The following is a 51,362-nucleotide window of genomic DNA, read 5'->3' as shown; positions in this document are numbered from 1 at the left end:
GCACTTTGATTTTTGATTTTTTTTTTTTTTTGGGTTGGAAAATGATGAAAGCAATGCTTTATATTGATTTTATTTATCATGACATAATCCAAGACATTCACAGTGTCCCTATAAGAGCAAGGTGAAGGGTAAAGTGTTTTTTTCAAGACCCACTAGGTGTGTGTGTAACTACCAATCAAATGGAAAAAAAATCCGTAATCCAGGAGCACCGGCACTAATGCTCATTAGACGGAATGAAACACTAAACTTCCACATCTCCCCTTGTTCTCTTGATGCTCTACCCCTTGGGTCAACCTTCTCTTTTATGGAGATTTTCAATTGTTGACCCCTTGTGGGTGATCATAGCTTGTACTCATGATCTCAAGCAGCCATCAATTTTTTTTTGTTGAGGTGCATTGTCATATTTCTTTCCGGCACTTGTTGAATGTGTAATGGTTCACTTGCTTTATATTTTCATTATTGATTTTGATATGGTATAATATGGTTTGATAGTGTGATATACTTTTAAATCCCTTCATGTGCATTGAAGAAGTTGCTGGTTGATATTTGTTTATTTATTTACTTAGTGTGCGTTTGGGATGAGTTGAATTTTTCAGCTTATCTCCACTTTCAACTTATTTTTGCTACTATTCATGGGTTTCACTGCACTTTTTGATACTATTCATGAGTCCTACTATATTATTCAGCTTAATTTTTTTAACCTTTTTTCTACACTTTCAGCAAAAAAATTTTAGTTTCAGCTGAATAAGCTATTCCAAACGGACACTTATTGATATGAATTGTGAAGTTTTGGCCTTTTCTATCTGATTGAATCCATGAGTGAGTTGTATGCAAGTTAATCTTTGGTTATTTACCTCCCATTAGATGTTAGTCCAACCCTGTGTTATGCGTACAACTTCTATCTACCCATTGTACCTTGGAAGCCTCTTAAAATATCTATTTTGTTATTCTCAAATACACTCTTTTTTATTTATTGGAAACTCATATATATTACTTAAACAGGTTAATCAACCATTTTGGGAGTAAGACCCTGTAATTAACTTAAGACAGACTTCTTTTTTTTTTTTGATGACATAGGAGAACTTTACTCAAATTAATTGCACGTTGCAGAGCATACTGTACAACAATTCTCACTATTAATCAAACTCCTACGGGCAACTAACCTAACCCGCCAAAACTAGTTACCAGGGGTAATCTAGGGGCTTTTCACCCCTGACGGGTTAAGTAGTTTATCCTCATGCTCAGGAGGCAACTTAATAGACTTTTATTTAACCAAATTAGTTGTAAGTAGCAGTTTTCAATTAGTTCTCATGAATGAATAAGATTCCTGTAAAAATTAAGTTGTTTTATGGTTTTTAATGGGGATGCTGATGGTTCACTTTTGAAAGGGGAAAAAAAAATTGATTCACTCATGTGGTTTATTTACCTAATGATTCTAGATGGTCCCTTACACACTTAAATAAACAGGTTCATTATTTCAAATCCACTTTCTTTGAAATAAAACAGGTTTGTTGCTTTATAAATGGATTTCATTTTTATTTTGAAAAACTTAAAACTCCTTGGGAAGTTGATTCTGTTTGAAAAACTTAACACCTTAGGTAAGCTTGATTTGGATTGACATATTTGGGTCCTGTAATGTGATTCTTTGTTTTCTGTTGCTCTTTAGTCTTTAGTGTCAAATCATGAAACCTTTTTTTTTTTTGGTTTTTGTTTTTCCTCTGAATGGATGATTGTTGGATAGGTTGTTGAGGCATCATTAGTTTTCATTATCATGTTTTTGCAAATTGCAATATAAGCTGTATTTTGACTGCATTATCAGTTTGGTTGGTTTACATTTTATCCAATAATTTTTCTTGGGGTTGCAAAACTCATGGCTTGAAATAGAATTCTTCACTGGATTAAGTTTCAGTTTTCTACAAGAGTTGGATGAGTGTCCTTTTTTCCCCTTGCCGTAGGATCAGCAGAATTGATTTGAGACTATGAAATTGGTTAAGTTTTTGATAGTTGTGCCTAAATGTTTTTATAGGGTTAGTTCACTAGATTACTGGATCTTTGTTTATTTTTGTCAAACGACCATTGGATCTTTATTTCTTATAAGATGCATGTTTCTCACCTACTTCGCAAATTTCATCTAAAGCTGGACCAAGTATTGGTTTTGAACACATCTTAGAAAACATTGGGCTTGGTCTAGGAGGCTAGTAAACTGTCCTCGGTGTCTTACCTTGAGTGAGTAGCTTGTTTCTTGGTTCTTACACGCACACACGCACATCAGTGCTCTCTCTCTTTCACACACACACACACACTGTAATACTCGGCATATCTTTATGAGGTTATTATATATTTTATATGAGATGGGTTCAAGTTATACCTGGTGTAACTCTAAAGAGTTACAACTTTTTTAAACTATTGAATTTAAGTAGATCTAACGGTCAAAAAACGACCCTCATTAATGCTAATATTCTAATTAATCTCATTTATTATTCCTTATTTAATACATCCTATATTTATTTCTAAACCCAAAAAAATTTATACAGCTGACTCTTTCTCTCCCCACTGCACATTTCTCTCTCTTTCTCTTTGCACGTTTTTCTCTCTATCTCCTCCACAGCTTCTCCACCTCCATGGTCAGATCGCAGGCAGCAAAAAAAAAGAGCCACAGATGGTGTGGATTCAACAGATGGTGCAATACTCGTTAATGGTAGTGAGGCTGAACAAGAGTGGGGTAAGAATAATAAAGGAACCCTGTCTGCCTAAAAGCAATTGGTCATGGATGGAAATAGCGTCAACATCACAAAGGAAGAGTGGATGCAGATTCAACAGAGGGTGCAATACTTGTTAATGTTTTGTCATTGGCATGGTAGCGCATTGAATTTTGTCATTGGGCACAGAGTATAAAATGTTTCTTCGCTTCAATTATTTGCTTTTGTTACTCTCTTTTTTAGCATATTCTGAGGTCTTATCCTCAAAATCTTTTGTGCCATTGAATGTAGAAAGAATTGAAGTAATGATTATTACTGGGATTTTTTTTTTCTTTTCATTGTTCGAATAGAACTTAATAGTAGCTTATAAAAAAATTATGGTCCGTTTGGATACAACTTATTGTTGCTGAAAACTGATTGTTGTTGGAAACACTGTAGTAAAATAATTTTTAAATGTATAAATAGTACTATGAACTTATTTTTAATATTTTTAAATACGTAAACAGTACATGCACAGTGCATAAACAGTAAATAAAGCTGGAAACGCGTGAAAAAAAAAAGAAAAAGTAAAAAAAAAGAAGCAAAACGCAAACACCCGCAATGCACTTCAGTGCTATCCAAACCCCACCATAATCACATCAAAGATATTACAGTCTCCAAATGAAAATTTTGTTACATTTCTCATTTATAAGATTCAGTACAATTGAGATAAAAAATAATACACACCCGTTCATTAAAAAGAAAAAAAAAAATAGCGCACAACCTATTATAATTTTAAAAGTATGGTTAAATTCAATCTCCTTAGAATCAAAGAAAACCAAAGATGGTAATGCTTTCCAACTATAATTATCATCTGCACGTCAAAGGACGAAGTACAGAAATGCAGTGGAGAACAACACGTACGGCACACTGTGGCTTTTTTTTTTTGTGCCATCGGCAACCTCGTCGTGGAGGTGGAAGAGTCATGGAGGAGATAGAGAGAGAGACGTCTCAGTTGTATAAATATTTTTAGGTTTAGAAATAAGTATGGGATGTATTAAGGTGAAAATGCATTTTTGGTCTCTACATTTTGAATCAATTCTTGTTTTAGTTTCTAAATTGATTTTGCTCCTAAGTCAGTCCTTAAAATCAGAAAATCGATTTTATTTTAGTTTCTGCCGTCAAACCAGTAACAAAAAATGCATACGTAGCAAACGGAGTACACTGTTGACATGTTATATGCCGACGTGGATAATAAAATGATAATAAAAAATTATATTTAGCATTTTTAAATCCCACGTCAGCATTTAAATTAATAAAAAAAGGCAGCTCAGAAAATATAAACTAAAAAATAAATTAAATTAAAAAACAAACCTTAAATCTATTTTTTTTTAAAAAAAAATTTATGCGGAAAAAGCAAAAAATTAAATTAAAGTTTTAAAAAAACCTTAAATATTATGCTAATCTGCACAATCCAACAAAGCTCATCACTGATCAGTGACAAAGTCCGTATTACATTGTCTCTTAGGCTTCGTTTGGAAGGAGAGAATGGAATGGAATGGAAAGGAATAAAAAGAATAATTTTGGAATATTCTTCCATTCTCTTGTTTGGGAGTTTTAATAGAGGGAATGGAAAGTCCATTCCCTTGTTTGGGAGTTTAAGTGGGAGGAAATAGAATGGGTAGGAGGGAATACTCATTCCTCTCTATTCTCTTAAAACCTCAAATTTTCATTCCCCCCGAAATTGGGAGGAATGAGAGGGAATGGAATTAGATTTAATGATTTTTTTTATTAAAACTCTCAAAATACCCCTATATATTCAACTTTTTATTTTAAAATAGGGGTCTAATAGTAATATTGTTATAAAATGATTCTATTCCATTCCTTCCATGTTGCTCCCAAACATGATTACTTACATTCTATTCATTTTCATTCCTTTATTTTAAAACATCCAATCAAGGTTACTTAATTCCATTCTATTCCATTCCTTTCTCTTACTTAAATACATTCCATTCCATTCCATTCATTTCCATTCTCTTATGATCATCTCATTCCATTTCATTCCTTTATGAACTCTCAAGCGGAGCCTTAGTCTCAACCACGCTCAAGCTTCTCTCTATCTCCTCCAAATCCATATCCAATTCTCTCAGAAAATCCAGCTCTATATCACCCTATTCATTTACTCACATAGAAACCCATCTCTGTAATCCCACAATCTCCTCCAAACCAATTCAATTCCATAAATCCAGCAAAAACTCCAGATGGATATTCGTTTTCTTACCATTTTGATTGAAATTTCAGTTCTTTCAGCTCCAAGATTGGTTTTTGTAAGGTTTCTTCATCTAGGTATTGGCTAAATTGTGCAAATTTAAGGACTTGTGAAAATAATGGAAGTGGGGTTTTAAGGGGTCAGGGTTTTGTGAGTGGATTGAGGAGTTTCAGTAATGAATCGGACAGGGATCCATGTAGTATGATGTTGTTATTGTTGGGGCAGGACCGACGGGGTTATCAGCGACGATAAGGTTGAAGCAAATGCGCATTGAAAAGGGGGTTGATTTATCAGTGTGTGTTGTTGAGAAAGGTGCTGAAGTGGGTATGTTTCTCATATCATGGTTCCCACATCCAAAGATCCAAACGGTCTGATCGATCTTTGTTTTCTCGAACCAAGATCTCTCTCTTTCAGCTTTTTCTTTGGGATCTGGCTTTGATCAGGATTTAGAGAATGAGATGGTCTGATCGGTGGCAATGGTGGTAATTGGTGGTCTGATCGTTTGCTCTTGTTCTGGGTTTATTTTGTTGGGTTTGACTTGCTCTTAATCGATGGTGGTGGTGGGTTTGATTGTGAGAACGTGAAGTTTGCTTGGTTGCTCTTAATCAACTTGCTCTTATTCTGGGTTCGACCTGCACTGTTGGTTTATTTTATTTATTTCTTTGTTTTTCTGGATTTGATGGAGTTTAGATTTGGTTGCTGGATTTGGATTTGGGGTTTCCCAGAGATTGGTTTGGTTGCTGGTTTATTTCTTAGATTTGGGAAGAACTTGAACAACATGTTCTTGTGGAAATAATAATAATAATAATTAGATTTGAGTTTTTTTTTTTTAAATTTATTTTATTTTTAGTTTAAATTTTCTGAGCTGGCTTTTTTTATTAATTTAAATGCTGATGTGACATTTAAAAATGCTAAATATAATTTATTATTATTTTATTAATCACATCAGCATAGATCATGCCAACAGTGCATTCCGTTTGTCACGTATGTATTTTCTGTTACTGGGCTGACGGCAGGTACCAAAATAAAATTGATTTTTTTTATTTTAAGGACTAATCTAGGAGCAAAATCAATTTAAAAACCAAAACGAGAATTTGCTTAAAATATATATATTAGGATAGCTTTCACGTGCCCATTGTGTGTTAGAGCATTCCCATCAACAATTTTAAAAAATTTAGCATTTATCATCTCAAAACCCAATTTTATAACATATAACACACTATTTTACAATACAACCTATATCAAAACTTCTATTTTTTATTACCATTTCATTTAAATATTGTTTCTTTATTATTTTTCAATAATTTTTTATTTTTCTCTCTCCTCTGTCTCTCTCTCCTCTCTCTCTTTTTCACAGCACTGCCGGCGCCACACTGCCAACAGTCACCACAAAACCTACCACCCAACCACCCACCAAAAACCCACCACCCATACCACAACTACCACTAACAAAAAAAGAAAAAAAAAAATCACAGCACCTCCACATCCACATCCACATCCACATCTACCCACAACCACCACATCCACTCACCACCACCAACCACAACCAAAAAAAAAAAAAAAAAAAAAAACCTTCACCGGTGAGGGCGAATTGGAACCCACAACATGCAAATTGGAACCCAAGGCGTGAGAGAGAGATAATCATAGATCTAAACCGGTGAGGGCGAGTGGGAGGAAGAGTAGAGAGAGATCGGTGATGTTGCAGACGAAGAGTAGAGAGAGATCAAGTGATTAAGAGCAAAGAGATTGGCGACGAGCAGAGATCGGCAATCAGCAAAAATCGGCCACGAGCACGACAGACATGAACCACAGAGAGAGAAGAGAGAAGAGAGAACGAAGATGAAAGAAGTGAGAGAGAGGAAAGAGAATGAGAAATCAGAAAGTGACGCTGGGGAATAAAAAATATTTTTTATTTTACAATACAGCTATAGTGCCGTCTCAAAAATGAGATGGCACTATAGCAAGATTGTAAATTTTAAAACATATACCAGTTTTGATGGAGATGGTTTTTTGGGGTTTAGATGCTAAAAAATAGCATTTATAGCATATGAGAGGCTTGATGAGAATGCTCTTATAGAACAAGAGTCATGTTTTAAATCTTAATCCTTTGGCTCTTACGTTTTCTTTGGGATATATATATATATATATNATATATTAGGTGGCTTTAACGTTTTCTTTGGGGTTATATATATATATATATTAACTTAAATCCTAGGTTTGCCCATAGTGTGTTGTAGGGGGCTCGAGCCCAGGTAGTTAGTACTGGCCCACTTAACTTAGGCCCAAGATTAGCTTGAGTAGTCAAGGCCAACTTAGAAGATGGAAGTGAGCCCAAACCCTGTTGGAATGAGCCAAGCCCAACTATCTGTATGTTAGGGCTTAGAAATTATTGTTCGGGGGAATCCTATAGTATTCGCCCCACTAGCGACTGATGGGACAGTGGGAAATCGACTATGAAATGATTAAATTCAAGTCGGCTCCTGAGTATTGTCAATGCCTTTGGGGAGTTTGCTGCCGAACACCATTTGACGTTTGGAACAAGTTTCAAGAGAATCTTTAGAACTATGAAGCATGGGTGTGTTTCTGGATTCGGGTGCAGGTGCAGGTCTAAGTGCGGGACTCGGAAATTTTTGAAAAAATAGGGTGCGGGTGCGACGATTAAAAAATTATTAAAAATATTTTTATCTATATTTTCTATATATTGCTAAACATACTTTTTCACAGTATATAAAATATATACCAGATTTAAGAACAATAGTAAATAATAACTAAAACATGATGTTTATAAATTAAATACAACCCACAAGTTTGAAACTAAAATATTCCATGATGTTTGGAAATTAGAATACAACCCACAAGTTTGAAACTAAAGCAAAATAAAAGATAATCAACAAGTCGATCAAAAACAACCCTCATCATCATCATCAAGATCAATAGCTTCACTTCGAACTTCACTTTCACTAGTAGTAACACTAGTGCTAGCATTCCCATTCCCAATAACCATAGCCTCCAACTCTGGCTCATCAAGTGTAAGGGTACCATTCTTAAGAATTTCAGCTCCTCAATGTATGTCACTGTCATTCCAAGAGTCTCTTGCAATATCTCACATCTTTGTTGCTGCATTTACATACTCCTTATTGCGCCTTGACAAGAGTCGAAGATTAGAATGCACATATACCAAATCCTTAGCATGTGCAGGAGCGATTTTGTTTCTTTTTAAGGAATGAATGAATTTGTATGTGCTCCAATTCCTCTTAGCACATGAGGATGAACAAGGTTGTCCAAGAAGTTCAAGGGCAAGGGTTTGAAGAGAATGAGGAGCTATGGTATTGCCACCAAACCAAAAGTTGTAAGGCCCACCTATCTGTCAAGGCATCTGGTGAAGGAAACCTCCCTCCTGATAATGCAGCAAACTTAACTTTCACCACCCTTAATTCACTCTCAACCTAATCATGCATTCTCTACATTTCCAATTTATGGCTCGTTGTCACTTTAATGTATGCTCTAATACCTTTATTACTAATTTTTAACAAATGAGCCTTAACCCTAGAATAGGATCCCAAAAAAATTCCACCACAATAGTTGCACTTAAATTGTGTGTTTCCACCTAATTTAGAAGTAGAACCAGGTGGTTTTTCCAATTTAGTCACATACTGCCAAAGAGGAGCTTCAGCATTTGGCACTTCTTCATCTAATGAAGGTGAAGTTTTTGTGCTAGTAACTTCATCCATTGCAAATTCAATAATTTCAATTTAACGTACAAATAATTTGACAAATATATAATAACTAAATAAAAAATCAAACCTAAGTCACAACTCACAACATTACAGGCAGCTTATATAAATTTAAAATTAAAAAAATCAAATCACAATGAGTAATAGAGCATGTGAAAGTATAATGGAAGGTGGTAAATTGAGAATGAAAGCTTTGATACTTGAGTTGATAGTTGGGTCGGTGAGCTTGGGAGTTGAAACCGAGTGATGGTGGAGATTTGAGATCAAGAGATGCAAAGAATAGAGTGATTATGTGTTAGGGAGGGGCTGTGAGACTTTGAGATTGTGTCTTAGGGAGTGAGTTTGAGTCTGTTAGAGAGAGGGGAGATAGAGAGCAGAGAGGGGAGACGAAAAGCAAAGATTGAGAAAAAAAAAAATGAACGAGAGAGTTTAGGGTTTTTTGGTTTAAAGCTTAAGTTCAAACGGTGCATTTTGCACTTTTTTTTAAAAAAAAAAAAAAAAACTTGAATTTCGGCCTGAATTGGCCAGTATCGGCATTGTACCTGAATTAGCTTGTTTCGGTAGTTTCGGCTGATATGACTTGAATTGACGTGAATCGAGCCGATTCGGTGCGAATCGGTCCGAGTCGGCGCGTATCGGTCTAAGTCGGCGCGTATCGGGAAACGAAAAGAAATTGAAGCGGCGCCGACGTATGGTTAGCGGCGTCTCCCGCTGCACCTTGCATCGGGCTATATTGAACATCGGTGTGGCACCCTTGTAGCCGTGTCGGTGCTTTCTAGCTTCAGAAGACATGATTGTTTCTTGGGATTTTGGGTAGAAGTGGGATTGTGTGGAAATTGGTGAAAAAGTAATGATTTGAACCCCACTGTGGAAAGACTATATAAGGAGAGTGAGGGCAAACAATTGGGTTGGTTGGAAAAACTGGGGAGAGAGGGTGAGAAAGAAAAAATAGAGATGGAGAGTGAGAAAGGGGGAAGAACAATAAGAGAGGAAGAGGGTGTTGATTCAAAACTCATAGAAATAACAGAAATTGGACTGTCCAGATTATGTTTGAAGCCATTATTGTAGGATTGTTAGGAAACCCACTAACAAATAAATTGGGAACCCAACTCGCTTGTCCAGGAAAGCCACCCTTGGAGGTTTGGGTACCACGTGTATTTTAGAACAAAGTCATGTTATAGAGCCTAATTCATGTTTAAGGTTTTACTTTTTGTTTAGGACATATATTAAATCCTAAAGGATTGGCTGCTGCCTCTGAGTTTTGATAAATTCAAGGAAACATATTTTTGGGTTGAGATGCTTTGCATTAGTGTTATCATTTAGTTCAGCAAAGTATTTTCCTAGTGAGTCAGTTTGTATAATTCGATAAGCTTTATATTTTGTGGAGGATATTAAGTAATTTCCATGGTTAATTATAGGTCCTATAAGAGTGTTTTAAGACTTTTTAGAGGGTGTTTTGACTGGACTTTGAGAGTGATTTAAGTGCTGTAAGTAATTATGCATAATATGCACAATTTTTTTTATTAGGTTCCTAGAAGTCAAAGGTTTTCAAAAGTTATTTTTTTAAGCATACATTTTCTAAAGTTTATCAAAAGTATTTTTACATCATTGAAAAAGAAACTTCAACTTTTAAATAATGTTTTAAAGAGAAACTTCAAATTGTAAATAATGTTTTGAACGTCCGAATCTCATTTAAAAGATGATTTCTAAACTAAACTATTTTCAGAAAATAATTGAGTTTCAAAGTAAGTTTTCTAAAAAGGTTCTTGATCTTTAAATTTGTTTAAAACCAAATGATTTCAAATTCATACTCCTATTTTTCAAATGGTATTTAAAACACTTCTTTTAGCAAATTGAGTTTTCGAACTTATTCAAGAATTTTAAAATACTTAGATAAACTCCTCAGTTCTTATTTATTCCTTAAGAGTCTCAAGCATCCTTTGATTTATGTTTCAATTCAATATTGTGATATTCGATATGTCTCTTTATTTGGAATAATTGTTCATATTAAGTAAATTATTCTATTTTGTATAAATTTTGCTTTTGTGATATGTGACTCAAAATAAGCATTTTATAATTGGTTAAATATATGTGTAAGCCCGCTCACAGGGTTGTATGTGAGAATAAGTGTTGATTTCTAACCAGTAGGGGTTAGATGTTGGTATCCACCCATAGGATTGTATGTGAGAATATGTGATATATGTATATGTGACACTGTGCTCTGATCAATTAGTTGTATGTGTTTTCAAATGATTTAAGATTTGATTACATATGTATTAAATGACTCATTATATGTTTTGGAAAACTATATTTGATACCATTGAGTGAATTTGTGAAATCAAAATACTCGTGATTTGCTTAACTCTATTCTGTTGTGTATTGTGTATAATTACTTACTAGATGTGTGGCTCACCCTATTAATTACAATTTTCAGATTAAAGTTTAATTGGGAGATAGAAACTTTGGATCTCTTTGTAAGGTGCAAGGTAGAGCGTGAGAGTTTTTTACGCGACGTCAATAATGCTTGAAGCCCTAAAAGATTTTTAGTTATTTTTATTTTATTTAAGATTTTACAGTATTTGGAGAGTAATTCTAAATTGTGGATTTTAGTATTGTAAGAGGTTTATTAAGAGCATTGTTTATTTGGAGTTTATTAAACTTTGGAAATGAATTATGTTTATTGAGTTATGTAAGTTCAGCAAGTTGATCATGCATCTAAATTCATATTTCATGGATTTGGGTCATGACACCCACCACATGTGACATACTTGCAAACTCAAGATCTGAATGCATGCAAAAGTAAACACCATATTGCTCTCACTTCATCTTGGAAATCCACTTTACTTTCCTAAGTGAACTCAATTAAGTCCTTATTTTGAATTTTTTTGGTTGCATACGTAATTCCTTTCCTTCTGTTCAGCTGTCTAATGGATCATATGCTTGAACTTGCGTCTTCCTCGCTATCTTAAAGCATTTTCAACAAGGCTTCCCTCTTGTTTTCATGATGTCTTTAACCCAAACTAAAAAAAAAACTTTTCAATGGTGCATACTTTGATATTTGTTGCTCATGAGCAAACCAGATTAGAAGGCTTCACCTAATCGTGTTAACAGTTGTGGCCATGTTTGTCATCCATGCTTTTGTTTCTTATCCTATCAGCTTGGATCCATCTTGTCTCCTTTTAATCTACTGTCCAGCTAAGAAACAGAAGTGTGTGGACAAGATGTTTAAGATGACCCAGCTAAAGAAGAAAATAGAGAGAAAAATGAAAAACAAGGAAAAACTGACCAAGTTTTCGGCTTATTGATGCATCGTTGTTGATCTTGTAACTCAGGCGAGGAGCTACATGTTAGGGTGGCCCCCCCAAAATTTTTGAATTTTTTTTTACTATGTAGAAATATTTAATATTTTAATAATTAGCCCTCATCCAATAATGTTCTTAAAAAAAAATGGTCTAATTTGTCTAGTAGTTATATAGAACGTATTGTTTCTCAAATTCATTTTTTATGGTAAAATGTGTTCTCATATTTTTTTAAGTTTTGAATCATTTATGTCTATGAACACTTCATTAATTCAATTGAAATTTTTTTACTCATAACGGTAGAAAATTTGGTAACTTATATTGAAAATGAAAATTGTAAGAATTTCACTATGGAAGATGGTGAAAGATTAATTTAATTCTATAAAGCTTTTAATTTTAAGGATTCATTATGAAATATACTAATTTTTTGTGTATGTGTATAAAAGTTTGTATAGACTAATAAATTAGCAACACAAATCGGCCCCCCCAAACAAAAATTTCTGGCTCCGCCCCTGATCTTGTTACTCCATGTGTGGGTCTTATTCTACTTGACAGGTATTATGATATATCTAGTATTATATGATTTCTTCATTGTAATGCATAGCAGTGGATATTGTCAGTTCAGGGTCAAATTTTTAGGTTGGAAGTCTTCAAATTAATATCTATGGGTTTTATCTCAAGGGATACTCTGCTCCTAAAAAAATTAGATTATTAAGAATGATACGAAGGGTGAGGTTGTGCATTGCAAACTTCTTGAATCAGTGTTGCAAACTTATTAAAAATTAGCTTTCTTGTTAATTAGCTTTCTTGTTGCTTGTTCAAGAAGCAAAGAGCATGCCTAATAGCTATTTTTTTTTTTTCAACTATTTTTTGCGAAAAAAAAAAAGAATCATTAAAATTAAGAGCTTGATCTTGAAGGAAATGATATGAACATTGATTTATTATCATACAAACACTTTCTTAAGGTGTTGTATATTACATAAATTATACTGTATTTTGTTTACATATAAAAAAGATATGAACAAAGATAATTTACTATTCATGTTCCTTCTGGTCTCTATCTATTTGGATATATTTTGATTGAACCATTTATTGAATTTAGTTTTAGAAAATTTGAAAATTCTAACCCTCCAATTTTCAAAGAATTACATTTTTTTAACCCAACAATTTTATAAAATTACGAAGATGCCATCTGATTCACAAAAATTAAACTTTGACCCTTTTCACTTTTCAAATCACATTTCAACCCTTACACTTTCGTAAAATTACATTTTGACCCAAACATTTTTTAAAATACAATTTCAACCCAAAACTTTTCCAAATTATTTTATTTTTAATCAAAATCTTTCCAAATTGCATTTTGACAGCACAATTTTCATAAAATTGCATTTTTCTGGCAATTTGTTAGTCTTCTAATGGAGGCTTTTGTTTATCTGCTTGGTTTATTTTTTTATTTATTAATCTATATAACATGAATATATATACTTGGTATATGGGTGTTTAAAAAATTTGCACCGTGCACTAGGGTATAGAATAATCTGCAATTGCTTTGAGAAAACCAAGGTGCAAACGTTTTCTTGGATGATATTAAAATGTCTAAAGAACTAACTAAACTGTCACTGAAGTACGAAATAAAATGACTTCCTTTTTATTTTTATTTTTATTTTTATTTTTTTATAACAAAAATGACTTCCTTGTTCTGTAGTACCTTGGTTACTTTGACATTTAATAGTGCTCTCTCCTTAACTAGTTGATTAAGCTATTTTACTAGTTCATAAAGTACTTTGTTAAATGCATGACAAAGTACTTTGGCACCTTCCCGTACACAAAATGTTTAGGGGTCTAGAGGGAAAAATGTTCGAGTTGCGGGGTTAGTAGAATGTTGTAATTATTTCTTAAAAAAAAAAAGCATGACTCTCAAAAGCATAGTTTCTTTTTGACCCCAAAGTTTTGTGAGCATTGTTTATAATGAAACTTTTAACTCCAAAGATAATAAAAATGGCCCTATGACTGATTTGTAAAATCTTCATTCCAACCAAAGTTCCAAAAACTGCTACGCACCCTTTAAAAATGAAACTCCTAGTTAATTCATAGAACCATATCATTAAGTTCACATCCTCCAACTAATCAAAAGTAAAAAAGAAATATGAGGGAATGTCTAGTAATGTTAAAATTTTATAGCTACCTGCTAGGAAGCATGAACACTTCTTTTAGAATATTGTATTTGTATCATATCCGTGTCGTATCAACCGTTTCATGCTATAATTTTTTAGAAATATTTTGTGTCGTCATACCTGTGTCCTTTTAGAAAGTCTATAAGGACAACTTAATCAAACATTAGAATACAATCGTCACATTGTGTCAATATGTTGATTTTAGTTCAATCAAAGGGAATGGATCCTTGGTGCCTACACCATATATTTTTTGATCTAATCGATTTCACTGGACCTAATCGATTGTAACTAATAGTGGTTGATCCTGAGACTTTTTTAGAATTTATTTATTTAATGTAATTGGTTACGAGTTTGAGTTATTTTTATTCTTTACTGGTTCGTTAATATGATTTAGGAACACTATTTTAAAGGCCCAAAATTAACTATTGTAAATAGATTGATCATTGATTAATAAAATGTGGTTGGGAATCTAATTCCAGTACTTGCTTCTAACTTCAAACAACTTTCTAATGGCTTGATGCTATGCTAATTCCTAGGCTTTTATCCTTACATTGCTTGGTGTGATTGTCTTATTCCTTATAATTTTTTTACTTATAATTATTTTTAATCGTTCCACACACATCTCCCATTTGAAATAGTTTTGTACCGAATTAGTCCTTCACTCAAGTCATGTCAAAATAATGTGATAAGCAATAGGTAAATTGAATTCTCGAGTTGGATTATTATGTTTTTGGGGGTTAAAATTGTAGAAATGATAATGGGTTTTGTGAGTTAAATCCAATTGAAAGAGCCGTTAGTGAGAAAATGTAGTCTGATTTTGATGAGACATGACACCGAGCTGGGTCTCTTGCATGTGTAAAACTTTACAAAAAATGTCATGGTAATTCAGAACTCATTACCCAAAAATAAGAAAAACTTGTTCTTAGTTTCCACAATTGAAACTCATTTTTTTTGGGTATTGAGTTATGAAAATTAACCCAAATAAAGCAACTTTGGGTGGAGTACACAAAATTAAAAAAAATGAGTTATAATAAAACTGAGTATTGTATGATGGAACTAGCAAATTAAACATAGCACAAGTATTTGTTAGAGGCATGAACTTTGAAGTGCAATTGGCTCTCAAAGTTATCTCCAGACTAAGTTTCTTAGTTCGAGAAGCTAATTTGAAGAGAAGAACAGGGTTGCCTTGGGAGATATGGTAGACGAAAAAACAGGAAAAGAATTATATAGACCAAGAAAATGGTAACAATTATACTCGACCACAGTGGGAGTCGAACCCACGACCTTTTGATCCGAAGTCAAACGCGCTAATCCACTGCGCTATGCGGTCACTTTGGTTGGTTGTCTTAATTAAAATATATACATACGCAATGTCATAGCCCACACCACCCAAAGGCACAAAACGCAAAAACCATTCCCTTTTCTCACTTTCGGTTTATTATAAAAGGATAAAAAGTAAAAAAAAAAAAAAAAAAAAAAAAAGAAAAAGAAAAGAAAAGAAAAGAAAAATCATATCGACCTCTATGTATGTATATATATATATATATATATACATACATATATATACTAGGAAATCATTGCAATTTACAAGTACTCAATCTAGAAATGAATAATCTGGGTTGTACACCAAATTTAATGGGGGAAATAAGTGATACTTTAACTAACTGTTAAGGACATAGATGCGGTTGAATTTGAAGACAACTAGAATGTATTCTTTGATGTTGGCAATTGGCATGTTGCTTTCGGTAATTATAACAAAAATTGACCGATTAATCTAGTATAACAAACATGAGTATAGATTTTCAATCATGTCGCAGGTTTATTGTGTTAGACTTTAGTCCTAACAGCATTGATCAGGATAGATGCACCAAATCACTCATAGGATTCACTTTGTTTTTAGTTTTTAACTTTAAATAAACATTTTTTCCATTTGTAAGTTGTAACTATACATGTAGGAGAATTACAACCTTTTGAATAGCAAGCAAAATTTTTAATAGACTTCCTATAAAAATTTTTACAAATCAAAATTATGCTATTTTTTTTTAAGAGAAGTGATATGTCCAATAACAGCCAGTGACAACTTGCCATTTAAATTTTGTTATGAAAGTGTAATGAAAATGGTATAGGCATAAAATTTCTCTTTTTATAAAGATCTTAAAATTTTTTTTTCTAGCTATTAGTACCAAAATAGGAAATTGCTTTTAAATTTTTTATTTTCCCTTTTTGGGTGCACGAAGTGGTTAGTGACATGTTCTATTTTTTTCATTATTTTCTTTAATAATTTCTTTTAGTATCTTCTGAACATATTCACATACTATGATCTATATTAAAACTTTAAAACATGATTTTTTTTCCTCGAAAAGATGTGCTAATAAAAAAAAGTGTTTTCCTATATATAGATGCATGTAATGTTTCTCTCAATATTTTTTGCTCAATAATATTTCTCTCAATATATGAACAAAAAGGGACCTCTGTCTCTCACACACATGTATATGGCTAAATGCTAATTAAGTAAGTACATTCAATAACAAATGAGAGATTACACGTGGAGGGGACCTAAAAATCTCCTCTAGAAGGCAAAACACCCAAGGAATATCTCAAATACTAGTTGCACAAGACACCTTTGGCATGTGAAAAGGTTGGTATAAAAAAGGGAAAAGGTAAATTACATTTTAAATTTAATATTTTGTACTTCAAAAGTTTTCAATTAGATTCTAAAGTTTCATATTGTTATATATATGTATATATATATATTAAAAGTAGAATTGTTACAAATTAAACCTATAATTGGTTTAGTTTGAAATTGAACTTTAAACTTTTAGAAAAATATTAAGGACTCACTCATTTTCACACTTAAATTCACACTTTGCTTATATGTCAATTTTTGATTGAATTTTATCATTTTTAAGTACATGTAGTGGACCATGTGAAAGTGTTTGAAATCCAATCAAAAGTTGACATATAAGCATTGTATGGATTTGGATGGGAGAATGTGTGTGTCCATATCATTTCTTAAATTGTTAAATTTTTTTTAGGAGGTTAATTTTTATTTTTTATTTTTTTAAAGATCAATCTCCAAGTTAAATTTAAAAATTTCAAATTTAAAAGATAAGATAAGATTTAAATGTGATTTGTTTTTGAATGTGATTTACAATTTTAAGCTGTACTTTATCTAAAATAATAAAAAGAGACCTCCAAAATATATATAGGAAATTTTTTATTTTTTTATATTTTTTCCTTTCTTTTTTTCTTGGGCTCGTGTGTTTGCGTACGGGCTTCTGTAATTGGTAGCTCTACGCATGGTTTTCCAACAACAAACGAAACTCATCAACGAGAAAGAAACAACTCTTTCTCTATCTCTCTCTCTCTCTCTCTCTCCAAACTCCAAAAAGCTCTATTCTTTGTTCTCTCTCACTCTCTCAACGCATCTCAAACGGTCAGCTTTCTACTTCTTCTTCTTTGTTTAGTCTTAAGGAATTGGATTGTAATTCAAATCTGATTTTCATTACAATCTGTAAGAAAAACTAGGATTTGCTTCAGCAACTGGTATTATAATTTTTTTCTGGGAAAAAGTTTTCAGATTTATATAGGCTAGTTTCAGATCCGAATCCATAAGACACATGGGTTTGAATATAGGAGGAAGATTGAGAACTTTATTGGAATTAGATTGATTTGGGTGTTGAATTTTGTTATTGAAGAACTGGGTTTTCTTTGGAAAGTAGTTTGGAGTTCAGAATTATGAGTTTAAAGTGTATGTCTTCGATTATTTTGAGTTTTTGAGAATTGGGTTTCAAGGAATTGGGTTTCAAGAAGCAAAATTTTGTGACTTTGGATATTTGGAGGGTGGGTTTGGGTATCTGAGAAGAGGTTATTGTAGTCATGTTCTATGGTACACCGGCATGGGACCCTTGGCTTATTGTTGCCCAAATTCTTTGCCTTCAATGCTTATACTATCTCTCTCTAGGAGTATTCTTGACATTTCTAGTCGGGACTCGAGTGTCTCGGTTGAGCCTTGTGTATTTCTTTGATTATGCTGCTGTCACTACCTCTACCGTGACCGGTTGGTGTGTCATTGCTTCGTTTTTGTTGAGCTCTCTTGCAGGGTGAGAATTCCATTTCACTTTTTATTTATTTATTTGTAATTTCATTTCTTAGATTGTTTGGTTTTGATGTATGTGGCTTAAATGTGAAACTAAGTTCATATTTGTATTCAGCACTACATTTCTGAATTATGAGAAATTAGAAATATTTGTAGAGTTCTATGATCTATCTCCTGCATTTTACTGTCCAACTCAAGTTTGTGTGAGTTTTAATTCATGGTATGATACAGATACGATGATGTTGTTACTAAACCTTTATTAATTGTGATGAAGTATATGATTACACTTTGGTTATTCCTCTTAATTAAGCACCAAGTTGTCCTTCTCGCATTTTCCTAAGTATTTATTTTTGGTTTTTGGTTTCTTTTTTTTTTTTTTTGAGAAATTTTGTTTTTGGTTTCTGATTTGTCTTGTATCCAGTAACCTCCCAGTTAAACGTCCTCATGTAGGTGTATTTATTTTAGAAACATGTCTTTCAATTACTTTAACAGAGAATATGACTTTAGATAGAATAACTTATCAAAAAAAAAAAAAGACTTCAAATAGAGTAGAATCGAAGAAAGAATACATGTGGCTGACCCTAATTAATTTGTTGAGGATACATAGCTGACCCAGAAATTTGGGATTAAGGTTGTTGTTTTCTTTCAATTAGTTTAGTGTGCAAAAGGTTGGTTATAAGGTTGTTTGTGGTTGTCATTTAAAGTCTATTGTTAAGCATTCATCTATTGCACGTATACCAATGACAAATATATAATTTTATACATTGCACTTTTGAAGTCTTTGGGCAATATCTTCTTAATTTTTACAGGATACATATGAGATGCCAAGTATGGTGACTATGGGTTTTCATGGTCAGCTGTTTTTACCATTCCTCCTTTTCATATCTCATTTTAACAATTAGCTTTTCTTGCCCTCAAACTTTTGATTTTGACCTTTAACGTTTGTGCTTCATTCTTTTGAGTTCAACTGTTTAACTATTGATTACATACTTTTTAAGTTGGGTCATTAACGTTCCTTTTGTGTATTATTAACACAAGATGGCAATGTGATCATTTGTAATCTTGTTGCCAATTTGGGCTTGTCTTGTTTAATATTGGACATCCTCAAACTTGAAGCTAATCTAGGGCTCTCCTTAATGGAGTCACTCTAAGATTTGAGCATGGGTAATTTTTCTTTGTCTTTATATGTGTAGTTCAAGACATCCTAATGATTTTCCCTTTTGGTTGATGTGACTTTTGCTACCCTTCTCAGAAAAGATTGTGGCTACTTCTGTTCTTGGCCAAAAGATGTTGGCCATTTTTAGACTATTTGAACAAAGATGTCCACCCCCCCCCCCCCTTCTTTCATATTAGTGCTAGAAGCTGTACTGGTTTTCACTTTGATCTCATAATGTCTCCAAAATTTGGTGGGCATACTATTAGCTGGTTTCTAGTTGCTTGTTGTTAATAAAAATGGGTTATTCATGAGGATAAATGAAGACTATATTTGTATTGCCAACATAGAGAATGTATGGTCTAGGTCACTTTCTATCTGTTGACTGTTGTTGCATGCTTTTACAGTTGGTATATATGTGTTTGTTAGACTTGTTTTTCTGCTTTGTGAAGATGCCCCATACTTTTAAACTCTAGTTATGCTGGTGTTTCCACGACATGTCTTTTATGCAGTTTATTACTTGAGATCATTTTAACTTGAATTAGATAATGGAACCATTGTAAAATGTAACCGTTGATGAATGGTAAGTCTAAAGGCTATTCCTAATAATGGTTTCTAGGTATGTATTAATTTTTTTTTTTTTTTTGGGGGGGGGGTGGTTGGGGTTCAATTTAAGTGGCTTCTCTTGTTAATGAGCAAATGTTTCTTGTTTATGCAGAGCTGGCATTATGCTTTATTTGATTGAGAGGTACAGAAAGTGCTTAGACTTTTCAGCCACAGTGTACATCATCCATCTCTTTATATGCATCATATATGGAGGTTGGCCTTCTTCAACAATATGGTGGGTTCTGAATGGCACTGGAGTTGCAGTGATGACTTTGCTAGGTGAATATCTGTGCAAAAATCGTGATCTGCAAGAGATTCCCATTACACGACTCCGTTCAAGTAAGAAATTTTCTTCCGCATGTTCTTATCAAGATAAATTTTCTTCACCCCTATATGTTTTATTGCTGAAAGAGTTTTATGTTAAATCTGTACCTGTTTCATAGTTCACTATCAAACAGTAGTTATCCTCCCAAAAGAAAAAGTTCCCTTTCAAACAGTGCCGCCTGTCTAATTTTTAGTGAGGATGAATCTCTGGTCTGTTATTCAACTTCATATTTTGCAATGTTATATGTCATGCTGTTTTATAACTCTGTTGGGGATTGCACGTTACAGTGTGGATTATGCTAGCATTTATGCTTAAATGTTTGCATTTGCACTTGATTTTTTTTTTTTTTGGGTTGGAAAATGATGAAAGCAATGCTTTATATTGATTTTATTTATCATGACATAATCCAAGACATTTGCAGTGAGCTCTAGCTCAAATGACACCTCCTCTCCTTATAAGAGCAAGGTGAAGAGTAAGGTCGTTCGTTCAAGACCCACTAGGTGTGTGTGTAATTACCAATTAAAGGGAAAAAAATCCATAATCCAGGAGCACTGGCACTATTGCTTGTTAGATGGAATGGAACATTAAACTTCCACATCTCCCCCTGTTCTCTTGATGCTCAACCCTTTTGGTCAACCTTCTCTTTTTATGGAGATTTTCAATTGTTGACCGTTTGTGGGTTGAGCATAGCTTGTATTCATGATCTCAAGCAAGCAGCCATCAAATTGTTATTATTTATTTATTGTTGTGGTGCATTGTTATATTTCTTTCCAGCACTTGTTGAATGTGTAATGGTTCACTTTCTTTGCATTTTCATTATTGATTTTGATATGGTATAATATGGTTTGATAGTGTGATATTCTTTTAAATCCCTTCATGTGCTCTGAAGAAGTTGCTGGTTGATATTTGTTTATTTATCTACTTAATGATATGAAGAAATTTTGACCTTTTCTATCTGATTGAATCCATGAGTGAGTTGTGTGCAAATTAATCTTTGGTTATTTACCTCCCATTAGACATTAGTCCATCCCTGTGTTATGCATAGGACTTATATCAACCCATTGTACCTTGGAAGCCTCTAAAAATGTATATTTTGTATTCTCAAATACACTTTAAAAAAAAAAAAAATTGGAAACTCATATATATTCCTTAAACAGATTAATCAACCATTTTGGGAGTAAGCCCCTGTAATTAACTTAAGACAGACTTTCATTTAACCAAATTAGTTGTAAGTAGCAGTTTTCAATTAGTTCTCATGAATGAATAAGATTCCTGGAAAATGAAGTTGTTTTGTGGTTTTTAATGGGGATGCTGATGGTTCACTTTTGAAAGGGTGAAAAAAAAATGAATCCACTCATGTGGTTTATGTACCTAATTATTCTAGATGGTCCCTTACACACTTAAATAAACAGGTTCATTATTTCAAATCCACTTGCTTTGAAATAAAACAGGTTTGTTGCATTATAGATAGATTTCATTGTTAATTTGAAAACTTTTTTTTTGATAAGTAATAAAAATATGTTAAAAAGAAGTAGGGTGTCACCTGAGTATACAGGAAGTATACATCAAGGACAAAAACAAATCAAGTGCATTAAGTACAAAAATCCATGAAACCATGGACCAAAGAAAAAGAATGAAAGCTTAACACTGCAACCCAATCCAGAATGAATGCTGGTTATTCCTCTCCCGCCAAGTGCACCACATCAAACAGTGGGGCACAACCATTCAAATAGCAACATTTCGATGCCTCCCAAACTTTCCTTGCCAACAAGTCAACAGCTCCACTACTGTTTTTGGCATAACCTAGTGAATGCGAAACAAAGTAAACACCATAGACCACAAATCAAAAGCAATAGGGCAATGGATAAGGTAGTGGTCTACTGATTCCCCATTTCTTTTACACATAAACACCAATCCAAAATCAAAATCTTCCGTTTCCTAAGATTTTATCGAGAGTCAAAATATTCCCCAAAGCTGCAGTCCAAACAAAAAAAGCAACTCTAGAAGGGACCTTAGACTTCCAAACAGTCTTTGAAGGGAAAAGACTGAACAAAACTTTTTGTCAGAACCTAGTAATAAGAATGAACAGCAAAACCTCTTCCCATGGCAGGTTTCCAACACATCTTATCGTCCCCAACTCCTCTCAAAGAAGCTCCATAAATTCTAGTCATTAAACTGTAAAAGGATTCCAATTCCCAATCTTCACCATATCTTCTAAGATTTAGATCCCAAAAAAGAACACCATTTGGGAACTTCATCTAATCAGCTCATAGGCTTCCTCATTTCAACTTAAAGAAAAAGTCTCGGATAGCACACACACAAAGAAGTGTCCCCACACCAAATGTCCTGCCAAAATCTAATAGTAAAACCGGCCCCAACCTCAAATTGGATATGACGAACAAAAGATGGCCAACCACGGCTAATAGACATCCACAAACTCACTCCATGAGAGCCAGTAACGGGAAGAGAGCACCAACCTCCCCCTTCACAACCATACTTTTCCCCTATCACTCTCCTCCACAAGGCCTGTCGCTCATTCCCAAATCTCCATAACCATTTTCCAAACAAGGCTTTATTAAAACTTATCAAACTTCTTATAGCTAAACCTCCAGAATGAAGAGGATTGCAAACCGTAGCCCATTTCACTAGGTGAGTTTTTTTAATTTCCCTTTGAAAACTTAACACCTTGGGAAGTTGATTCTGTTTGAAAAACTTAACACCTTAGATAAGATTCAATTTGGATGGACATATTTGGGTCCTGTAATGTGAATCTTTGTTTTCTGTTGCTCTGAAGTCTTTAGTGTCAAATCATGAAACTTTTTTTTTTTTTTATTTTTTGTTTTCTGTTTTTCCTCCGAATGATGATTGTTGGATTGGCTGTTGAGGCATCATTATTTTTCATTATCATGTTTTTGCAAACTGCAATAGAAGTTACATTTTGATTGCATTATCAGTTTGGTTGGTTTACATTTTATTTTATAATTTTTCTTGGGGTAGCAGAACTCATGGCTTGAAATAGAATTCTTCACTGGATTAAGTTACGGTTTTCTATAAGAATTGGATGAATGTCCTTTTTCCCCTTGCTGTAGGATCAGCAGAATTAATTTGAGACTATTTACATGCAGATGTTTGACTGATACGGGAAACTGGACAGGCAAGCACAAATTTTCAGTAATGGCTGTTTCTTCAGTAATTTGGAGGATCTCCTGGATGAAGCTCACGAAGTACCAAATTTAATCTGTGCTGAAAAAAAAAAAAAAAAACCTTTACCTTTGGATTCTTTCCTTTGCTGATGGCTATGACAGAAGATGACCAAAGAAATTTGAGATGACGTTGAAATGATGGGAAGAATAAGAAATATGAGACTAGGTATGCATAGCATCACAAAATGTTTAATGTATAATTTTTAGGTAGTTTTGGAAAATGTGATGATTATTGTGTGTCTGATATCATTCCTGGTTTAATGTAATATGTTTAGGTTATTTTGTTCTTATTCTTTAAGATGATCAGTTGGATGAGTTTCCAGATCACAGCTATGAAATTAGTTAAGTTTTTGATAAATGTGCCTAAACTACTTATCAAAAAAAAAAAAAAAAAAACTGTGCCTAAATGTTTTTATAGGGTTAGTTCACAAGATTGCTGGATCTTTATTTCTTATAAGATGCATATTTCTCACCTACTTCACAAATTACATCTAAAGCTGGACCAATTATTGGTTTTGAACACATCCATCTTAGACAACATTGGGCTTGGTCTAGGAGGCTAGTGAACTGTCCTAGGTGTCTTACCTTGAGTGAGTAGATTGTTTCTTGGTTCTTGCTTAGGCTTAGTAGAGGGTTTATCTAATAAACTTATCATTAGTGCTCTCTCTCTCACATGCACACACCCATCCACCACATGCGTACATACTTGCAAACTAAAGATCTGAATGCATGCAAAAGTAAACACCATATTGCTCTCACCTCATCTTGGAAATCCACTTTACTTTCCTAAGTGAACTCAATTTAGTCCTTATTTTGAATTTTTTTGGTTGCATATATAATTCCTTTCCTTTTGTTCAGCTGTCTAATGGATCATCTGCTTGAACTTGCATCTTCCTCTCTATCTTGATGCATGTTCAACATGGCTTCCCTCTTGTTTTCATGATGTCTTTAACCCAAACCAAAAAACTTTTCAATGGTGCATACTTTGATATTTGTTGCTTATGAGCAAAGCAGATTAGAAGGCTTCACCTAATCGTGTTAACAGTTTTGGCCATGTTTGTCATCCATGCTTTTGTTTCTTATCGTATCACCTTGGATCTATCTTGTCTCCTTTTAATCTACTGTCAAGCCAAGAAACAGAAATGTGTGGATAAGATGTTTAAGATGACTGAGCTAAAGAAGAAAATAGAAAGAAAAAAGAAAAACAAGGAAAAACTGACCAAGTTTTAGGTTTATTGATACATCGTTGTTGGTCTTATTCTACTTGACAGGTATTATAATATGTCAAGTATTATATGATTTCTTCATTTTAATGCATAGCAGTGAATATTGTCAATTTCAAGTCATATTTTAAGGTAGAACGTCTTCAAATTAATATCTATGGGTTTTTATCTCAAGGGATACTCTACTCCTAAAAAAATCAGATTATTAGAATGATATGAAGGGTGAGGTTGTGCATTGCAAACTTCTTGAATCAGTGTTGTTAAAAGTACATTTAGGTGTGTTTAAAGCTCAAAACTCAAAACCATAAAGTTCTAAGTCCTTGGCCAAAGCAAAGCTTGCTTAATGAAGCATGTCTTAAGCACGCTTTCTTGTTACTTTTGCAAGAAGCAAAAAGCGTGCCTAATAACTGTTTTTGCTAAAAAAGTATGAATCATTAAAATTAAGAGCTTGATCTTGAAGGAAATGATATGAACATTGATTTATTATTTTACAAACACTTTCTTAAGGTGTTGTATATTGCATGAATTATACTGTATTTTGTTTACATGTAAAAAAGATATGAACAAAGATAACAAAGGTAATTTACCATTCGTGTGCCTTTTAGTCTCTATCTTTTGGATAGATCTTGATTGAACCATTTATTGAATTTAATTTTAGCTATCATGGTTATTATTATTTTTATAAAGGACAAGAGTATCCTATAAAATGATATGTTTGAATTTTTTTAAGACTAGATTATTATCATATTGTTCACTAATAACACTTTTCAAATTTACTATATAATTTAAGAAAAGTGAAATAACTTGTGTAAAATTTGAATTAATAAATTTTGTGTAATTGGACTGTCCAGTTTAGCTAATCGACAAATATATTACTATTTTGAGTTTATTAACTTATTTTTATTACATATTATGTATCTTTAGAGCTTTTATATTATATATAATATATGAAAAATATGCTCATTACTTCAATCAGGTCTAATGCCTCATCCATTAGACCGCAATATTATTATATATCACTATTTTGAGTAATTTCTTCTGGCTATTATTAAGAATCATGAATATGCAAAATGCATCATCCGTTAGACCAGAATATTTAGCTTGGTGAAGGAACAATCGAAGAAAATAAAACCACAGTGCAAATTTTGTGAAAGGATGGATCTTAGACTCTTCATAGAAAAATTTCCATCCAATATGAACATGATCATTGCCACTACATGTAATTCAAGCCTATCCTTAAGCATGTTAATATAATAAATTTGTTCATTGAACTTGCATTAGTCACTTACTTTTTTTTTTTTTTTAAGGTGCGAGAGAATTTGAAACCTATGGCATCTATTATATGATGATTCTTCTTTGCATTCATGCCAAAACATCAATGGATTTCTTTTTTTGTAGATGAGATTTGAATTGAGATTCTTTATTAGAAAATAATATACTTTATTGGTTGAACTAATTGAAATCCACGAGATCTTGGACCATAGGATACAATAACAATTTGGTATGCCAAATATGATTGATCTTCCAAATTGTAATAATATAAATTTTTGTTGTGTCAAGAGCTTTGTAGCTCAACCATTTGGACCTCCCACTAGACATTCAATGGTCTAAATCCCCCACCCCAAGTATCAAATTATCAATATATATATATAAGAATTTTTTTTGTCCAGAAGATTGTAACTTCATTAATGAGAAATGTCATTCTCTAAAAATAAACAATAAAATACATATATGAAAATCAGCGGTTAGGCTGAAATTTAACTACCAGGATTCTCAACCTGGTGAGCTGCACTAATTTAAACTTCAAAATCTCTTCTTAGAAGAGCATAAATTTCATCTTGTCCACTGAAAAAAGGGAAAAACAGAAAGGAGAAAAATCTCATAGCCTAAAAAACTCTTCTTTTAGGAAAAACAAAGAAATTCCTCTCTTGAGTCCTGACTTTAGAACTCTTCCTAGACTGCCACGGTCTTCAAGTGTTAAGTCATCTCTTCATGTCTTTCCATTGTTCTGCAGAAGCTCATTCTGTAAATCATGGCTGAGCTTTCCACAAAGATGAAGTGTGAGCCACAGCTTCTCCAACAGAGAGATAGATACCATATGGCCCAAAGGACTCTGTGATTTCTGATTGATCGAGCTTTTCCGTCACACTTCCGACAGGATTTGCCAACACAAGCTACATAACAAGCAGATAATGAACAAGTTAGCAATATGCTTTCCTTAATCACAGATTTTTTAACTTGATATTATCACTATTTTTACCTTAAGTGATCTTTTCTCCAACATCTTTTTGATTTCACATAGTGTGTCAATGCCACTTGTGTCTATTGCTGTCACAGCTGAGAAAATAATAAAATTGTAAGCCAAAATGTACCAGAACACTTGCAACTTGCAAGTTTAATGATACTTCACAACTGCAAGTTTGTGCTCAAGTTGGATAACTGAAAGTACCTGTCATGTCTAAAATTACACATTTCAGTGCACTCCCATTATTTTCTTTTACCCACTCTTCCTCCTCTCGAACCCATCTTAATATCCTGCACCAAGAATTTTTACTCAGTAAGAGATCTATAAGTCTAGGAGATGCTTAAAAGTATCATTACAGTTGCCTAATGCTATGCTGTAATTTAAATAACATAATGGAACTGACCTTTCTTGCAAGTAAGTTGAGTTTGCAAAGTAGATGGGAGACTCAACAGCAAGAATGAGAAATGAGGGGATCCTTGAAGCTTCTCTATACCGGCTGAGGTTTTGGTATATTTGAGTGCCCCGGATATTTCCTAAGATTAGAGTGTTTGGCCTGGTGACATGCAAGAGAATCTTGAAAACTGAAACTGCAACCTGAAATTTGCAATTAAGGTGTTAAATATATCCACCATGTGATGAAATTATTTATGCATAAAAGAGAACAAGAAAAGCTCTAGTCTTTTCTTTTCTTCATTCTTTTTTGCTCTTTCTGTTTCTAATGCTTTGAAAAATAACGAATAATAAAGAATGAGACTTCAGCTTACCGCAATGGCAAGACCTAGTGGCACTGAAATGAAAAGAACACCGAAGAAGGAGCAGAAACACGCCATGAAATCAAGTTTGTCAACTTTCCACAATTTGAGTGCTGCCTGATAATCTATTAGGCCAATCACTGCTGTTATGATGATGGCTGCTAAGATGACATTGGGAGTGTAATAAAACAGTGGCATGAGAAACAGCAGTGTCACAAGCACAGCCGAAGCCATGACTATATTTGACACTGCTGTTTGTGCTCCAGCGTTGTAGCTTACAGCAGATCGAGAAAATGATCCTGAAAGATTAATTACAAATATTTGTGTTGTTAGAAACTGTCGTGATTATTACCTTGCAGCATAAATTGTAAATAGGGCCAAATGAGAAGGTATCATAATTACCTGTAGTAACATAGCATGAAGAGCATGTACCAGCTATGTTCATAACACCAATTGCCATCATTTCTTTGTTTCCATCCACTTGGTAATTTTTAAGAGCAGCAAATGTCCTCCCCACAGCAATTCCTTCCTATAACCATACAAAAAGGCCAAAATTTAGAAAGAGGTAACATTAATAGCATATAAATCCTAATTATAATTAATTAGTTGCAGACCCACGCGATGCGTGGGGAAGCTTGGGCGAAAGTGTCCACTAAGTACATATGGTTAAGTGGTTCTATGGTGTCCATAATGAGGAAAGTCAGTGGTAACATGGTAGGAAAGCCATTGTCTATTAAGTACTACTTGAAAAGACCACAGATGGATAATCTACTCAAAAGAAATAACAGGCTTGTATTGGACAACTTACAGTGAGAGATAAGATTCCAGTTACAATGCCAGTTTTGATAGCTACAGCTAGATGAGGCCCACTGAGGTATAGCATGTTTAGTGAAGGAGGATTAAGGCCCTTTGGTAAGTGACCAATCTGTTCCACCAAAAAAAAATAAAAAAAATGAGAGATCAATATAGTAGTAAGTAGTAGGGAAAAAAAAAAAAAACCTTGTTAATAATTTTTATGTAAAAGTACCAAAGCGAATTCTAGCACTTACAATTGGAATTCCATGAATCTTGGACTTGAGGAGGAAAACTATAAGGGTTGAGAGGATAACTGATGTTAATGGGGCAGCTGCTGAGACCCAAAAAAGCTTTGGATTCCTATTGCTCTGTGTTGTTTGATAACAAAGTTACAATCAAAAGAACATAATATTTTGATGATTGAGTAATAAGTGAAATATGATTTTCAGCAACAGAGAAACACTTACAATATGCCTTGCAGTCAACAGAAAGAAGAGGAAACCAAAACCCATAACAATGGTTTGCCAAGACCACTGCAAACATCAATTGTAACAAAATTAGTGAAAATATTATTGAAGATTGCAATTGTGTAATACCAGTATATTACATCATTTTTTTCAGCAATTTGTCGAATTTCATAAGGTTCCATCTCTTTCAATTTTGAAAAAAGAACTCTTATAATATCTACAAAAATTGTAGACAGTAAAAATTTGTCACAAAGAAACAAACAATTTTTTTTTGGTGGGAATTGTCAAATATATTTAAAATAAATCCTATCTAATCTATGTATAACTTATCTGCAATGTCCACCATAAACTACAAAATTCCAATCAATGCCCTAATTTGAGATTAATTTGCAAAGTATTTCATATTATCCAAAATTATTGTTAAAATTAACAAATTAGTGGGCTACTTAAATTTGAAATTGTAAATTAATGAGCACTAATATGTTAATCTGGACATATTAATGTAAACTATCATCCTCCTACTAATATTAGGGTGTATATCACAAACTAATATTGATTTGGGATGTTGATTGCAATGATTTAAAATTTAGGGTGAATAATTGAACATTGAAAATTATCCCCCTATAATTGAATCTCCCCTTCCTCCTTAGAAAAGAAAATGACCATGTAACTTAGGGTAGATAGCTACAATTTGTCTTAAAAAATACATATAATCATTCTCCGTGGAGAACATAGGCACCGGCCACTGTGTCTTTCTAATAATTAACTAAGGTTGGGCTACTTGGATTTATTTAAAGAAAGCATAACTTTCTCCTATAGTTTAGTTGCCTTTACAAAGACATTTCTAAAAGCTACTTTTGTGTAAAAAATACAAAGATATCTTTGCTTAAAAAAAATCAGAACTAATTCCCAAATGATACCTACTCTTTTTTTTTTTTTTTGAAGATCAAATTGTACCTACTCAATAGTCAATACCTTACTTTTATTATTATTATTTTTTGACATAAAAAAAGGACATCACTTCTTCTTTGTTAAGAAAAAAAACCCAATAGTACAGGAGTTCACATATTTCAATTTCCTACCGCTAGTCCTACTTTAGTTTTGATTAAGGTGCTTTCTCTTTAGAGATGCCTCATACCTCATCTTTGGTGCTTATAACCGAGGAAACAACAGGAATAATTTGCATTTTGCTGGTGAAGTGAGCAATCCCGAGCAATCCTTTAAGCTGTTGCAATGACACAATAACTGCTGCGCCAGCCATAAACCCAACTAGAGTTGCTTTTGAGAGGAAATCAATTATAAAGCCTAGCCTGTGAGTCACAAGACAAGATCAATTTCATAAAGTCAGAAATAGAGAGAATTGATTATGTTCTCTTTATTAATATCCGTGCACAAATTATTTAATTTTGCAACAGAAAAAAGATACAAAGGTGAAACATTCTTTCAAAGTTGTTAATAAATGTTTTACTTATAAGAACTTTTCTTTTTTTAATGTGCCATATTTACCTAATCTTAATTGTTCATCTATTATCATATGTTGATAATTTTGAAAATCAAATTTCTTATAAAAGGGGTATGACGCAGATCTATTACTTCTCCTGACCTTACAAAAGTGAGAGTTTTATGCACGACTTTTTTTTATTTATTTTTATTTTTTAATTCTATGTCAACGGTCAAGATTAGGTAGATATAGTATACGATAAAATTTTCCTTTGTAATCAAACCACAAAGACAGTCTAGGATGGGCACAATTTGATACCTTAGAAGACCTAGAGAAGCCTGAAATAAGCCAGCAAAGAAGGTGGCAGTGAAGGCCAATCTAAGATAGAGAATTTGATCTTCAGTAGGAGAAACTGCCTCACTTAACATGGATCCCATGACCAAAGATGCTATTGAGACAGGGCCAACAGCAAGATGTCTAGAACTTCCAAGGATTGAGTATATCAATGGGGGCACAAAGCTCGAGTCTGCATGAAACACAGTTAAACTTAAATTAACTTATCATTTAAAAAGAAAAATTTGATTATCTTATTTATTAATCAATAAGTTTATATATTAAGTAAAAGGAGTGGTATTGATACTAACATAGTCCGACTATTGGTGGCAAATTGGCAAGCTTTGCATAGCTGATTCCCTGCAACATTACAAACTAATTTAGATTACCAGAAAAAACAAGAAGAAGTTCTTGCTTTTTTTTTTAAAAAAAAAAAAAAAAAAACTTTTTGGTTGCTTATAGAAGAAGTTCCGAATTATCAAAGTGCAATTAATTAGTTTCAAAGAATATTTCTATTATTGTTTTTTTTATAGAAGAATATTCCTATATATTATGGTACAAATAAAATGTGCTAGTAACATTGACTGCTTATGATTGTGACTACTTGGGTCTCGCACGTGGGATTTTTAACACAAAATGAGAGGTCTCAAGTGCTGATAAGCACCAAATACTTGAACTGACTCAAGTGCTTAAACTAGCAAGATGTGAGAATTTCTTGAAGTTACATACTTTTACAAAGTATTCTAATGTAGCAAACTTCCAAAAGCATATATGGAAGGACATTAACTATATATTCAATGACGGTTAAAGACAAAATTCATGTTCAAAGCCATGATATAATTTTATACAAAATTGATTAAATCAATAAAAACAAATCCACTTAAAAGAACCCAATTCATGTAGTCCACTCCTCGACTAAATTAAAAACGACCATCATTCCCGACAGAGATGGAGCATGTGCAGAACACAAGATTACTTTGGGAAATTTATTAGATACTGCTCTGAGGGGAGGGGTGGGCCCCACACATGGGACGCCTCATGTGAGAGCTCGGAGCACTGCTATTGAACTATTTAATAATTTCCTGAGTGCTTTGTCGACCAATCTTTATTCATGAAATGACAAACACAAACAAAACCAAATTCACACACAAAAGCTTTTCAATCTTCAATGCATTATTGTTACTAGTCTCACCTGTGGGATAGCCAGGCTAGCAATGGTAAGACCAGCGATGACATCAGACTTCAGAAGAGAAACATTGTACTCAGAGCCCCATTGGAATATAGGAAAGAAAAACTGAAGACAGATGATCAACTTATTGAACCATGTTTGATTCTTGCATCTATAAAGTGGGTCATCGGGGAAGAAGATCTCAGTGAGCCTGTGCTTGAGTTTCTGCAAAGTGGTCAGCTTTGGTGGCAAGCAAACCTTGTGAATTTGCATTGGTGGTGGCATTACTCCTACTTCTGCTGATGAGATTGTCACAGTGGTTTCTAAACATGAAACGTGTTCCACTCTGTTAGAGTTAACACCCATTTCTATGCCAAAGAAGAAGAAGAAGAAGTACAAGAAGTACCAGTGTACCACCAAGATGTTGAAGAAAAAGTTTGAGAAAACACTATTGAGTATTACACTATGAAACACTGAAAAAGAAATACCCAGAATGTTATGGTAAAAAAAAGGACGATGGTATGATGGTTTTATAGCAGAAGCAAGGAGGAGAGAGAGAGAGAGAGAGAGAGCAAGTGCCACGAAAGATGGTGGTTATTCAGCAGTTTGCCATTTGCTTGATCGGGGTACTTTCGTCATTTAGATGGATTTGAAATATATATATAATCAAATCTCTTAATTTATTTTTTATTTTTTATTTTATTTTAACAACTACAGGTCAGTCTATGACATAATCTTCAGTGTGTCTTTATCAAACCTATTAGAAATGATCACTTTTATTACTTTAATTTATGAGACCTTTTGTTTTTGTGTGTGTTTCTTATAGAAAAAAAAAAGGAGATCTTCCATTTCAAAAAAGAAGTAAACTTAGGAGACTTTCCTTTCAAAAAGAATGAAAAAAAAGGGAGACCTGTAATAATAATAATAAAACCGAAACTTTTGAAACTCTCACAATTTTTCATGTCAGCAATACTTAAATAAATAATAATAAATCTTTTTTTTTCCACCAAATACAAATTACAAACCGTAGGTCTCAGCCAATACTTAAATAAATAATAATAAATATTTTTTTTCCACCAAATACAAATTACAAACTGTAGGATTTTAGCCGCTCTATATATATATAAAACCGAAACTTTTGAAACTCCCACAATTTTCCACGTCAGCAATACTTAAATAAATAATAATAAATCATTTTTTTTCCACCAAATACAAATTACAAACCGTAGGGTTTCAGCCGCAACTTTCTCAAACCTATCTCTCAAACGCAAACTCAACCCTAACAAAACCCTCGATCAAACTCTCTCTATTTCAAGCTCACTCCCATCTCCTTCTTCTTCTTTAACTCTCTAATTCAATGCAGCTCCTTCCTTTTCTCAGCCACAACTCCTCTGGCTGATGTCAATTTTGATTCATGGTTATTTTGTTCTTCAGTTTTTATCATTTGGCATTGATTATTTTTTGGCCCCTTTCTGGGCATTTGATTTTCAGGACTGACTTGAAGAATTTGGATCAGACTGACTTGAAGAATTTGGATCCTTTTCCGTTTCTGATGTTGGACGATTTTTCAGGTATGAAAAATTCCAATTTGATCTTTTTTGAGTTTCAATTTTATTTGATTGATATGGGTTAAAATTCAGATTGAAATTGGTTTAAATGGAACAGAGCCTCAAAGTTATGTTTTAATTATGTGTCTTCAATTAGGTTTTCTATTCATTTAGGGATTTCAAATTCTACAGGTTTTGTAAGAAAATATTGTAACTATCGATTGGTTTCATAGTGGAGATAGTATCGATTTAATGGTTTTTTTTTTCTTTTTTTGAAAGGCCTAAGAGTCGGCCTGATGATTAATTTATTTTGGCTGAAAAATTAATTCATATTGTTGTAGATTGTGGTTTTAAAATTTTCAATGATATGTAAGGGCTGTGTGTTGTAGATAATTATGGGTTGCTGCTGGGGTTTGTTTAATTAATTTATTTTGGGTTACTGCTGGGGTTTGTTTCAGTTTCGGGTTGCTGGAGTTTTTAATATCTTTTTTTTATCTGAATTTGTTTTAATTTACGCTTATGTTTGGATTTATAAAAAATTTAGGCTCATGTTTGGGCATGTGATTTTTTGAAAGAAAATTTCTTTTTGTTAACAGAGAATGTTCATAATATATGATTGTTTAAGGTCCTCAGATATTGTCAAGAACTGTTTTTTTTTTCCTTTTTTGTTTCTCTAAAATTTGATTAAAACATGCATTTCTCTTTACAAAAACAGTCCTATGGATAGTGAGATTGACATGTCTTTCCATTTGATTTTTGAATTTGATTGTGATTATCAATTTTTCATATACTTACTAATATATTTATTGTTTCTATGTCTTATTGTGGTACAAATTGAATACTTTAGTAGGGTTTTTCAAACTTGGGCTTCTTCCTAGTTAAGTGATGGTATTATGATTTCTTTTGATTACATTTTTGTTTATGGTATCTTAATTTCTAATGTCGTTTCCACTTTGCAATTTTTATTTCATGTTTAATTATGCTTGATATGACTTTTGATTTTAGTTCTACTATCACATTAGCTACTGAGCATGTGAATCTGTTTCCAACCACTAAAGCTTAGAATGACCTGTTTTTGATGCTGTCTTCTAGATCTTGCACATTTGTTTGCTGCCTCATAAAGATTGCAGTCTCTGTAGTTCTGTACCTCTATAATCATAATGCACCTGAGCATGTGAATTAGTTTCCGACTATTAAAGATTGCAAAGCCAGTACCTCTTTTCTATGAGAAATTGAACATTTTGGTACTACACACAGACAGAAATACATTGATCCATGTCTAGGTTTAGAAATATATATTATGTTACTTTCTTTTTTGCGTGCTTGGAGTTGCAAAGGATGTAGGAGTTAATTCTCTCATTGTTGTTTTTGTGAGTAGGTATTAACTTGATTTAGGTGGTCATTTACTGCACTATTATTGATCTTCGTTATTCTGTTTTTTACAAATTATTTTAATTAAAAAAAAGAAAAAAATACTTATTTTGCAGGTTTGACTTTCATTTTTGGATAAAGAGCTGCATACTTAACTGCATCGACTCAAGGTTTGTTAACAATTGCTGTAAAAAAATTCTTAAAAAAGTTCCTGTTGCATAAAAGTTATATATAAATAGTCAATATAAAACCATTAATCAGATCATTTACTACTTTGCTACTAATACATGTATTGCACGACTAATACATGTATTGCACTATTTGTTTGATGTAGATAGTTTTGTTTATGGAATCTATCATTATTCTATTTACTTGCTAAATAAAGGAAAAAAAAGAAACCAAAAAAAATGACTCTTTTGTTTTTAGACTATTTTCATTTTAAAAAGTATATTTAACTCAGCTGAATTGCTATACAAAATAATATATATATATATATATATATTTCTTTTAAACAGTTGGAACATATTGTTTATTGCGATTGTTATACTCATTACAATTGTTTTTGGTTGTTTTTCCAATAATTCATTGTGAGAAGGTAAAATATTTCTTTTAAATGGTTGGAAGGTAAAATATGGAAGGTAAAATATTTGTTTTCAATCATACAACTTGCCCTTGAATATTTTGTATCCATAAAAATTCTTCTCTTGGCTTCAACTCAAACTTTTCTCATAAACAATGCTACTTTTGTTAGTGGGAAAGAAAGGAAAAACAGCTACTGTACATCATCTGTAAAGGAAAAACCAAACAGCTATTCTGTGTTAGACAGCACCTTTAAGATAATATACCCGATTGTTTTGTTCTAATTACAGAATCTGAATCTAAATTCCCAAATTTTTGAATGTTTACATAAATTTATGATCTTTTTCACTCATTTTTATTGTGTCCATGATTTAATTTAAAAGATATTGCATTAAACGACGTCGTTGGGTTATTTTGGCATTTTAAAAGGTGCACGAGTGGTGGAGAAAGTAGAAGTAGAGGTGGAGATAAAGGAATATAAGTATGAGGAATTAGTTAAAGCCCTTGAAAACTTTGAAAACAAATATTATATCTTTCTATTCTTTTTGTTTGTTTATCTAATTCTTTGACTAGATTGAAAAGAATTAGATTCCAATAGGTGTATAAAATTTGTTAACCCTGACAAACTTTAGTAGTTTTGGAAATCCTTAAACATTTTTGGTAGTTATAAATAAACAGTTAAGTTTTTTCTCAATCTAACATTTTAATCTATTTAGATTTTTATAATTTTGGGTGTGTTATTGATGGTTGATATATGTGACAATTTGTTTAGTCTGTTATCTGCTCATCCTGTAACTCCCTTGATATCCTTGCTCCATGAGGTATAAAACAACACAAGAAAGCTTGGCGAGCTAAAACTTTTAGAGTTACTTCCTTTCCAATCGAGTCTAAAATCTTAACAATTTATGCTAGGTTTGTTAATTTTGCTTCCAACAATCTCCCTCTATGTTCTTGATATTTGGTTCTTCATTTTGTGAATTTTAATTATTTTTGTTTTGCTTCATTCATCTCTCTTCAAATATTACGATTATTTATTGGTGATATTTTTGCATTATGGTGTTTTTAAAATAAGGCTGCTTTTGAATCAATTTGTATCTATGCTAATGGTGTATATATTGAGAATTTTAATAATAAAGGCATGCAAGATTTTGAAAAAATCATGAATCTTAACTTTTGTTGAGGGTTGCAAAAGTAGGAAATGAAAATTCTGGAATTTTGCTTTTGTCTGCACAGTTTTGCAAGGCAGGAAGCTTATGATGGGGGAGCTTTAGTTGTAGAGCACAGAGAAGAATGAAGCAATCCAAGAGAGACTCTTTGTGATATAATGTAGAGTCAACAACAATATGCTTGCACCTGTTTTCTCATATTTAATATGATAAATTAAACAAGTCTTATGAAGAAAATTATTTTTATTGATAAAATATAGTTAGTGAATCTTCCCCAACAATTTAATAAGATTTTGTTGTTGATGTACAAAACTCTTTGAATATTATGATTATTTGTTATTAGTGCATGTCATACATTTTACTTTCTGTTAGTGTTTCTTTTAAATGTGATATGTAATCTTTTGATTTGAAATTTTACCCTTTTTGTTGTGAAGGCATTAACCAGTGATAGAACATCATATTATTTTTCATCTACTCAAATTGTAAATCACAACAACAAAAAGTATGTAAGCTTCTGCCTAGAATGAACATTGTAAATTGCTTCAAATGAGCAATAATTTGCTTTGTTAGCAGAGTAAGAAATATTTGACAAGGTCAGTCTATATATATATATATATATAGACACACACACACACACCTACCTTGGTTGACTAGCTCAAATCCTAATGAAATTTTTATATTCCTTTTTGTGTGAGTTATTACTTAAAATCCAAAGTGAAAAGGTTCATTTAAGTTGACTAAATTTCTCTCAACCTGACAAAAAATGCATTTAATTTGATTAAAAAAAATATTTAGCATTTTTTAGAACTTTCCCGTGCACCGTACGGGTTAGTGACTAGTAATAATAATAATAAAACTTAGGAGAACTTGGTTTAAAAAAAAAAAATGTAGGTGAACTTTTACTTAATATTTATGTAGGTGAACTTTTACCTATTAGTAACTATTTTTTTTTGGCTCAAAGTTAATATTTATGTTCTATTTGTTTTGTTCTAAAATATTTTCAATGAAAACATTTTACATTTGAAAATATTTTTAGTAAAATACTTTTCAGGTGTTTAGTGTAACAAGTTCTTTTTATTTATTTATTTATTTATTTAAATTTTTTAAGTACAAACCACTAAAATTGGTAGCACAGCCATTGAAGTCGCTAGAATAGTGGCCAAAGTTAGTGGTTTGGTGAGCAAATTGCTAGCATTGGGCACTGGCTACCAAACCGTTGGTTCTAGTTGTTAGACCACTGGCTTTGACAACTGGACCAGTAGGTCTGGTGACTTGGTTGATAGCTTGGACCATTAGATCGGTGATCTAGCTGCATTTTTAAAACGAGGCTATAGCTAACCTATAGTCGCATTTTTAAAACGCGACTATAGGTTAAGTCTATATATATAAATATTTTTTTAAAGGAGGACATATAGCCTTGTTTTAAAAAAAGCAGCTATATCTCCAAATAAATAAATAAATAAATAAATAAATATATATATATATTTGTTTAAAGGAGGAAACGCGGCAATAGCTAACTTATAGCCGTGTTTTAAAACATGACTATAGGTTAAGTCTATAGCCGCGTTCATAAACGTAGCTATAAGTCCAACCAATATATATATATATATATATTTTAAAGGAGAAAAAACATGGCTATTGGATATATATATATATATATATATATTTGTTTAAAGGAGGAACTATAGTCGCGTTTTTAAAACGCGACTATATGTTAAAGTCTAAAGCTGCTTTCATAAACGTGGCTATAGGTCCAGCCAAATATATACAAATATTTGTTTAAATGAGGACCTATAGCCGCGTATTAAAACATGGCTATAGGTTGAGTCTATAGCTGCGTTTATAAACGTAGCTATAAGTCCAGCCAATTTTTTTTAAAGGATAACCTATAGCTGCGTTTTTAAAACGCGGCTATAGATCCAACCAAATATTTTTTTTTAAAGGAGGACCTATAGCCGCATTTAAAAAACGCAGCTATAGGCTAAGTTTATAAAATATTAAATATTACTATTTATAAAATATTTATGTATAAAATCATATTATATATAATAAAAGTTGGGTTTAGGCTCCGTGGTTGCATCAAGTGATGGCACCAAATTGCAGAAATTTTCTTAGATTTTAAGATAAAAAAATATAAGTTTTCTTCTACTATAGTTTCTAAGTGAATAAAAATCTTAATTTGATTAAAGTTGAATTGCACTTGCTGTATTTCTAAGTGGATAAAAAATACAACAATGTAGTGTTTAATTTGTTCTTTTCTCTAGTTTATTTTGTCTAAGGTTGCAACGTAGTGTTTAGAATTTTTGTTTAAAAAATTCTATTCAATTAATATTAGTTTTAGACTTTTTGTTCATATAAAATTCTTCAATGTGGATATATAAGGATTTTAAGTAGATAAAAATACAGCAATGTAGTGTTTAATTTGTTCTTTTCTTTAGTTTATTTTATCTAAGGTTGCAACGTGGAGTGTGTGTGTGTGTGTATATATATATATATCAAATAATTCATAATTAATACTCATCATACGGTTCTTTTGTGCTATTCTTCTCTTATTTTGCTATAGCGATAAATTATTATAATGTCATGGGACTTTAACCTATATTATTTTAAAAGATGCCTTATAAATGGTTCAGAGAAATTTTCCCCCCAAATGAGATACTCTATTTCAATTTTTCTGCAATACATAAAAAAATCAAAAAATAAATTTATTAATTAAAATGTAAAATATTAAAATATTTTTAAAATACTCTTTATTTTAAAAATCTTATTTGTATTTTAACCAACAACTTTCTACATTAAATTAGGTAAACTTTTACTTTAAAAAAGCTTTGTATATCTAGAAATCACTAGTTTCTAGACTAGAATTGAGGATAGGTTATGGTTTAATCCACTTGAGGAAAAGGATACGGATCCCTCATTTGGATCTTATGCCTTGTGGACCCATCTAGTCCTTCAAGGAATCATTTCTTTAGTGGGTAGAGAGTTATCATGGTCATACTCAAGTGAGATTGTTATGACTGATTGTCTCTCATTACCCATTTAATTAAAAAAGAAAATTAACATATCAATTCATTTTCATTATTTTGGCAGCAATAAAGCAAAAAAGAAAAAAAAGAAGAAGCAGGAAATTATTAATTAAATTTTACGTTTCACCTATGACTTGTTCATAAATCAGTTTGGTAACTGTTAAAGAGAAGGTAAAAAGAAAAAGTTTCTCTTAGAGTGTGAAGTTGATTGTCAATAAATAAAACTGATTACCTAGGAGAAACACAAAATTTCATCAACAAATTTTCTTATTTCTCTAACCCTAACATAAATGAACACCAGACAAATTGGAGTAGTTTCATAAGTTTGGGACTTAAATTGAAAAAATCAAAAACCTAATATGTAAGCTAGTTAAAATCAGTATAAATCTAGGCTATTTTTTTTAATGTAAAATTTCCCTTATATTTTATGATAGTCATGAGAAGAAAGATTTTTTGAGAAAATATATTTCTTCTTCTTCTTCTTCTTTGTTTTTAATTAACAAGATTATTTATTTATTTATTTAAAAAAAAAAAAAGATGGGTTTTACTAAAAGGAAATAAAAGGTATGAAATAATGGAGAAAAAGGAGTATCTGGGGGTAAAGTGTCAGCACAACAAAGTGCACAACACTGTACGTGGTAGGTCCAAAATGACAACACTCCTTGTGGATTCTGGTTACTCGAGCTATAGTAGTTGTGTGGGCAATGTTTGCAAGGTGGAACTTGGAATATCTGTGGGGCCATCACGTTTTATGGAGAATAATCAATTGTAAAAATCCTACACGTACTTCCTGTTTACACTGCTTTCTATCCCTGCCCTATTGCAATACAGGTTGTTGAGTATTGTCAACAAAAAACGAAAGAAGTAAAAACCCTTGTCTCTTCCAATCAGGATCTCCTCCACTTTCATTATCACTGGTATATATGGGATCCAAGTCTCATAGAAGATATATTATGCAATGAAAGGAATTTTGAAAACACACAACTTAAGATCTCATGCATTGTATGTGTATCCAAAAAGAAATTGAAAAGATAGTGACTTTTGTCTTTTGGTATTTACTATTTCATTTTTATGTACACTGTAAAAACTGATTTCAAGATTGTGATTGGAATAAAGGGGGGCAAAGGTTGTTTCAGTTTCGTCTTTAACAGAGAGCCAGCAAAATCTGCTGTGAACCCACGTTTCAAGACTACTCAAGAAGATGCATTTGAGATAGGACAAGATATAGATACACTTCTTTAGATGCTACTGTACTTTAGATTCTCAAATTAAATTTAATTGTGCGATTGTATTGACTAATAAGTAATAAGTTATATATCCGAATTTACTTGTTGACATAAGAAGATTATACTATTTGTGTTGCATTGTTGACAGAAGAAAATTATACTATTTGTGTTGCATTAGTCAATGCAACTAAGTGATTGGATTTGATTTGGGAACCTAAGGTACTTTATCTAAATTTTGCCTTCTAAGATAAAATAATTTGGTAACTTTTTTGAGTGAAAATACTTGGGGTAACTTTAGTACCTCCAATCTTAGAAAAGAATAATCTCTATTTGAAATTGACTCCTAAAAAAGAGGGTCATATTCTGATTGAAGATAAAGAGGGTCATATTTTGATATTCCTTTAATAGTAGCTTGCTCTTTCTCTAAGAATTTCTTGCTATACACCTATGTTATCTATTTACTCCATAATTATTAAAATTAAGTAAGTTGAAGCCACTAAATCACACTTAATTTTTGTGGTTTCACTTTCAAACCAAATGTTCTGGTTGAATTTCTCAATAATTTAGAAAAATGTACAAATAATATGTTACATTTAAAAAAAAAAAAAAAAAGAACTTTACAAAGTAGACATGCTTGCCTAAAACTGCCCCCATGTTTTTGTCTGTGAAGGAGATGCTATGACTTATGAGAGGAAGACATCTAAAAAGAATTTAAGCAAAATAATAATAATAATAATTATTAATCTATGTTATTTCATGCAGTGCAAAAGCTGAACTCTATTCCATAATATATTACAGTTACGTCTGGCAGGCATTGCCTAACATTGGCGGGCAGGACAGCAATAATTAAAGTGATAAGATTTTCATTCATTTATTTCTCCTTTTTATTTATTTATTATTATTTTTTTCAATTAGAAATACATTTTTTAAAGGTAATTATTGATTGTGATCAACAAATGGCAAATGACATAAAAGAGTTCAAATCTAAAAGTATTGTAAATTGCACGAATACCTATCCAATTACATTAATTCTGGTTTGGCTTTGGTCATTGTTGGTTGTTTGTTAAACGTAAATTTATTCAACTTATTTGTTTTAGTATAGTTTTTTTTTAAGATCTTACATTTTTTAGGTATACCTATATATACACATATATTAAAAGTTTAAACAAATAAGCAAATAAACTCTCCAACAATTATAATTCTTTGCTAATCAGTAATCACACACTCAATATTCATTCATTTTTAGTCATATCCCTATACTTTTTGATTGGATTAATCATAATCTTTCCGTTCATGTTAATTAATAATTGTTAACTGCACTATTCGGGTTTAAGGGATATCCTAGCTATAGGAGTGTCACTAGACTTTAAAAAAAATGATGAGTGTCCTAACATTTTACCCGAAAAAATATATTATAAAATAAAAAATCTTCCACATACAGTTAAACCCTCTTTATTATGATATGACACTGAGTGTAACCAGACTTAAAAAAAAAAAAAAAATCATAAAATCTCTCTCTCTCTCATATATATTAATTAAAAATTGTATAAAATTAATCTCCCATATATTAATAAAAAAATTATAATAAAAAATCTCTTACACACACGTATATAAGGTTCTAACACAGCCATGATAACTTCTAGCCTATATAATATAATATGCTAAAATTAACATTAAATTAAAAAAATATTTTTTTTGAGAGAGTTTCAATCTATGGTATTTGCTCTTGATAACGTTTTTTATCATCAGACCAAAATACAAATTGATTTTTGGTGTAGGTAGAGATTGAACTCTAAATCTCTTATTCAGATATTAGAAACTTTACTAATTAAGGTAATGATTTATATGTTATAATTATACTACTAAAACAAATCAATTTATTTATGTTTTATCCAATGGACTTCTGACTGTAATAAACTTTGGTGAACCTAAATACATTTTATCATGGCTTAATGATTATGACTAATTTACCAGTTGAGGTAACGATTTATATGTTATAATTATACTACTAAAACAAATCAATTTATTTATGTTTTATCCAATGGACTTCTGACTGTAATAAACTTTGGTGAACCTAAATACATTTTACCATGGCTTAATGATTATGACTAATTTTTTTTTCTTTTCCGTTTTGCTTTGAGGGCTGTTATGACTCGTAAATGTTCCATCCTTGAATCCTTTTTTTTTTGGTTCCATCCTTGAATCCCGACTCTTCTTGAACGGAACGGAATTCTATTGGTACCGCCAAAATGTTGACACCTTTACTCCACTGAAAGATTCCAACTTTTTTTTTTTTTTTTTTCTTGGTTGTTGAATGATCGATTCTAGCTTTTCTTATTTTTTAATCTGTGGAAAGATTATAATGCAGAGAGTATCATGATGCTGTAAGACAAGGTCAAAAAGTGAAAAAAAAGAAACCACCCCTTTTGAAACTGACCTACTTACATGCAGAATTATTTTGTATTAGAATATTCACGTATGATTGACGTAATTAGCCAAGTGCTAAAGTTTTACATAGCATATTTGTACCAATAGTAAGATTATTATAATATATAGTTATGTTCAAATTGATAAATTTAAATTTTTAGATAAAGTGGTAAATATACCTGTATTTTATACATTTTAATTTCCACCCTCCCACTAAATCTTACAGAACACTTTTTCATTGGAAAATCTTACATAACCTGATTGGCCAATCAGCATTGAGCTAATTGACATAGTACCATACTATAGTAGTACATTTTCTCCTCCTATTAAAGAGGAGGTCTAAAGCTCAAACCCACTGTAAAAAGTCGAAAACCATTAGAAGAAGTAAATAAGATCTATTGGTTTTCAAATCTTAATGTGATCTCATATATTTTTCAGACAACGATGTCTCATGATTTAAGTTGTTAGAGAGTTAAAAAAATTATATAAAATAATTAAGATTGCATTTTCTTTCTTATAACGTATACTTTGAGGATTAACATAATTTAATTAGTCAATGAGGCCTCACAGTCAAGTAAGGTAGTCTTTCAAATCTTTTTCAAGGCGTGAAAGGAATATTTCGATAAATTAATTATAAAAGAGGCGAAAGTATAGTCTTACATGAGTAGAGGCCCACGTATTGTGAAAGGCTCGTTGCATGGAGCTGAAACACAATATACTATCTCATAAAAGAGAATATCATTATTAATTTCTTTTTTATGTTACTGTCTTTTGTAGAAGGGGTGCAATATATCAATATGCCATCAATGAGTTCTCCAAGTTAAGTGGCTGCAATGTAAAGTGCAACTATTGATTGTAGCACAAAGAGAGGATGACACTTCTTCATCTGAAAATTCCAGTTATATATATATATATATATATACACTAAACATATCAGCAAGATTTTTTTGTTGGATGCTTTTATGAAAAAAGCACGTGTAAGTGTAAGAATATTATGTAGCAAATTCGGACCCAAGAAAAATGTGCCTTTCTAATTTAATGAATTTGAAGAATGAGTGAGTACATTTTAATGATATGTTACATCCATGATCTATCTTTTTCACTTTGGTAAAAATGGTAGGAAATTTTATATAAGAACGAAAATTGTGAAGCTGTTTGATTGCTGCAAGAGCTTGCTTTTCGGCATTACAAAAAAGGATCATTTTCATTTCAAGATTTGTCTATTTCCTGTTTCATATTTTATTTTACAAAAATAAAGGTGTATGAATTATTATTATTTAAAAATTTTAAATTATGTGATAATCTGTACGCTGTTAGTTCCCAAAAATATATAATAATAATAATAATAATAATAATAATCTGAACAATAAATAGGACAAAAATGATAGGATTCGAAATGGAAAGAATCTTGTGCCCCGCATTGCAGGTTGATGTCCCATAAATTACGGGTTTATATAAACTTTATTTTTTGTTAATTGCTAAGTAACACAAGGAGGAGAGAGGGACTAATCATACACCTAAGCCACGTTTCCAACCAACACTTATCTAAAAAAAATCAGATATATACATTCTTCATCTCGTAGCATGTAGGTTCCATAGTTGTGTGGAGACCCACACTGAGACGGGATGGTAATGAGTAAAGCTGTGGTCATAAAAAAATTCACAACACTATCAAATTTGTCTATCACTTTAGTAGTTCACACACAAGTCATTAAAAAAAAAAAAAAATTTAATTGCATAGTATGGTGGGCCTAAGTGTGATCAAGTGATAGCAAATTGGGGGATGTTGAGAAATGGTTGAGTTGTTGTAATTACCCTATCTTTATTGATGATTTATATATCTGATGCATGAGTTATCTTCTTATGTCCAATAGTTAATTATTTATTTATTTTCTTTCCTTTGGAGGGTGGTGTAAACTCTCGTCCAATAATTTAAACCAGCCTAAAAGTTAAAACATATGCATATCATGTGGCAGCTAGACATTGGCTGGAGGAGTAGTTACAAATAAATATGGAAATTAAAAGAAAACGGGTTAGAGCTTGATTCACCCCAATAATTAAAGATTTTCTCAATTTTAAGATGGATTCCTTTCTTGGTTCAGATTAAATATTAAAAAAATTTAAAGGTGTACAAATTCAAATTGTCATGTCTTTAAATGACGCGATAATCTAGAAATTGTTAAATTTAAAAAATAAAATCTTAACTATAAAATAAACTCTTTCTATTTCAAGTGAAATGAAGAGGATCTTGTTTCCAAAAACAAGAAAAAATCAACAATGAAACATGACGTCTATCCCGATGGGTGGAAATGTGTGATACTTGTTTTATGGTAACTTACAACAAATGCCAAGCCACAAGTATGTATAGGGCTTTCACTTGATAGAAAGGGACCTCCAACAAACAACACACACTAAAGTTCCAATTGTTTATTCTTATAATTTACATTTTAGTTTATGTTTATCCTTGATTGTACTTTTTCAACACGTTAATTAAAGTAAGTTCATGTTCAGCACTTTAATTTTATGTTCGATTTAATATTATGCTTTACTATCTTCCAGATTTCAATCATCTTCATTTAAAAGTGAAATGAAGAGTGTCTATTTAGAGGCAACGATTCAAAGCGAAGTCTAAATTATGCTAACTTAATTATTTATAAACTGATAACCTGACCTATTAGTAAAAAATTAATTATTGTTAAACTAAACTAGAATAATAAGTTTTTGAATAAGTTGACATAGTTTTGATCCTAAATTTATTTCACTTTGAATTATATATGACATTTAAATGAATAGAATTCACCTCAAAGTAAAATGGAAAGGAACCAAGTGGTTAATGTAATCATTTTTGAAAGACGTGTAATTATGATTACAATAGGACAATTTAGCTCAGGTCCTCCTAGTAAAGACAATATCCAATCTGTCAAACTCGAATGCAACATCAAAAACACATTCTCCGTCAAGCTTGAGTCAAGCTGTAGACTCGAGTAAAAAATTTTCCATCCATCTACAACTAAATTAGACAGGTAGAAAATATTTAATGAACCCTAGAGTAGTGGTTGCTTCGTCAGATTGGACTCATCAATAAAGAGTTCCTCACTTTTTGACCCACATTGATTTAAATTTAGACCTACTAGCAACTTGGATATATCAGTTTCTTTGTTCAATTGTACGATAAGCTGTACCTATAAAATTAGTTTTTAAAGTAATCCTCGAAGTTAATGGCACTGTGTTGGGGTTAGGTTTGTTTAGGACCATATCACAGTTGATATTAATTTAGAAGGATATACGATCATGCCGGAAACGTAAAAACACCAGTGGATAAGCCCCATGTAAACAACTTGGTCCAAAAAGGAAATCTAAACATTGATATCACAATCCTGCCAAATTATTCAATCACTCATTTCGATAGTTTAGGTATCCCTTTTATTAAGAACTTGCCAAATTGCATCATTATAATACTCTAATGTCTTTAGAGAAAGTTACTACAAAGTGTATATCGAAGAATTTCATTGGCATAAGACAAGAAAGATAGGCTCACACCGTGTTTTTTTCCCCATTTTTGTAGGCTCAATCTGATATAGTGGCACAATAAGGAACTAAAAAGCGTGTTGGTTTGGTCAATAATCTACAACACACAATCTTTCTTCGAGTATTTTCTTTCGTTTTCTTAAACACATTATCATATATAATTATTCTTATTCTTATTTCCTTTTGTTATTATTGTATAGAATGGTAGCTCCTGTTTCAAAAAACGCGACAAAATGGACTGAAAAAAACCCACTTGCATTATTGAACTACAAGATTTGGAGTGGCTGTCCTCTATCACTAATTGAGTCTATTATGGTTTTCTCACATGTGTAGCTCGTTTGTAGTTTTTAATTGCACTACTTGCTCTTTGCTTTATGAGTTTTAGCTTAGCATGACATGTAGCTAGTGATGAGTAACAGTTCAAACATAAGCTACCAAGTAAAGGTAATGACTTACACATTAGAAGACATTAACCAAAAAACTACTAGAGCATAGTATTTGGCTAATCCAAACTTGGGATCCTACTCTAGCGCAAAATCTAATAAGGTCAAAAGTTTCAGCCTGTTGAATGTTCTAGGATGCGTCTTCTACAGTAAAAACAATGTCATCAACCACTACTAGTTCCATCCAATTGAAACATGGCTGTAATTCGCGTTTTTGATACGTTAACATCAATAGCCACTGAATTTTCATGGGGGGGAAGAGAATAATTTTGACTTCCCATTTGAACTTATGCTTGATTGTTGTAGATTCTTATCTTTTTAAGCCAAAAAAAAAAAAAAAAATGAAAAAGGCTGTAACCTAGGGATAGGGATTTGTAAATAGAAACATATGTGATATGTGGTGCCCATATGCACGATTGATGGACATGTTTGAATCAGAAATTCTCTCTTTTGAACCACCCCTTCTCCCTCTGATTAATGGAAAATATGCTTGTTGTTTGTGTCAAAAAGATTTGACACGTGCACATGGAGTGCCATCACTGACTGAGAATTCAACTGGAATTTCAATTATAGAATCATATTGGGCACTTTTGGAGTACTTAATTGGTTTCAACTCATCAACTATCTACGTCTATTTGGTGACAGGGAATTTATTCTTCTTGATGATATGATAGAAAAGGAGAAGAAAGAAGAATTTTTATTTTTATTTTTATATAAAGATATTTTGAGCTCTCTAGTTCGCCTTTAACTTTAATGGGACATTCGAACTAGCTAGAGAAAAAAGTGTTTGAAATGCAAGGGTATTCCAAAGAGACTCTGACTGAATTCAAATGGCCAGCAAGTAGCGAAGGGCCAGCAAATAAGCTGGCATTTGGATCCCCTCTTTTGATCTTTTTCCTCGGCTTCTAGCCCCTACATTGGCTGGGTTTGTTTCAGGGTAGAATGTTTTAGGACAGAAACATTTTCTTTTTTTTTTTGGTGTTCGGTTGTATTACTAAAAATATTCCAAAAAATTATTCCAATGTTTGGCATGATATAAAAGAAAAGTTTTTCATTCTTTTATATGGAAACCCCCAAAAGCCTCCAACTAACAAAAATAATCTCGAAAGGTTATAAATATTAATATACCCTTGGATCCACCAACATAATTAAAATAGCCTTGAATTGTCAAAAAGATTAAAATAACTTAAACCTCTAAAATTACTGAAAATACTCCCAAAATTTTCAAATTGACCAAACTACCATTGGACCTCCAAAATGGACAAAATGATTTCAAGAGTATTTTGATTATTTTGGGGGTTCTAAGGGTATTTTTGTTATTTGGACATTTTAAGGAAATTTTGGTTATTCTGGTTGGGTTTTTTTTTTTGGGGGGGGGGGTATTTGGTTATTTTTTTCAATGGCATTTAGTTAATTTGAACATTTTAAGGGCATTTTTGCCATTTTGATGGTTTGAGGATATTTTGATCATTTTGGAGATTTTAAGGGCATTGGGTAATTTCAAAGATTTTAGAGACATATTGGTCATTTTAGATTTTTAGGGTAATTAGGTCATTTTGGGGGTTTCAAGTGCATTTTGGTTATTTTGGAATCTTCAGTCGTATTTTGGGAATTTCAATGGTTTTTTTTTTTTTTTGATGTTTTGAGAGTATTTTAGTAATTTTTGACATTTGGGAGGGTTTTTTAATTATTTAAGAAGTTTCAAGAGTATTATGGTTATTTTGGAATTATTAAATGAGATAGGTTCAAGTTACACCTCGTGTAACTTCACAAGAGTTACACATTTTTTAGACCATTGATTTGTATTAGATCTAAGGGTGAAAAAACACTCATAATCATGTATTTATTGTTCTCTAGAAATTAGTAACTAAGGCATTAATTCTTCTTATTAAAAATAGAAAAAAAAAAAAAAACATCATTAACTCTCTGTTCTCCATCATCTTTATCTTCTCTCCCTCTCTCACATGGCCTTATGAGATCCATGCGATCTCCACATATTTGCTCCATTTACAGTGAGAACAAGCCATGTCTTCCCTTGGTCTAAGCAAATATAAAATATTCAAGGCGGCTCCGAGAGAATGGAGAAATTTGGACAAAGCTTTATATGTTTGATGTACTAAATATCAATTTGTGCCAAGATTTGACATCTTAAGCCAAGGATAACTCGGAAGCATTTCATACCTGCACGTTGCTTGATAGTTAGCTGTGGTGTTTTTTTGTCTTTGAATATTGGAGATTTTTTTTTTTTTTTTTGGGCTTTGGAAATTCAAGTCTATCTGTCCAGAGAAAAAAAATTTTGCAACTCAAAAAAATCTGCAACTTAAAAACATTGAGAACAGGCATTGTGCAAGGTTAGGGATGATTTAATTATGAGAGAGAAAGAAAGTAGAAAATAATATAATATATTATTCTCTCAAATTAATTAGGTTAGCTAATATGGAAAATAATAAATTTTAAAGATTACATTGATTATAGTGATTTTCTAATCATTAGATTTCTTAGAAATTTATAGTCTAAAAAAGGTGTAACTTTTCAAGAGTTACACCAGGTGTAACTTGAACTCATCTCTTATTAAATTATATTTTAGTCATTTTGAGATATTAGGAGGGTATTTTATATATGAGTAATGCTATAGGTACAAACTATTTTACTATATTTTTATAAACTATTGATGTGGTAAATAATTACTAGTTCTAATTTAGGCCATCATTAATATCACATTTTTATTTATCAATAATTATTTGGTAAATGCTAAGTCACATTAGCAGTTTATAAAAATATTGTAAAATAGTTTGTATTTGTAGCATTACTCTTTATATATTTCAAAGGTTCTAACTCTCATACAAAAAAAAAAAAAGAAAAAAAAAAGAAAAAGAAAAACGGTGTGGAAACTAATAAAACTTGAGTTGACTAATTTCAGTAAGCGCAATTCGTTGTTACACTCAGGGCAGCCTTGACTCACGTCGCATCGAGACCATGATCTTTCATCTCATGTCCTCCACAGAACTTTGTTCCTAGGCTAATTTTTTCTTCATATTCGCAGCAAGTCGGCTGATCTTAACTTAGTCTTTCTCAAACTCTCTCACATCCTTTAGTTCATTGCGCTTTGAACCACGTACAAAAACTTGAGTTTGTTGTTTCAGCTTCGATTTGAAGATCATTGCTTTGAATGATGCGATCGGAGTGATGGTAGAGAATTGGGGTTTCTAGTGTATGGGCGATTTGAGCTTGATGATGGGTTAGTCATCATCATGAGTGGTAACTGAAATTTGTGGGTCAATGATGTGTTGTTGATTTGATTTTGATTAGACAGCTCGCTCTCTCGCGTGTATGACGGATTTTGCTTTTTATTTTGTAGAAGAGTGCTGCTAGGGGTTGTGTTTGGTGTAAGAGAAGAGATCACGTTTAATTTAGTTTATCTTTTTTTTTCCTCGTTTAATCATACAATGTTGTTATTGGCTTTATTTATTTTTATTATATATATATATATATATATATATATAAAATAAAAGTTGATTTTAGACGTCGTAGTTGCGCCACGTGACTTCACTAAATTGCAGAAATTTTATTAAATTTTTAGATTTTTAAAGAACTAAAAAGAAATAGTATACTACCAGGATTCTAATTTATTCTTATCATTAAATAAAATTAGATTAATATTATTATTTTTTATTTGTTAGGATATATTTCTTAAATTAAGAGATAATATTTAACATACAACATTTAATTTAGATAATATTTATCATCTAATTAACATTATTTTTTTTATTTGTTAGGATATATTTCTTAAATTAGAGGATAATATTTAATATATAAAAATTAATTTAGATAATATTTATCATTTAAATTTTCAAATTTTAATATTATTTAAATAAAATTATTTTATCAAAATATCAAGATACAAAACTTGATTATTAAAGGATCAGCACAACCAAAATTCTTCAAGAGGTGATTAATATAAATTTGTTCCAAGAAACGGTATATATCTCCAATAATTTGATAATCTCTATCTGTGGGGATTGGTTTTTGGCTGCCCAAACCCAATGGACACGGTCAAAAGCCCAACGAACCCGGCAATGAATTTA

The 51,362-nt window shown here is 31.9% G+C and overlaps 2 protein-coding genes and 1 non-coding gene across 3 annotated transcripts; 1 reads left to right on the top strand and 2 right to left on the bottom strand.

Moving 5' to 3' along the window:
* Window positions 1–15,410: 15,410 nt before the first annotated feature.
* On the bottom strand, window positions 15,411–15,484 carry TRNAR-UCG (transfer RNA arginine (anticodon UCG)). Its single transcript has one exon. It is a non-coding gene; the product is annotated as a tRNA-Arg (tRNA).
* A 1,914-nt stretch (window positions 15,485–17,398) lies between these two features.
* LOC112012046 (uncharacterized) lies at window positions 17,399–23,898 on the top strand. The gene is made up of 3 exons (XM_024044404.2): window positions 17,399–18,257; window positions 20,125–20,351; window positions 23,463–23,898. The coding sequence occupies exons 1-3, from the start codon at window positions 18,034–18,036 to the stop codon at window positions 23,468–23,470; spliced, it is 459 nt and encodes a 152-aa protein (XP_023900172.1). The 5' UTR covers window positions 17,399–18,033; the 3' UTR covers window positions 23,471–23,898.
* Window positions 23,899–26,401: 2,503 nt separating this feature from the next.
* Window positions 26,402–32,501, bottom strand: LOC112012045 (probable sulfate transporter 3.4). The gene is made up of 13 exons (XM_024044403.2): window positions 31,989–32,501; window positions 31,108–31,156; window positions 30,782–30,989; window positions 30,161–30,332; window positions 29,023–29,088; window positions 28,810–28,923; window positions 28,569–28,685; window positions 28,163–28,289; window positions 27,773–28,059; window positions 27,412–27,602; window positions 27,213–27,298; window positions 27,024–27,100; window positions 26,402–26,937 (listed from the first exon to the last, which is right to left on the bottom strand). The coding sequence occupies exons 1-13, from the start codon at window positions 32,328–32,330 to the stop codon at window positions 26,794–26,796; spliced, it is 1,980 nt and encodes a 659-aa protein (XP_023900171.1). The 5' UTR covers window positions 32,331–32,501; the 3' UTR covers window positions 26,402–26,793.
* Between the last annotated feature and the right edge of the window lie 18,861 nt (window positions 32,502–51,362).

The sequence above is a fragment of the Quercus suber genome, unplaced genomic scaffold, assembly GCF_002906115.3.
Source record: "Quercus suber isolate HL8 unplaced genomic scaffold, Cork oak 2.0 scaffold_223, whole genome shotgun sequence".
Classification (NCBI taxonomy): Eukaryota; Viridiplantae; Streptophyta; class Magnoliopsida; order Fagales; family Fagaceae; genus Quercus; species Quercus suber.
Note: the sequence above shows the minus strand (reverse complement) of the source record. Positions and strands in the feature narration are given on the sequence as shown.

Bases quoted from the DNA above. Each gene is read 5' to 3' on its own strand.
- LOC112012046 (XM_024044404.2), top strand. From the start codon at position 18,034: ATGTTCTATGGTACACCGGCATGGGACCCTTGGCTTATTGTTGCCCAA. The intron at 18,258-20,124 runs GTGAGAATTCCA...TTGTTTATGCAG, and splicing joins TTGTTGAGCTCTCTTGCAGG to AGCTGGCATTATGCTTTATT.
- LOC112012045 (XM_024044403.2), bottom strand. From the start codon at position 32,330: ATGGGTGTTAACTCTAACAGAGTGGAACACGTTTCATGTTTAGAAACC. The intron at 28,290-28,568 runs GTAAGTTGTCCA...GTATGGTTATAG, and splicing joins CTGGAATCTTATCTCTCACT to GAAGGAATTGCTGTGGGGAG. The intron at 26,938-27,023 runs GTAAAAATAGTG...CTTGTTATGTAG, and splicing joins TGGAGAAAAGATCACTTAAG to CTTGTGTTGGCAAATCCTGT.